A 70,857-nucleotide genomic window follows, 5' to 3' on the forward strand; every position below is an offset into this window, starting at 1 on the left:
TTGATGCCTGTTACAGGCGTAAAATTTAGGTAGAGTTCGCAAATTTACGAAGAATTGAATTTTTATTTTTAAGCCGTTTGTTAGCGATAGTGATTGAGGCCAAAGCCTAATGACTTCTTACAATGTGTTTACCCACGCAATACTTAGCAGAGTTCGCGAAATATTGCGTTTATTCCAGTAGTTAACAGTAAGCATTTGTTTTTTTAATGAGGATTTTTCTCACGTTTGACGCAGTTTAGCACCGGGATTACGTATTTGCTTAAACATGACACTATCAAGCAAGTCTAAGCAATTGCTGCTGCAACCTAAAGTTTTACGTTTGGAAGTTATTCTCAATTGACAAATGTCACAGGTTTTCGTCACTTAAAAGATGTATTGCATACTTAGCCAAGTGTTATGCGTTATAGTTAACCGACTTCACATCGTATGATTTGAAATTTCTATGTAGTGACAATCAGTTCAAATGTTTAGGCATAAGCAAATTTGTTATGACATTTAAAAAAATATGTTTGCATTATTTATGTCATTTACGAAGATCTTACGAATAACCGGTAAATATTATTTTGGGTAATACTAATTTACGGAATGATGAATGGTCGGAACGCTCACTAATTTAAGTGTTACCTCGTTAAAACAATTATTAAACCAACGCACAATATTTGAGTTAGGGTGGGGGTTAGCGTTTGGGTGAAGGTGGGTCAAGTGTTATTATAATTAATAATAATACTGTGAGCGTTCCGACCATTCCGACCATTCATCATTCCGTAAATTAGTGTTACTCTATTCTTTTTAACCTGGGCAACGCCGGGTATTTCGTCTAGTACAAAATAAAATGAGCATGTAAGCAGAATTAAACTTTACCAAACGCCATACCAGGAAGACAAAGAGGCCATAAATTAAACAAAACCAAAGGTTCAATGCGATAGTGTTTTTTCTTCACCAGCTGGTCGATACATACGACAATACTATACCGTTCACTATTAGTTTATTACTACATACATATTTAAACCAGCTAACAATTAGCGTTTTATTATCTTGAACAAGATAAGTGTTACGTCATAAACGTGCGAAACCTCAAGTTAAAGGTAACTAAAACGCAGCACGGCAAATTACCCAATCTGAAAGTTTTAAAAGTTGAACGTTTTCGAAATTTATACGTATGCTGAAGTGAGTCGCGTACCACCTGAAAGACTCTCGCGTACCACAGTTTGGGAACCACTGCTATAGTGACTATGGACAGGACATCAAATTGGTTGACATTACCTATAGGGTGAAAACAATCCAAAAAAAAAATCGCAGGACTTAAAATAATTCACAGAAATATTTAACCAAAGGTTTTTTTATTAAAGGTGAAGGTTTTATTAAATGCAAGTCGAATATGCGCTGCTTTGTGAATTATAGATTGATATCGTATACTAAATAAGAAACAAAGTGCGGCAAATATAACAGCAAGTAGAATTGACTCGAAAAAGGAGTAATCTGGTTTCGAGTCAGTTATACGAAATTGTTGTCTGTTTTAAGCGAAAAAAAGACGCATCTGCAAGATGGAATTCTGGCTTCTTTACTGCGGCACTCCGGACCACTGCTCGTATCCACCTTTCAGACTCTTCACGCTGTGCAAATAAATGAAGTCTTGTGAATTACTGTTTCAATTATGTTTAAAAAATGTTTCAATCCAAATAGTTCTTTTATTTGTGAGCGTTTAAGAGTTAAAATAAGTTTAACCAAAAAGCGCACCTGCTTATTTGTGTTCAAAGGCTTTTTTTTTTCTTTTACTCAAGCAGGCAGTATAATGCTGAAATAAAACTAGACGATTTTGGTATTTTAATTACAGAGAATATGTCTATAGAAATTAGAAAAAGTTTGAGGTTCAGAAAAAAAATATATTTAATTTGATTCAGAAAAAAATATCCCAACCTATATATATACAAGTTTTCGACGTCCAAAACAAAATATATAAAGCGCATAGTGCGTTTATGCGCAAAAAGGAACAATAAGGTAACACAAGTAGCGCGATTCGATAAAATGAAAGAACTGACTTCTCGTATTTCATATCTGTGAGTTTTTTTACAGAGTGCGACGCCTTGCGACCCTGGCGACAGTGGATCACGATTTCGGCGTTAAGAGCTGGTTTCGCCACTTTATAAGCTTTCAGAAATTCGTCGTCAGACAGCGCGAACTCGTCCCCTGGAGACAAAGAAACGTTAGTTTATTTACTCTTATATATTTTAATTTTCATTACAAAACAACCACTCTCCTGTTTGAAACTTATGTTGACAAAAATTTGCTGAATTGCTTACTGTTATGTGCGCGGTTCGTTATACCGTTGACAATATGCAAAGACATTACCGACGCTTTTTATGTTTGTTTTTATGATAAAGTCGATAAAACACGCTGAGTAGATTTGTGCTTCAAATTCTGAAAAACTTGAAATTCATAAAGTTATGTGGGCTGGCATTTAGCCCAACCTGTCGCTTCTTGATACGTGCTATTTTTTATTCTCGTCCGCCTTTCTATTTTGTTGCGTATTAATTAAATAAAAAAAGTTTATTTGCTGTGTATACTGCACATAACTGAAAATGATGTAACACGGTGGGCTGGATGATGCGAATAATACCGCCAATTTATTTTACCAGGGTGTGCTACATTTTTAGCAAAAAGTCTAAAGCACAAACAAATGTCACTGTCAACCCTGCAATTAGTTTAACGCAGGGGTTCTTAAACTTTTTTTACCACGGACCCCTAAATTTTTTTTTGCTTTGCATGGACCCCGGTAGGCAAGAAATGCTCCAAAATGATGTCATAATATGACGTCACAATACAAATAGAATTCATAACTCTGTTTATTTCGGTCCGAAAAATGTGAAAGTTAAATGGAATCTAACTATACATTCAGTGCAAAATCGTTTAATTTTTAAATAAAGTGTTTTCTTTGAAAAATTAATTACTTCTTAAAGTATACACTAGTTCTTTAATTAGGCCTTCATGGACCCCTAAAACTAGTTCACGGACCCCCAAGGGGTCCATGGACCCCCGTTTAAGAACCCCTGGTTTAACGCCATGGCATTAAAACAAACCTAAAAACAGATGATTCCCCTAGATTCAATACTTGTATAAGGCAAAACTTTTCAACTAGGTTTATGCCCCTGCTTGGGTTTGGGTCCAACAATCGTTGGAGAAGTAGGCATGGAACGCAAACAAGCAACTTGAAAGGCAGAAACCCTACCGACTTTGTGCCAGGGTATGTTTATCCGGCTATCGTGTGCGATCTTTCCTCGTTCATCTATTTCCCACTGGTCGCGGACGTCGATCAGTACAGCCGGATCATTGGCTTTGCGCTTTTTCCAGTCGTCTGCCGAGATGTATTGCTCATCACTGTAAAAAACAGGCTGTTTTCTTATTTTCTACTGTTTGATTGGCAAATAAAGTCGCGTCAAAATGGGAAACGTGCAAAACGAAAAGTTGTGACACTCACTATGCGGCGTCACATTTGACAGGTCACGTTTTTGATAAAAGACAAGCTCAAAATAAAACACATTTCCTGACCTATTTCCCCCAACACATGCATTTTGTATAAAACTGCCACAAACAGTGTTCCCTCTAAGAAAATTTTCTACTGCGCAAATATTTCTTGAAGTGCGCAAGAACATTTTTGTGGTGCGCAAGAATATTTTAAGGATGCGTTGGCAGGGGCTCGCGGCAGATGAATGTTTTTTGTATAGGGGCGAGGAGTGAAAATTTTAAAGATAACGTCACAAAGCGTGACGACATGAAACAAGAATATGAAAAACAATGCGATCGCGCGAAAAAAGAATCCGAATATTTGGGTTAAAGTGACAAAATGTTTAATTTTACAAACATAATGCGTGAAGCTTTTTTCGCGCACAATCAAAAATCACAAACTATCCGCTCATTTGCAAAAAAGTGGGCAAAAGTGCCCTTTTCATGAAAAATGATATATTGCTTTCACAACGTTAAATATTATGCGACGGAAATCATAAAGCACCATTTTAGCCATTTTAAAATCATAAAGCACCATTTTAGCCATGGTACAATTTTAAGCCAATCTAGAGGGCGTGGCCGCAAAAATTTTTTTGGGGGAGTACCCCCGGACCCCCAAATATTTCGGCTCGCTATGCTCGCCTGCGGTCTGTGTTGCCTATATAAAAAAAGTCGCCCCCCCTATCCCTGAATCGCTCCGGCGTCTCTGCCTAAATCGTGTAAAAACTGTAATTGTGTTGATAAATTTACGCCCTTAAAATAAATTTCGGTTTCATGACCCCGAATTATTGTCAAACACTCCACTGCTATGTTCGGTCTCTTGATTTTCCTGAGTAGACATTTAATTCTACGTGAGATAAAAAAAAAAACATACACAGCATGGAAGATAAATCCGATTAGACAAAGTAACGTCACAATCGTCAATGCGAATTTGAGTTATTTACTTGCTTTTAGCTACAAACATCAATCAAAAAATAGCCAATGCGAAATGCTCAAACTTTATGGCAAAAAAGTGAAGATTTTTGGTTTTAGTTTGAGAATGATTTAAGTGCGCAAAAGCAAATTTTACTGCGCAATTTGTCTGGTGTGGCTGCGCAATTGCGCAGTTGCGAACCTTAGAGGGATCACTGGCCACAAAGATATCGAAAATCAATAAACAAAACAACATTTTCGTTACCTCAACTTAATTTCAGCTGGTGGCATGGGGGCACGCGGTGCTTCAGTCATTTCCGTTGTTTTTATAAAAATGTTGTTGATACAGCTAATTATGTCAAAACATTGGTTAGGCCCCGCAGTTCGAACACATAGTTAAATAGGTTTAGCTGTGTTCGTTTTTTTCGACTGCTTTTCTAGCACTCTTATATAACTGCGTAGTATCGACCATACTAAACGAAATCCAAACAGTGGCGTAGCAAGCCGAATTTTTTTTTTTTTGCAAAGAGTTGGAACTTTCGGTTTAGCTTTTACCATTGTATAAACTGCTGTAACGAACACAAATAACTATGTAAGCAAACCGTTTCGAACAGCAACTGACTGAGTGTTTCTCAAAACGCAAATTCTCAAAACCATTCAAAGAGCGAAAACTGCCTAAAACTAGTAAAACTACATAAATGTATGGCAAACGTTATATTATAGCTACATCGTTTGTAACGTAACAATGCATGACAATTACAGATGTGGCATGCCTGTGATCGACTGTTGTGATACTGCTCATAAATGCTAAAAAAACAAATTATTAAGAGTAAAATATTTGTAATTTTTTGGGGTGGCATTGCCCCTCATCCCACCCACCTGGCTACGCCCATGAATACAAACCCAAAAAACTACTGGTAGAAACGGTAAAAACAGAATTTTAAGTTTAAATGAGACCTTTGTATATATTAGCTATGAATAAAAACTCCAAGAATTCGGGATCTGTTGACATTTGCGCTATAAATTGAAGTCTATTGGCTTTTCCACTACCCACGTCCCTTACAGAACTGCATTTGTGTATATTTTTAGCTCTAAAATTAACAAGGATTTTAAATGTAAACCTTCAAACTACAAATGTACAGCGTTAAGCATTTCCTGTGAAAGCACATAAATTTTGATCTTTTTAGCAGGCCCTAAAGCCCAACTTTTGGTGACAGTCAATATGTAACAATCAAATTCGGCCCGCAAAGTTCCACGCCGAACCTAAGTCAGTCGTAAACAGGCTAAAACAATTGTTGGCAATCAGTTGATAAAGCGGAAGGTCGGTTAGCGTTTGACTGTTCGCTGCTAATACTACGCCGCCAGTGCAGAGCATAAAAGAAACCTAAGTAGGCGTGGTTAGGTTTACAGAGAACACGTCTGCTGCGACACCAGCGCTGTTCTACATTGTACACAAACCAGTGGACATTCAAACATATAAATAAAGTTTGTGCCAATAACTTCAATTAAACTGAACATTACGTAACTTCACTAAATAAAACAACTGCCTTACATCGCTTTTTTAGTGTTTACCTTTGGACAAAAATACGTTAAGCAAATAATTAGGCGCGCAAATCTAGCCCAAGTAATGACTGCTTAGGGCTACATACGAAAGAATGACGTCTTGTACGCATCCGCCTGCAGCTGTACCTTTTACACACGAGCGTTTTTTAGTTCTGTTGTTGTTTAGCTTTCTGCGGCAAGCGAGCTAGCTGACTGTTGCTTCTGACAGCGCCAACAGGACAGTTACAGTTTTTCTAGAAGCGGGTCGCAAACAACAGGACAACAATCACCGTGACAAGGCAAAACCTGTATCACGTCCACAGTAGTTGTAGGTGGGCATGGGCAGTGGTCCGTGCTGTACTGTTCGACAACAATGGCGGCGACAATCGGGGCAAAACGTAAAAGTTCGTGATGTGTTTGCACGTTACCTGATACATTTTTATCATTTTATTTTCCTTGTTGGAAGGACGCTTTGTGTTTTACACTTTATCGTTAAACCCACCCAAACTATTTTGCTTGCCTTTAGTTTACCTTTTACATTTTTAGCGAGTCTCATTTGCGTTTTAATCAATTATGTATAAGCCCAGTGGCTCTTAACCACGGTTGCCCATTGATGTGCCATCAGGCAATTTCCAGGGATGCGCGTTTTAGTGGTTGCTTTGCTACGCTTGGTGTTCCTTATTCTGTTGTATGCTTTACATCGAAAGTATGATACATGTATATACTTGCGGTCCATGATTTTGCCATTTGCAAGGATTTGAATACATAATTTTTAGAATCTCGGTATTTGGTCTCGTTTTGTTTATATTTGCTACTTTTTACCCTCTATTTGGTTTATAATATTCTATTATAGTGGATATCTAATTTGTCGTAAAGCAGTGGTCGGCAAACTGTGGGCCACAGTGCCTTTTTTAGTGGGCCGCGAATTACTTTTAAATATTTTAGCGTTATGATTAAGTTGTGGGCCGCGTGATAGCCGTACATTCATTGCATTTAGAGTCGTACATTCATTTGCATTTCATTTGTTTTAAAAGTACATATGGCTTAGGATTTTTATATTGTCTCAGCGTGGCTCAGACCCACGTGCAAAATGTGAAATTTTGCCGACCACTGTCGTATCGAGGATGGGCATAATGTAATGTCCAAACTATGTTGTTGTTTTTTATCTTAAAATTCATACCATTGAATGTTTGCATTGTGTGTAACACCTTTTGAAACAAGATAAACGCATTGTTTTTGTTTTTTTGCGCAAACGTTTTAACGTGTTTTTTCCGCCGCCCTACAATGGCTCTCAGAACATGTGTGTGTCAGAATCAGCTTCGTTAAATACAAAATATCGAGCACGAGCAATGTACATTTGTGTGCCCAAAAATATCTTTTCAATTATAATTTCCTAATTGAACAACAAAGAACGCGTTTTTTTTTTGCACGACAAGCCACCGTCTTTCTACATGTAAAGACTCGATTTTTCTGAACAAGTTCGGCTACAACACAAATTTCTTATTTGCGTTAAGACGTGTTTTCTAACGTCATTTTGTGAAATAAGTTCCGAAAACCGCCATGCTTGCCACAGCGAAAATTCAGTTATTTATAACGCGAAAGTTCAAAGTCACAAAACGCCCACGAATCAAATCGTCATTTTCGAAAGATTGCGCAAGTTCCGACTTATGGGAGAAACAATGATTTCACCACAGCTGTACGATTTGTCACATAGTTACAAGTTTGTAGCGAAATTAAGACAATCAAGTGTGACGTCTGTTGCTTGGTGTCACCCACTAGTAAAGTCTTTATGTTACGTCACAAAGCTACAAATTACGGAGCTGGCGAAGTTCTGAATTTGATCTTCAACATCTTGCTTTTTGCAATTGAAATACAAAATTGTAATATATTTCGCGGACCGGCAGGAAAGTTGACGCGGACCGGCAGTCCGGCACCGGTCCGCGGACCGGTGGTTGAGAACCACTGGCCTAGTCCACGCATTTGTGTTTTGTTTTTGTTGACGACCGGTAGACTATCATTTTTGCCTAACAACGCTTGTAAGAGTACGTTGTAACGCAAATCAAATGATCATAGGTTCAGGCTGATCCGGGATGTTGTTCGGAGAGAGTGGCAACGCACTTCTCAAATTAACCTTTAACTTGACATCATAAAATAGGCAACCTTGAAAAGAATTCTATTGTCTGACAAATGCCAATGTGTCACTTCGATGAAGTGGTAATACATTATTAAAAGAAGACAGCGACAAAGCGCCTAAAAGAGTTTTTTGTTTCAACAGTTAATGTAGATGGGGCGTGACGCATAAAAACCTTACTCCATATAATGATTTTTGTTAAAATGTTTTGGCAAATAACTTGTGAGAACCATTGACACCACAGGCCACAGCTGCGGTGCTAAAGTGGAACCGCGTAATACAACAAAAATCCTTTTATACATATACTTTATAAACAAACATTTTACTACTATGCTTATGGGCTACGGAGGGTTTGTCCTAAAGATTATCTAAACACAGGTTAAAACATCCTGGAAGTAAAAATAAGATTATTTTAATTTTCGTACTGTATACTTACAAAGTTAAAATAGACAAACACTGTGGTTTGATGGCGGAGAGCCTTGTTCAGTTGAAACAAGTGTTAAATAAAAGACAAAAAAAAACAAAAAAAATAAATAAAAATGTTCATATAAAGATTCAAGTTTTGTGAAAACGCAGACATACAGCATGTTGAAATGATTATGTTTTTTTTTTATGTTTTTCATGTTTTGCGTAATTTTTAAAGCGATTCAAGGTTATAATAATACAAGTTCACATCATACCTTGGTCAATCTCAACCTTGATTGCGTTTGCTAGCAATACATTCTGACGTTTTAGTACAATATTAAATTTCAAAGGTTAGCTATCGGTAACTATATTGGTAAACGTTCTCGGGTGCATTTTTCAATATATAATCGGGTACAACTTCGGTTTCTGGACGTGTTCCACTGGCGCCAAACAGATCAGCAGTCGGTAAAAATTTAACAAAAATATTTGCAAGTATTGGCAATACCTTTGCGCTACCTACCGACTCCTTGATATTATTACAACCAGACAACGTTCTTAACATGTACAACATTTAATAAATGACTTAATTAATCCAATTTTTTTCAAATGGGTTCTGTTAGACTTGCACCTGAATTTAAGTCAATTCATTAGGCAAGGTATTTTGTTTAAAACACCTAAGCCAATTGTACGGTTTTCTTATACTTCAAGTCATTGACTCAATTCGTTACAGACTTGCAAACCTGCGTTTTAAGTCATACGCTTGCACAGCAGCATAGGTAAAACAGCGACTAAAATATTGCGAGATGTAAGTCGGCCATATTGCCACTTTTACATTTTTGTTTTGTTAACCAACATTGGCGTACTTTTGACCAGGGCTGCGGAGTCGGTTAAAAACGAGTCCGACTCCGGCCAAAAAATACACCCGAGTCCCGAGTCCGACTCCAGCCAAATGTAAGATTTTGTCGAGTCCCGAGTCCAGCTCTGACTTTACAGCCTGTATTTTACCCATTTACGCAACTAAATTTAGGTGGATATTCTGCAATCCACTCATATTAGTGTCATAATTGATCCACCCGCATTACATGGTTTAAAAATATTTCACCATTTGCTATTACACTTTTACAACTTACATTTTGCCGCCTTAACAGTTTTAAAATTTGATACTGCGCATGCGCACGTCGGACTCGGAACTCGGGTAGTTTTACGCGGTCTTACTCGAGTCCCGAGTCCGACTCCGCAGCCCTGCTCTTGACCCAATCCATTTGACGATAATTCGGACTTCTGACTATATATAGTAGCTATTAACAGGACATAAAATTGGTTGACATTACTATAGGGTGACTTTAAAAACAATCCAAAAAATTTCGCACGACTTAAAATAATTCACAGAAATATTTAAACAAAGAATTTTTATTAAATGTGAAGTTTTTATTAAATGCAAGTCGAATATACGTTGCTTTCTAAATTGTAGAGTGATATCGTATATCAAATAAGAAACAAAGTGCGACAAAAAATAACAGCAAGTAGAATTGACTCGAAAAAGGAGTAATCTGGTTTCGAGACAAGTTATACGAGATTGTTGTCTTTTTCAAGCGAGAAAAAAGCGCATCTGCAAGATGCAATTCTGGCTTCTTTACTGCGGCACTCCGGACCACTGCTCGTATCCACCTTTCAGACTCTTCACGCTGTGCAAAAAATGAAGTCTTGTGAATTACTGTTTCAATGATGTTTACAAAATGTATAAATCGAAATATTTCTTGGAAAAATTATGGTGTGCAATACACATACTTCTTATGTCCTTAACGCCTTTCATTTGTTTGAGTTAATTGTGAACGTTTGAGAGTTAAAATAAGTTTAACTAAAAAGCGCACCGGCTTATTTGTGTTCAAAAGCATTTTTTTAGTTTTACTCCAGCAGGCAGTATAATGCTGAAATAAAACTAGACGATATTGGTATTTTAATTACAGAGAATATGTCTCACAAGTGTGCTAATGGCAGTCATTATATAGAAATTAAAAAAAGTTTGAGGTGCAGAAAAAAAATATCTCAATTTGGTTCAGAAAAAACTATCCCAACCTACAAGTTTTCGACGTCCGAAACAAAATATATAAAGCGCATAGTGGCATAGTGCGTTTATGCGCAGAAGGGAACAATCAGGTAACACAAGTAGCGCGATTCGGTAAAATGAAAGAACTAACTTCTCGTATTTCATATCAGTGAGTTTTTTTACAGAGTGCGACGCCTTGCGACCCTGACGACAGTGGATCACGATTTCGGCGTTAAGAGCTGGTTTCGCCACTTTATAAGCTTTCAGAAATTCGTCGTCAGACAGCGCGAACTCATGCCCTAGAGACAAAGAAACGTTAGTTTATTTACTGTTATATATTTTAATTTTCTTTACAAAACCCTCTAACTCTACTGTTTTATGTTAATAAAGATTTGTTCAATTGCTTACTAATATGTGCGCGGTTCGTTATATACCGTTGACAATATGCAAAGACATTACCGACGTTTTTATGTTTGTTTTGATGATAAAGTCGATAAAACACTCTGATAATATCTGTGCTTTAAATTCTGAAAATCTCGCAATTCATAAAGTTAAGTGGGCTGGCCTTTAGTCCAACCTGTCGCTTCTTGATACGTGCTATTTTTTATTCTCGTCCGCCTTTCTATTTTGTTGGTATTAAATAAAAAAAAAGTTTATTTGCTGTGTATACTGCACATAACTGAAAATAATGTAACCAGGTGGGCTGGATGACGCGAATAATACCGCCAATTTATTTTACCAGGGTGTGCTACATTTTTAGCGAAAAGTCTAAAGCACAAACAAATGCCACTGTCAACCCTGCAATTAGTTTAACGCCATGACACTTAAACAAACCTAAAAACAGATGATTGTAAGCCTATGTTAATAAAACCCTAGACCCTAGAATAAACCTACAATACTTGTATAAGGCAAAACTTTTCAACAGGATTTATGCCCCTGCTTGGGTTTGGGTCCAACAATCGTTGGAGAAGTAGGTATGGAACGCAAATCAAACCCTACCGACTTTGTGCCAGGGTATGTTTATCCGACCATCGTGTGCGATCTTTCCTCGTTCATCTATTTCCCACTGGTCGCGGACGTCGATCAGTACAGCCGGATCATTGGATTTGCGCTTTTTCCAGTCGTCTGCCGAGATGTATTGCTCATCACTGTAAAAAACAGGCTGTTTTCTTATTTTCTACTGTTTGATTGGCAAATAAAGTCGCGTCAAAATGGGAAACGTGCGAAACGAAAAGTTGTGACACTCACTATGCGGCGTCACATTTGACAGGTCACGTTTTTGATAAAAGACAAGCTCAAAATAAAACACATTTCCTAACCTATTTCCCCCAAAACATGCATTTTGTATAAAACTGCCACAAACAGTGTTCCCTCTAAGAAAATTTTCTACTGCGCAAATATTTCTTGAAGTGCGCAAGAACATTTTTGTGGTGCGCAAGAATATTTTAAGGATGCGTTGGCAGGGGCTCGCGGCAGATGAATGTTTTTTGTATAGGGGCGAGGAGTGAAAATTTTAAAGATAACGTCACAAAGCGTGACGACATGAAACAAGAATATGAAAAACAATGCGATCGCGCGAAAAAAGAATCCGAATATTTGGGTTAAAGTGACAAAATGTTTAATTTTACAAACATAATGCGTGAAGCTTTTTTCGCGCACAATCAAAAATCACAAACTATCCGCTCATTTGCAAAAAAGTGGGCAAAAGTGCCCTTTTCATGAAAAATGATATATTGCTTTCACAACGTTAAATATTATGCGACGGAAATCATAAAGCACCATTTTAGCCATTTTAAAATCATAAAGCACCATTTTAGCCATGGTACAATTTTAAGCCAATCTAGAGGGCGTGGCCGCAAAAATTTTTTTGGGGGAGTACCCCCGGACCCCCAAATATTTCGGCTCGCTATGCTCGCCTGCGGTCTGTGTTGCCTATATAAAAAAAGTCGCCCCCCCTATCCCTGAATCGCTCCGGCGTCTCTGCCTAAATCGTGTAAAAACTGTAATTGTGTTGATAAATTTACGCCCTTAAAATAAATTTCGGTTTCATGACCCCGAATTATTGTCAAACACTCCACTGCTATGTTCGGTCTCTTGATTTTCCTGAGTAGACATTTAATTCTACGTGAGATAAAAAAAAAACATACACAGCATGGAAGATAAATCCGATTAGACAAAGTAACGTCACAATCGTCAATGCGAATTTGAGTTATTTACTTGCTTTTAGCTACAAACATCAATCAAAAAATAGCCAATGCGAAATGCTCAAACTTTATGGCAAAAAAGTGAAGATTTTTGGTTTTAGTTTGAGAATGATTTAAGTGCGCAAAAGCAAATTTTACTGCGCAATTTGTCTGGTGTGGCTGCGCAATTGCGCAGTTGCGAACCTTAGAGGGATCACTGGCCACAAAGATATCGAAAATCAATAAACAAAACAACATTTTCGTTACCTCAACTTAATTTCAGCTGGTGGCATGGGGGCACGCGGTGCTTCAGTCATTTCCGTTGTTTTTATAAAAATGTTGTTGATACAGCTAATTATGTCAAAACATTGGTTAGGCCCCGCAGTTCGAACACATAGTTAAATAGGTTTAGCTGTGTTCGTTTTTTTCGACTGCTTTTCTAGCACTCTTATATAACTGCGTAGTATCGACCATACTAAACGAAATCCAAACAGTGGCGTAGCAAGCCGAATTTTTTTTTTTTTGCAAAGAGTTGGAACTTTCGGTTTAGCTTTTACCATTGTATAAACTGCTGTAACGAACACAAATAACTATGTAAGCAAACCGTTTCGAACAGCAACTGACTGAGTGTTTCTCAAAACGCAAATTCTCAAAACCATTCAAAGAGCGAAAACTGCCTAAAACTAGTAAAACTACATAAATGTATGGCAAACGTTATATTATAGCTACATCGTTTGTAACGTAACAATGCATGACAATTACAGATGTGGCATGCCTGTGATCGACTGTTGTGATACTGCTCATAAATGCTAAAAAAACAAATTATTAAGAGTAAAATATTTGTAATTTTTTGGGGTGGCATTGCCCCTCATCCCACCCACCTGGCTACGCCCATGAATACAAACCCAAAAAACTACTGGTAGAAACGGTAAAAACAGAATTTTAAGTTTAAATGAGACCTTTGTATATATTAGCTATGAATAAAAACTCCAAGAATTCGGGATCTGTTGACATTTGCGCTATAAATTGAAGTCTATTGGCTTTTCCACTACCCACGTCCCTTACAGAACTGCATTTGTGTATATTTTTAGCTCTAAAATTAACAAGGATTTTAAATGTAAACCTTCAAACTACAAATGTACAGCGTTAAGCATTTCCTGTGAAAGCACATAAATTTTGATCTTTTTAGCAGGCCCTAAAGCCCAACTTTTGGTGACAGTCAATATGTAACAATCAAATTCGGCCCGCAAAGTTCCACGCCGAACCTAAGTCAGTCGTAAACAGGCTAAAACAATTGTTGGCAATCAGTTGATAAAGCGGAAGGTCGGTTAGCGTTTGACTGTTCGCTGCTAATACTACGCCGCCAGTGCAGAGCATAAAAGAAACCTAAGTAGGCGTGGTTAGGTTTACAGAGAACACGTCTGCTGCGACACCAGCGCTGTTCTACATTGTACACAAACCAGTGGACATTCAAACATATAAATAAAGTTTGTGCCAATAACTTCAATTAAACTGAACATTACGTAACTTCACTAAATAAAACAACTGCCTTACATCGCTTTTTTAGTGTTTACCTTTGGACAAAAATACGTTAAGCAAATAATTAGGCGCGCAAATCTAGCCCAAGTAATGACTGCTTAGGGCTACATACGAAAGAATGACGTCTTGTACGCATCCGCCTGCAGCTGTACCTTTTACACACGAGCGTTTTTTAGTTCTGTTGTTGTTTAGCTTTCTGCGGCAAGCGAGCTAGCTGACTGTTGCTTCTGACAGCGCCAACAGGACAGTTACAGTTTTTCTAGAAGCGGGTCGCAAACAACAGGACAACAATCACCGTGACAAGGCAAAACCTGTATCACGTCCACAGTAGTTGTAGGTGGGCATGGGCAGTGGTCCGTGCTGTACTGTTCGACAACAATGGCGGCGACAATCGGGGCAAAACGTAACAGTTCGTGATATGTTTGCACGTTACCTGATACATTTTTATCATTTTATTTTCCTTGTTGGAAGGACGCTTTGTGTTTTACACTTTATCGTTAAACCCACCCAAACTATTTTGCTTGCCTTTAGTTTACCTTTTACATTTTAGCGAGTCTCATTTGCGTTTTAATCAATTATGTATAAGCCCAGTGGCTCTTATCCCGGGTTGCCCATTGATGTGCCATCAGGCAATTTCCAGGGATGCGCGTTTTAGTGGTTGCTTTGCTACGCTTGGTGTTCCTTATTCTGTTGTATGCTTTACATCGAAAGTATGATACATGTACATACTTACGGTCCACGATTTTGCCATTTGCAAGGATTTGAATACATAATTTTTAGAATCTCGGTATTTGGTCTCGTTTTGTTTATATTTGCTACTTTTTACCCTCTATTTGGTTTATAATATTCTATTATAGTGGATATCTAATTTGTCGTAAAGCAGTGGTCGGCAAACTGTGGGCCGCAGTGCCTTTTTTAGTGGGCCGCGAATTACTTTTAAATATTTTAGCGTTATGATTAAGTTGTGGGCCGCGTGATAGCCGTACATTCATTGCATTTAGAGTCGTACATTCATTTGCATTTCATTTGTTTTAAAAGTACATATGGCTTTGGATTTTTATATTGTCTCAGCGTTGCTCAGACCCACGTGCAAAATGTGAAATTTTGCCGACCACTGTCGTATAGAGGATGGGCATAATGTAATGTCCAAACTATGTTGTTGTTTTTTATCTTAAAATTCATACCATTGAATGTTTGCATTGTGTGTAACACATTTTGAAACAAGATAAACGCATTGTTTTCTTTTTGCGCAAACGTTTTACGTGTTTTTTCCGCCGCCCTACAATGGCTCTCAGAACATGTGTGTGTCAGAATCAGCTTCGTTAAATACAAAATATCGAGCACGAGCAATGTACATTTGTGTGCCCAAAAATATCTTTTCAATTATAATTTCCTAATTGAACAACAAAGAACGCGTTTTTTTTTTGCACGACAAGCCACCGTCTTTCTACATGTAAAGACTCGATTTTTCTGAACAAGTTCGGCTACAACACAAATTTCTTATTTGCGTTAAGACGTGTTTTCTAACGTCATTTTGTGAAATAAGTTCCGAAAACCGCCATGCTTGCCACAGCGAAAATTCAGTTATTTATACCGCGAAAGTTCAAAGTCACAAAACGCCCACGAATCAAATCGTCATTTTCGAAAGATTGCGCAAGTTCCGACTTATGGGAGAAACAATGATTTCACCACAGCTGTACGATTTGTCACATAGTTACAAGTTTGTAGCGAAATTAAGACAATCAAGTGTGACGTCTGTTGCTTGGTGTCACCCACTAGTAAAGTCGATGTTGCGAAACAGCTAGGCTATCTGTATCTAACGGACACATTTGTTGAAAGCTTTTATTTCTAAGGCATTTGTATCGCGTCGCGGGCAATGAATAAGTAGTTACTTGCGCAAGTAATTTTCGTCAATTTAAGACTGAAATAGATTAACTACGTTTTAATTATCGAACCGCTAACAAAGGTTTAAGCCTGTTCCTTTCTTTTCTCTGGTTTCAAATCCCACGATCTCTTGTGTATAAATTGCGTCCAAGTTCAGAGAAGCCGTTTTTAAAATCGAGCTGTTGACAGAAACGTGGTCCATTTTGTCGCGTTTACCAGCCCGCGATCACAATCCAGATTAATCAATAAATAAATATTAAAGGTATTTTCAAGCGCGCCGTGTAAAATTGGTAGGTTGTCAAATGCATTTCCCACTTCCAGTTAAAAAATCGGACTGGATCCGCCAGAAACCAGAATTTAAAATTATAACTATATATAGTCAAAGCTAACTTACGTGTTCGGCTTGCATACAAACAGTAGTAGATAAAGTTTGTAGGGCAGTTTTGTAGATTTTCGTTTTTTTATGAAAATCTATACGCAGGAATCATATTTATTTTAGTCTTTTTTTAACATGTTTTGTTCTTTTTTTGAGGCTGTTGAACGTGATTTTCTTTCCATCTTGGCAATCAAAGCATAAGGTAGAATGAAGTTACTTCTGATTCTGTTGCTCGTAACCTGCCTGGTGGCTGTGTCGTTACAGAAAAAAGATGACGTAAGGATTTTTTATATGTTACTTAAAAAATACATTAAGTAAGTGCTTAGCAAACTGTTGGCCGCGGCCCAAATGTGGGCCTTTGAGCAATGTTTAGTGGACCGCGAGCTATTTTTTTAATTTTCAGTTATGTCATCGAGTTGTGGGCCTCCTCATAAAAAAGCAAATTTTGCTCGCAACAACAAAAGTTTGCCGACCACTGCATTAAGTCATGGTCGTTTAATATAAAAATCACCTTTCACACAGAATTTTATTTGTTAACGTTGCATTACGTTCGGAGTCGAAAAATTAAAAAAGAGGATTTGGAATTTGTGTAAATAATCATGTTTTGTTGTATCGTCAGTGGTTGTATAATAGGATTGTTCAAAAAAACACTTTTTTTGTCTAATTTCAGTGGGGACCCCTGGAATTGTTAGGTTGCATCTAAAAACCCCACAAACCAAATCTGAGCACGTTTGGTTCAGTATTGACCGTGCTACGTCAGTTTGAAAATTCAGATTTGGGCTAATTTTTTCGAAAAAAATAAATTGTCCTTCCCCTAAAAAAATTTTTTTTTTCTTTTTTTTGCATTGCTTTGCAACTTGAATAGCCATAAATAAACCTGTTTTGCAGTAAAAACGTGAGTAGTCATGGCACAAATGTCACATTTCAACAATATTTGTTAGGCTGTTTTGTACGAAAAATGGCTTTTTAGCACATTTTTTTGAACTTTAGATAAGTAATTGATATAATTGTGTGCAGTTTTGACTGCTGCACCAGGATACAGCAGCTAACGACATTTTTGCAGTAAACAGTAGTAGGCCTACAAGGTTACTGCTGTTTAGGCTACAGCAGATTAGGGTGCGGCAAGGCAGCATTTTTTGCGAATTGGTTGGTAATGGGGAAATGGGTGCAGTGTAGTCGACACTTTATATCAGTAAAGCTACAACCAGCAGTGGCCAACACTTCGATCGCGATCGACCGTTTGATCGCCACATTTCACCTGGTCTATCGAGTTTTGTGTCGGATTTTAAAATAGCGTTCTTCAAGTAACTTTAACACGAGTATAGACCGAAAAACAAACCTTAAATAATTTGCTGGAGCAGATTGTTTCTGGCAAAAAGTATGAAATGTGATATGACACGGCTCGTATAAATAGAATGCATGTCCAAAAACATTTTTTTTTTTAAATGCTATTCTAATTTTTCGGTTGTCCTTATTTTCGGGTCAATGTCGATGGCAACCCTGCCAATAGGTCATGTAACCTACCAAATGAGTTAACCGAAACTGTGCGGAACCCATACAATTAAAACGGGAATTCATTTTTTGCTTGTGCTTAGTTATTGTTAAAAGCACCAAGTTATAGGGTTAGGCACAACTAGATTATATGCAATAATACCAATTTAAACCATATGAAGCACAATTTAGTTGGGATGAAAATCGTGCACATGCACATTGGAGCAAGTAATGACCGGGGACCACTTCAAAGCCTGAACAGTACAGTTTTTTTCGAAGGCACGTAGAGTTTTTATTATTACGTCACCACGTGCTTTTTGTAATTTACTATCAAACTTTACTACTAAGTTGATTACCAATTAGTATTGTTGTACCTGCCCAAAAATTTGCAATTTTAAAGAGGTTATATTAATCTTTTGTATTGACTTATTCATAGGTTTATATAAGGTGTGCACATCCCACGGCCACACGGTCTCATGCGGTTGAATAAATTTTTGCGCTGTGCACGTGTTTAGGATAAAAGTGTGCGGCCGTACGTTGATGCCAAGTTGTGTTTACCTATATGCGCAAATTAGAAATTTTGAAACAGGTATGAAATAAGGCTAAAAAGCAACTTCTACTGTAAAAAAATATGTAAATACAATTTTTTTCGCACTTTGCGCGAACTTCTATCTACAATTATTGTGGTTTAGCCCGCAAATCCGATCACACCAAGGCGCTATGTATATTATAGCATGCTGCACCGTGTTACTAATACAATATGTGAAGTCCAATTTCGGTCAAATTAAAACATAAATGCCAATATTTTTACCAAAGCGCGATCCTTTCAATGTGCCTAAGCCTACTTCGTTTCAATTGAAAATTTTTTCAATTTAAACCCGAGTTCGTTAGAGAACAACATGTATTTTAAGATTGACGTCGCGTTACGACTTGACTTTCTGACGTCATTTCTCGCAAAATTCTACGGGCGGCCGTGAGAAAACTAACGACTGCCAACGCGGCTGTCAACAGCTAAAAGGTTGTGCACCTCTGGTGTATGTGCAGGTGCTGTTTTAGGGGGGGGGGGGGAATTATGGGGGTCCACGGGATGAAAAAGGTTGAAAACCACTGATCTAACATGTAGCCTAAGGTTAAACATTGACAAGTTTAAAGTGCCGAAATAGTATTATAGAATAGATAAACATGTATTACACTTTATTTGAATAAAATACTTTTGTTTACAGAATAAAAAGATTTTGGGCAGTGGTAAGTTACCCTTTGAATTTTTTTAGTTATGTTTATAGTTTCTTTAAAAATGAATTTAAAAAGTAATGCTCAAGTTAATACATTTTATTTGCCATCGTAATCAACTTTGGTTAATGCAAACTAATTGCAAATTTTCTACCACAAAATGATTTGTGCCTGCATATCTAATTGGGTAGAGCGACGGTCCCGGCTTGATCGGAGGTCGTGAGTTCGAACCTCACTGCAGGCTAGTTGTTTTTCTAGTCTGCTCTGCTTGCATAATTGATCGCAGATTCGGTGAGTCTGCAATGGCTTTCGGTGTACAAAATGATTTGTTTTTTTGTTTGTTTTTTTGGCTACCTCTAAAATCGCTTTTAAATGTTTATTTTAAGTAATCAATTTATGCTCATATGGTTGTTGGTCACGATTGAATATGTATCCTTTATTTTATGCTCCACATGTAGGAACTCCTAGAGTTGTATATAGTTGCATCAAAACAGTGTTACTCACAGCATTTTAAAAATTGCAAACAATCTTTTCATTTTCAGGAGAATTACTTTCCGATAAAAAGGCGCAAAAAGTTCTTAAAAAACAAATTGGGGGCGATTTTAAGAAGATACTGAATGAAAACGACAAAGGTACATGCTGGTGGCTACGACTAGTTTATGCTTTTTAATGGTTTAATTCAATATAACACTGTATTTAAGCCTGTGGCGGTTAAACTGCCTGTGCCTGGCAAACCAGCGTATTACGTCACCTCAAAAGATTCTCAGTTATATCAAAGTATTTGTAATTTTGTGAAATAATTTGTTTGTGTTTAACATAAGAATGTTGATATGCAAGACAGACTTTAATGTACACCATATATTAGATGCCTGGCATAAAAGTCTGCAGTCTTGTCGTGTAGTAAGAGTAATTCCTAGTTTTGATTTTTGTTACACCATTTTTATTACGTTTGGGAAGCACTTAACAGGTTTCGGAAACCTTTTCACCCAAGGGAGCCTTAAAGCTGCATATTTTTGTTTCATTTCCGTGAGAGCAATATAACATATCGCAACATGAAGTTGACATTGGTAAAAACTTGTGATTTGAGCAGGGTTGGCAAAATGTATTACAGAATGCCTTGGTGAGCACAGGTTTTCGAGCTAAAAAAAGTATGAAAATTATTTCCATTTAATAATTTCATCAAACATGTGAAATATACAGTTTTCAAAGGGGCTAAGTCTAAGTGTACTGTTTTTATTCGTAACAATACCCGAAAGTAATTGTTTTAATAGATGGCCACAAAGCTTTCTGAACGGCTTTGTATCGCTAAAAACAAGATGATCGACACATCCTATCAGCCAGAGCAGCCGATTTCGGATCGCGGATTCGTATTTCCGTATTTTCTGCCAGTTACAAATTAAAAAAAATAAGAACCAGATTTTCGCAATATTAATCAGTTAGAATCCAACATCAAAACGCAAACCTTTCAGGGTATTTATCGAATCTATATTTATTTAGCACATTTAAATTAAATGTAGAACACAATTTCGAATCCTCAAGTAACATGTGGCTTTCACAATTTAGACAACGTGTTCGTCAACTACGACGAAACAGATCCGGAGCATGTCCAAGTATTGGCCCAGATTGTTGAGAAGCTGCAAGATGCGTACCCAGCCAATAACATTACTGGTAAGCGTAACCTGTAGGTAGCGTAAGGATTCGAAGTTGCAAAAAGTGTGTCCAAAGCAAGGCTGATATAGTTCCTATAGTGCGACTCCGACTCCGCAGCCTTGGTTACTAACGCCACTAAGGAAAAGTTGGTAATTACTTAACTTTAAAATTAGCCACCTATTATTAAAAAAAATTTTAAACAATTAAAGGTAAACTGAAACACTTTCTGACGTAAGGAGACTCCCGCAGACAATAAAATGTAAAACGACGTTTTTAGTATCTTTAAAGATAAATATTTAAAAAAATCAAGGTGGAAAGCAATATTAAAACTGATAATTGCTTTCTGTTTAATACTGAGCTGTTAGGTTAGTTTTCTTTTTAAAGCCATGTCGAAATTTGGATTGAATCCGAGTTAACATAGGCTACTTTACTTATAATTAAATACAACTTTTCTATTTTATAGACCCTAAGTTAGAATTTAACACCAGTTCCCTTTATCAAACCGAACCCCGGAGCTTATGAACCGGTTTTATTACAACTTTGGTCGACCCGGAGCTGACGCCGAACGTTGAAATTGCTAAGAAACGAAACCGGAACTGAACTGAACCAGATTCTTATATAATAGCTAAACCCGAACCTAACCAGTACAGAAAAACTGAAACGGATCGGCTTGCTTTAAATTATACGGAATAAAAGTTCCGTTATACTTTTGAAAACATCTCGTAACCCTTGAAAGGGCATGTCATACGATAGTCAATAGTGCAGTACAAGCAACACCCATAAACGTAACTTATATATATTAATTAACGTGTTTAAAATACTTACAGGTGGTGATGGACCTGCAGAAATACTAAAAAAAATGCAGGATTTGGACAAAATCAAAAACTACCTAGGTATGTGAGGAACAAGATCTCCAACATTTGGGTTGTTGGCCTACATGTCATTTTAATGTTATAGTGTAAACATAAATACTCGTATATTTTAAGTTTACTACTGATTAATACTATATGTTCATACGACAAAATCAGGCTCAAATGGGAACACACAATAAGACCAAGAAAGCAACAATAACTAAAGCAGAACAATCTATAAAATCATATAGTAAACAACCACAAAAAAAAAGACGAACGAGAAAATCCCGAATCCGCAGTAATATCCAGTACAGAATAAGATTGAAATCGGCTGAATAAGACCAAACCTTGTTAGGATACGTCCAAAATTTATCGGAATAAGGCCTAAATGGCCAAAACAACGCCTGAAACTATTGGGAGAGGGTATTGGTCGATCAAGAGCTGTAGGTCTCACATCGGCCGTTTTAGTGACGATGCGCGAGTTTAACAAGCCCGCTGTATTGGCACCGAATTTCTAACCCGAATTGGGTTTTTTGGTGGGTAATGGGTGGAGTTCGCAAATGGGTTAGGGGGGGGCAACATTCTTAAAAGGCTGAGAACCACTGGCCCAGATATCACCTCATAAAAAAGTATAAAAGATGTCAATGATAAACGTAAAGAAGTTTGAAGTCAAAAAATGTATGCCGGACAGAACATTAATTAGAGTCGTACTATATACGGTGTTACTAAGCTCAATATTGTTGGGCGAAATATTTAAGATCCTCTACTTTACGGCCTGTCGGATGCTTGAGTGCGAGTTGTATTCGATATAGGGATCATCAACCAAAAAATAATTTCCCAAAAATACTGAAAGCGTCCAGCGATAAACGTAAATGGAGACGTTATAGTTTGGTCACGATGCCAGCCTAGCCCAGCCTGACCGTCAACCTCCACAATATTCTCAAAAGAAAGGCGGTGAAAACAAGTTGTGAAGGCCAAAAGTGACTAATGATAAAATATGTTCCAAGCAAACATTATTATATAAGGAATATGCAGGTGAGGAATGAGGTGCAGAAGAAAAGTTAGTTGTGTGAGAATAACGTAAAAATCACACGCAAACAAACCATGAAATATTCCGTACAACAGTATTATTTAATTGAATTACGTTGGTAACTTAGGTAACTTTAAAAATCAACCCTATAGCGGCTAGCCTAACTGTCGGTATCAAAAGTAATTTGAGGAGGTAAATAATTAAAGAAATCCAACGATTTTAATTTTTAGATTTTAACTAATTAAGTTAACATTTTCAGGTGGTTCTGATGATGACCAGGTAAAGATGATGGCCGAAAATCTTCTTTTCATTTATCGTAAGTTTTTAATGTTTTGTAGATGTTTTGAGACAATTAACCGAGTTAAAAGGAGCTATTTCACAATCTTAACAGTAATCAACAACAGTTTCATGCTAAAGCATATTGTTTTTAATTCAGTGAGAAACTCTTAATTCAGAGCGAAAGCCCACTTTTTTGCATTTTGGTTTACGGTGGAAAAATTGCCTCCGTTAACTTTATGACAAGTTTTAGCATTGCAATTTAATACACATTTGCAATTTAATAGAAATTTGAAAAGCCTGTAGCAGTGTAGCACTGTAGCGTCATAATATACTGTATTGTGTTGACGTGTTATGTTTTTTACTGCTCAGAACATGAAGATATTGATACAAAAGGCCTGGTTGCATGGTCTGCATCTATCATGGACTGGGCAAAAGATGGTAGGTGCTTCAAAGGCTTGCATTATGTTGTTTTCTTATTTTAAACAGCACTTTATTTCAATTTTATAAGTACTCAATCTTAATATATATATACCGGTATATACTTGTCAAGATTTGTCGGCCAGTCTGTCAAAGTCGGTATTAATTCACATTTCATAAGAACAAGCGTCGCAAATCGTACACTTCACACAGTATGCTTGCTTTTTCACAAGCGTGCGCACAGTTCACGCAATTAGCTGCACGCGAAATTTAGGCAGAGTTTGCAAAATATCTCATTTATTGCAGCGGAGGTTGGTCAATTTTCGTTTTAAAAACTGTTTGTTTTTACGATGGACCCACTGCTACCGAAATTACGTCTAATTACACGGGTTTTGTTGCGTAAAGATGTGTGGCCGATTTCAAGTCATAAAATATTTGGGCCGCACTTCTTTAGGACTACTTTTTTTAAGTGGCTCTCAAAAAGAATTTGCGGACCCCTGCGCTATGACGAGTGACTTTAGCAAACTTAAACATAAATAGTATACCACATAATATGTAAAAGTTATTTAGAGGTCACAGCAAAAAAAAATTGTTTAACCTTTTATTATTAGGTAAGAGTATATTGTGATATGTTATAAACTATAAAGTGTCCCTCAAATTAAAAGTGAATTTGTCAACATTTTATTGGGCGTATTATGAAAGTCTAATTTAATTTGACAATATTATGGTTTTCAGAATTGAAGGACAACGATATGGATCTAGAAATTGTAGCAAAGGTCATTGAATTAGTGAAGGAACGTAAGTACAGCAACACATATTTAAAACAGTAAATACTGTAATAGTTTTTGGCTCTACTTTTAGGAATATGCATGTTATAATTTATAATACCTTTCCTAAGAACTCGTGATCCTCGATGGCTTGGATTCCGACATAATGAAAGACTCCTTCATAGAACTCTTCCAATTTGTGCTTACTGGTGAGTTAATTGGCTTACTTATTGCTGAAAAAAGATAACACAAATTTAGCAATGCATTTTTATGTATGAATATAGTAAATTGCCTGTTAATCATATGGTCAAATTATTGTACAAGATTAAGTGTAAGATGTTGTCCGCTTGCAAAATTTGACAATCGAATTTATTACCGGTACATAAATATCATTTCAATTTAAACACATATCATGTCTAATTGCCATTTTCATGGAGTGTCTGACTGTTCGTTCGTAGTGTCGACACGAGGAAATGCTTCTAACAAGTGAAAATTACAGCATTTTTTTTACAATTTCAAGGACGTTTTGCTTTACTACACTGTAAAACATTCACAACTACGAAAAATCAACCTAAAATTTTTGGCTATCCTAGCGACCATTAAGCATATCACATCTAAAAGTAACATAACATAGACCAAATGGTAGCAAGCAACTCAAAACAAGATTTCAATAAGAGGTTTTTACGTATAGTACTCCATGGTATTCCAAGCAAACTTATAGCCAGCAATAGGACTTAAAAAAATATTAGTTTTTGTATGTATAAACAACATTCATATTCGCCTTATAAATCTGTCGCGTGGAAGGTTACTCACATATAAATTAAACCAGTGGTTCCCGAACTGTGGGCCATGGCCCGGAAGTGGGCCACAAGATTATTTCCATTGGGCCATAGAGCTATTGGAAAATATTGCAACTAAATATGTGTTCCACTGAAATAGCTGTTAGCATATTTAAAACTAAATAGGAACGAACCTACGAGGTCAATTTCCATTTTTTTGGCTATTTGTGAACTATATAGGTAAATCTCACGAATGATGTTTTCATTTTCTACGCAGTTATCAATGCAGTTTATTTTAAATTCAGTTTGTTGTCCTAGCAATATTTAACTCCAATCTAAAAACGAACCGGAATTAAAAAGAATTATTTAGGTGTTGTTGGAATCAATGCATTTATTGGGAATTTAAATGTCCGACTATCTGTAGGCGTTAATTAGGAATACTAAAAAAGGAACGACACCCTGGCCACAAAATGTCTTATAAAAAAAGAAAGGCCACGGAATAAAAACGTTTGGGAACCACTGGGCCAACCTACTATTCTTCTCTTCTAAAAGAGCCTCGATTCGAACGAAAATAATAGCCACGACACGACCATCATTAAGAAGTGAGGTATTAATATTCGTTAAGAAACTCATAAACGTTTGCTAAAGCTAAATGTTCGCGATTAAGTGTCCATTTTTTTATCCCGGGCGAAATAACCAAAAATATTACTGAATAGCCAAAACAAAATGTAATGTAATAATAGTCACTTGAGTCGTGAATGGCGATAGTTATGTTTTAAATTTTCCAGAGGTGGAAACTAAATCAGGCGGGGAACACTGGGAAGCCATAAAAAACCTGATGGGTGGTTTCAACACTGGTAAGCATATTAGTACCTTGTAGAACGTGATTTACGATTTGTTAAACTTTGGTGTCGCAAAAGTAGAACAGCAAATTCTGAAGATATTGTTTTCGTATTGATAGCGAAATATGTCGTTCAGATCGGCTAGTATATTTTAGGTGGCCGACGTAATTTGAACGTTAGTGGCAGAAAGTTTTGACCCGTGCCTGTCTCTGTGCTTAAAATATATATATATACATATATTTATAGTGCTTGCTTTCAACGTTCGTGTGTTGATTAAGAGAGTCGTCAGCGTATTTTTAGACCAGTGGGTTCATTGCCGAATTTTGTTGTATAGCTTCATTTCAAAAGCAAAGGGTATACACAAGGTATTAAGTTTAATCTAATATCGAGTTACACAAAACGTCAAAGAAGTAACATACCGTATTGTACCTTGTATTGAAGTTGGCCGTTCAGACAGCGATGCCAACTTGAATGCAGCATTTTAATTTGTTGTATTTTCTTTTCAGTTTTGAGTGAATATAAGAACTGTCCCGATAAGATGAATGAAGATCTAGATAAACTAGTAATGTTGATTGGAAATGGTAAGCGTTTATTGAAAATGTTATATTTTATCATAAAATACTGTTTTACTAGTTAAATTTTTCAAATTTAAAGGTGAAATAGACCCATCTCCTGTAATGCGATTATGGTTTATAAAAGTAGTTCATAAGCAGTTGATATACACACTCTCTTTTGTTAGGGTGTATATAATTGTGTATGATAACCGCTTTTGTTAAGTGCTTTATATAAAAAGAATTATTATATATAGGCCTAGTAATGTTACTAAAAAAATCTCCCTATTCATTTCTGTGATAATTTGTGTTTTCTCCTTATGCAGCGGTTCCCAAACTGGGGTCCGCGGACTAAATGGGGTCGGTAGCCTACAGTTTCAGAGGGTCCGCAATAAGAATTAGTCTTTAATTTTTTAAGCATTGGGCATTTGCAAATGGTTTTAAACATATGTCTGTGTTTTAAACATTATCTGTCATCATTACTACTCTTTAGTTATGCTTTATTTTTCGATTATATAGCGTGTTTTATGATTTCTATTGTGATACCATAAAGCACTATGATGTACTACCTGCTATCAGCGCTTTAGTTAGAAAGTTGTTAAATTAGAAAGAATCTAAACTTCACTAGTGTATTGAGAAACATGGATCAACTGACCCTTGAATTTGTATAGGGCAACGAAATATCAAAATAATTGCAAAGGGTCCACCAGGCAAAATTTGTAGAAAAGTTTGGAACCGCTGGCCTAATGCATGAGCAGAAAGCGAATCGAATTTTCGGCCGTTTAAACCAATCTATATTCTTATTGAACTATATAGCCATGGTTTGGTCAATCACAAATTTTAAACAAGATATAGCTTACGTATATTTCTTAAATTCCTCTTGATAAATACAACTCGCATTTTATTGTGTGCGTGATCAATTTGCATTTTTGTGTGCGTGATGCGCCACGTCTTTCACTAAATGTAAAGTTTTTACAATCGAAACTAAGTAAACGTATATCTTTGCAAACACTTAAGCTGCACATGTTTGAATGTTCTGGTTTAAAAACAACAGGTTTCGTATAACAATTGCTTGTTTCGCTGTGTTCGCTTGCTGCTTTTGTATTTTACCACAATTTTGATTGTTGAGCGGTTTTGTTTCATTTTTATCGCTCAGCCATGCAATCACTTGAGCAAAACGGCAAAGCGAATCAGATGTCAAGCGATATGGCTGCTGAAGTTTTCTGGAGTATGGAAAAAATCAACGCTCTCTATGGTAGCTATTATAATGACACAATATAGTTTTCTATAAACAAAGATATACAAACTGGCCATCATGGCGCTAATTGTACTATATATATTCGTATGTGTGTGTATAGGGCTATTATCGAGCACTTATCTGAACGTAGCAGGAATCCGATATTTGTAGATTTATTTCACCTTCCATGAAAAGAAATCTTAATTGTCAATGGCGTAATATGCAATGTTGTAAGTCAAGTCATACTTAAAGTAAGTCACCTTCAAGTCATGTCCGTGTCATAAGGAAATCAATTATGTGAATTGTTAACCGTGTACGATTATGAGCGATAACCGAACTAAAAATATTAAAACCTAACATATAGCAAGAAAATTGTTAGGCCTATATATACATTAATTGGGATAATTAGCTTAATTTTGTAAAAAAATAATTGAGGAATTCATTTCATTTCAACCCGAAAGACTTGTGTCAAGTCAAGTCATTTTGCCCAAAATACCTACAAGCCAAGTTAATTCGTTTGAAAGCAGTGACCTAAGTGCACTTAAGTCATCACAGCACTGCTAAATATGTTTAGTTCAGCTGCATTTTGGCAGGCCGTAGTTTGAATGGGGTCGACATAACTGTAATCAGCAGCGAACATAAACGCTAAACTATACCCTAACGCTTAAACATCCCTGCTACACGAAGACTCCGTCTGGGCTGAATTGGTATCTATTAAACTTTCAACGAACAAAACTTTTATGCCTATGCTTTCCAGAACATCCGTGTGAGCTTGAGATAAACTTGGATGAATCGGGAAGTCCAGGAGGTCCAGGAGGCATCCAGTTTGAAAATGATGACTCATCCCCCTTCTCAGGGATCTCTCTTATGTAAATGCTGCTTTGCTAAGCAGAAGCGTGCAACGTAGCTGTACAATTTAATTGCTAACTAAACACTGTCGTGTTTGTAGGTTAATATGTTAGGCGACTAACTGCTTTTGTTTCTCCATGGATTGCTCTAAATATATTAAGTCACAGTTAGGCCATCCTAATATTTTTCACCTCCTAATAAAGTAAAAAGTTGTAAATTTAATAGGCCTATTATCCTAATTTCCTAAAAATCAAAAACAAATTACCGTTTAATTTTATTTTAAAGTTAGTTACGTTTTGCCAGGCATGTAGTTTCGTTTTATAAGGTAGACATTTTTGCTCCGTTTCTTTCTTAGTTTTAGTAGTCGTTTCATTGGAGTAATAATAAAAGTTGACGTCTAGATAACGGTGTGATTTCTTGATTATTTATTCGACTAATAAAACAGAAAACGGAACTCGCAAACAGCGTCATAAGATCTGGTAAAAAACACTGAATATTATGGTCGCAAATTCATTTTAATGAAATATTCGGTTACAGACCAAAATTAGAATTTGAGATTTTAAGCTTGATCAGTACTAGTGTTGATTTGTAGAACATTTGTCGTTGAAAATGTTCAACTATAGTTTTTAGCAGACAGGCTTAAATTGTTCAAAAATCAGACAAATCAAAGTAGGCAAACTTTTTAGCTCCCGATTCGCATTTTTCAAATTCACTTTAGTTCAATAAAGTGGCACAATTTCTGGTTTGAGGTCTGATAAATTTTCGTGCAATCTCACCGGAGTACGCTGAAGTTCTTTGTTTGTGGAGGCGCAACACAGAGAGTATATTTTACAATACGGGCAGAAATAATGAGGTTATGTCAAACCGTGTGTATTATAAACCATTGTAGGCCTAACAGCAAAACATCAAACGGGTTTGGTTATTTAAAAGAAGTATTACCTCTAAACAAATATGCCTATTACTATTACGCCTTATAAGCCACAAAACATGTCGAATGTTAGTAACTAGTTGTTTTTCGATTAGACTGCTGTGTGTCCCAATATTTTTCAATTAACTCCCCCTTGGACCCGAACTTTTTTTGTTACGGCCACACCCACCTCGCAAACAAATTTAAGAACTTGTGCGTGACTTGCTATAGCCTAAACTCAGAAAAACGTGAATTACATTTGTTTTAATACAACCTGTTACAACAAAACGTGAGACTTATAGCTTTGTTGATATTTCAATGAAACATATGTACACACATATGTGTGTTAACATCTGAGATCTAGCCCTTATGAAACTGCTTTTTGACCAACGATTACGGCTTACGTATCATCAGTACACCGAAAGCCATTGCAGACTCACGGAATCTGTCGATCAATGATGAACGCAGAGCACACTAGAAAAACAACTATAGCCTTCAGTGAAGTTCGAACTCACGACCTCCGGTCAAGCCGGGACCGTCGCTCTTTGTTAATATTTACTTAAAAAATATCAAATCTTGAAAACAACTTATACTGGCTGTAGATTTGTTTAAAATATTTGAAAATACTAATTAATCAGTGCTCCGCTATTTTTTTACATGCACCGTACTAATCAGGTGTAAAAAATCGATGACAATCCAGCAAGACAGCACGAAACGACAAAATGTGCATAGGAGAGTATCCATAACCAGGGCTGCGAAATCGGTTCAAAACAACCCGACTCCAACTCTGGTCTTAAAAATGAGCGACTCCCCTCAAATGATTTCGCCGAATCCCGAGTTCGGCCCCGACTCATCTTATATTCTCGTAACTTAAATAAGGTGGATAAAATCAGCAATCCACTCATTGGGAGGGATGTTATATAATTAATTCATCCACCCACAATACATAGTTGGAAAATCTTTCACTGAAGTAGGCGATTCCACCTTAACAATTTCGAAATTTAATACTGCGCATGTGCACGTCGGGACTCGGATTGTTCTTACCCAAGTAACCAACTCTAGCAAAATAAAGCGACTTCATCGAGTCCCGAGTCGGTTCCTAATCCGCAATTCTGGTGTTAAGCAAACAAACTTACTACATTGTTAAATAGGATGTGGACTCGTAGATGTAAAAAAATAAGTTTTCTATCCCTCTCCCTCTCCTAAAAAAGTTGTTTCCAAAGTTTTACGCTCATTCAAAAATGTCCTAACCCACTAAAAGTCACGTGACTTGCGAACAAAAGACTAAAATGTCTTATATACTTTTGATTTTATTCCACAGGGCACGAGTATATGTATATGGTGTTCATGTGGTTCCTTTCTTGTTTTAAAGTTGAAAGCTTATGAGGAAAATTAGAGGCGCTATAAAATCGTTTGGACGTTATCTTTACACTAACAAAACAATCTTCCGGAAACACAGCAACACACTTGTATGGTTGTGCAGCGCTCTGTTTGTGCTACACCGACCTAAATCGCGAAACACAAATGAATTAAGGCGCAAGTCGCGTGATCCTATTTTTGCCGGGCAGTCTTAGTGAAAAGCCTGAACCCCACGTCAAGGGGCTGCCCTTTGTTCAGGTTTCGTTTTTGTTAACCCAGAAGAAACCCACGTTCATAGGCAAGTGTCGGAATCGCGGGAAACCAAACTGGAAATTAAAATCAAATAGAAATAAGACAGCGCAAGAAGAAAGTTGCAAAAAATAACAGTTAAAAATTACAAAATTAAACGATTAGGTTTGTAAAAAATAAAAATAACAGTAAAAATATACAGAATCGCATCACTACTTAAACGCTATTGCCAAAGGCAAAAAACATCTTGTCTTATCGCACAAGAATTACAATTCAAAGAAAAACATAGATGCTGAATAATACGAAGAAATATAAGAAAGCGTCAAGTGAGAGTTAAAAAAATAAGGCAAACGAAAGCGTCACAGTTGTTAGCAGCTAAAATTTAATTTGTATAACTGAAAATGATCTTTATGTATCATGCAACAAGTTACTGAACAGGTAAAATGAAAAAGTTTACTAAAATGAAGACGAAAGATTCAGCTCTGCAATTCATAATAAGCTTTTTCGCCTAAGAAAGATGTTGTTTTAAGTGCAAGTTAGTGGTACTTTAAGAAATCCGTTAAATGTCAAAAAAAAGAATATTATTTGCAAAATTAAAACAACGTTGCAAATATGTAAGAAACAAACGCAGTTAATGGGGAACCTAACGGTCTATTTTGCAAAACAATTACAAATATAACTTTTTCAGGGAAAGGCAAGTTTAAATGTTTAACGTCTAACCCTACTTAAAAGGTCAATTCCGTAGTAATCTTCCTTTGGTCTGTTTCGAATGCGTTTGAACAAGGCACGTACTCGCTCTAAAAGAGCTGCTCTGCTGGTATCTTCAAACAAAGGTTCGACTTGCTTTGGCTTTGACGGTTTATACCGTTTTCGCTTGGACGAAGAAGGCTCGACGCCAAACTTGGACTTCATTCGACTTAAAGTTGACGATTTCTTGCGCTTTGTGAAAGGTACTTGTGGTTCCACTGTATCTTCACCTTCAGTGGTCGCCGATGTATGTTCATCGCAGATCGAAGTTTCATCAAAAATGTAGTTATACAGAGATTCGTAAGGCGAGTTTCTATTCGGGGGAATTGGTATGAGGCCCGACACGTTATAACTGGCGCGAAGAATATCGACCATACCGGGCTCGTCGCCTTTCTCGTAGATCCTACGGAGCAAGATTCGACCTTGATCGCGGCGGACAACTTCGTATCGCTCCCCTACTGAACCGTTTACTTCTGATCGTGGAAACGCTTGACAAAAACAAGACTCGTCTGTTTGAGTGCCAACCGACCTAACTGTTGCAGTTGCCACTGAACGAGTAGTAGCCTGATTTGATAAACTGTCGCCAAAAGAGGCCGAACACGGCGAACAGTTTTTGCAGGGAGTATCAATTTGGGTTGCCACCGATGAAGAGATTTGTTGTGGTGTATTTGTGCTCACTGAAACAACATCAGCGCGTATTGTTTGAGTTTGTGCAGCAGAGAAGCTAATCGCTTCTTTACAACTGCTTTCACTCGCCAGATTCGAAACATTAACAGAATCGGCTTCAATACAAGGCTTAGAACTTTTGAACAACGAACGCTCGCTGGTAACCTCTTGACTTTTAGCTGACACAGTATCGTCGTCGCTCATGACATGCAAATTTAAACTTGAACTATCATAGACATTTATGTTCGGATCATTGATATCAGTGGGGATTTCCGTGAAACCTAAGCCCATATCTTCCTCCGGAGTGGTATTCTTAGGAACTTCTAATTTCGGAACATATTCTTTACAAGGATTGCTTTCCGGCTGGCCAAGCGAAGATGGTAGCATGTGATCTGACTGAAATACAGCGGATATTGAGGACTTATTATTTACAGAATCAAGCGGGGTTTCTGATCGTTGAGAAGAATCAGCATTTGGAGAAATATTGTCATTTAAGACAGTGTGGTTAGTTGTACATGTGTCACTGTTAGGAGTGGATTTCTCAACAATATCTAGAGTCGAAAAACGACTATCTTTAAAACTGTTTGTCGGCCTGCCAAAAGATGGCGGTAGCATGTGATCCGAATGTAAGGCAGTGTGGTTTAGTGGCTTGTCAACGATTGGCCCCAATGGTGTTTTCGCACTAATCAGAGAACCAAGCGGCTTTAAGGGTTGCTGTGAATCCGACTGTTGATCAAGACGGGAGCAAACCAGTTTATCAACTTCCGAAACGGCAAAGTTAGTAATTGGCTTCATCTTCTTCTTTGTTCTTTTCAGTAAAGCTAGTTTCAGTTCATGCTCCTTTCTTTTTTCGACTGGGTCAAATGGTTGCAATTGTTGAAAGCTCTGCGGGTAAAAATAAATGTAATAAGTTTACGAAGAGACGGAAAAGAAAGGACCAAGCGATTTATACAAACTTACCCTTGGCGGTATATCACTAAGAAGGTGATCTAAAACATTTCTTGAGTCCATCATATCACGTGCTACGTTGTCTTGAACCACACGGTTCTGAGATAAAAAAATTAAATTTTGAATAACAGTTCATAAAAAATATAAAGACCACATAATGAGGACAAACTTACTCTTGCCAGCTCCTGACTTGGAATATGATCCGCAAGATTTCTTGTGTCCATTATATTAGGTGGAATGCTGTCTTGAAAACGGTTCTAAAAAACAATAAAATATTATTTTTATAATGCGTCAATAGAAAACAAAGAAACGAAATAAGGACTTATATTTTTCAAGAACTTACTTTTACCAGTTGATCACTTGAAAATAAATCACTATCTTTTGGAGGGAGCCCGGATATTGGCTGTTGCTGTAATAATCAATATTGAGTAAAGTTAAGTCTGTTTAAGATCAATTGATATAAAAACATATGCTAACACTTACCATTCCGTACTGACTATGTTGTGGCATTGGTGAATTGTACGTATTTCTGGGAAGCACAGCTTGTCCGTAATTTGCCGGATACATTTGGTTCCTATTTTCCTGCTGTCCAACACCAAATTTCCTCGGCGACATGGCTTGTCGAAGTGAATGGCCTGGTGTAAAAACACATCAATTTAGTAAGTAAATAATTATTCGGAATTAAAAAATAGAGGCTTGGATTTTACCCTTCCGGGGTCCTTTAGCATCGGCCACCATTTTCCGGGCTTCTTCAAGATATTGTGAGACCTTGGTTCCTGCCGAAGAACGCTTTTCATCAAGGATTTTGCGATTTGCTCGGTCTTCTTTTATTTTATGATGTTTCTTTTCTCCGTTGTAGATACCTATCAAAAAAACTCAAGTTACAATTACATTTGTCGGTAACAAAACTACATTTTTCAATTAAAAGGAGAGTTTAAATATTTTAGGCTATACTTATCTCTGGACGAGAAGAGCCTTATGACAAACAGACAGCAAGACAAGACATGACATAGAAACACAAAAATGACGAAAGAAATTTGTTGACCACCAGCAACAAACCAGAAACCAAATCAACAGATAACGAGAATAGAAGTTCCTGACAAAACAAGCTGCGTTAAAAAATGCTTCAAATTTACCAAAAATACCTTTTATTGTCGAATAACTGTTTAAAGTAAATATTTTCGTCGGAGTGAAACAAAAATAATTCGGTTCAACAAATAATTTATTAGGTTTTATTTGTTAACAACTGGTGCTTATACCTCCTGATTTAGGAACTAGTTCAAGGGTTCTCTTTTCTTTCGGCTCCTTCTCGCGTTTTCTTACTAGTTTTTCGTCAAAAGATGTTCTGCCATTGCTTCGGACTTGGTTCTTCTGGAAAGCCAAAGAATATTTTAGTTGGTGATCAATTAACATCTAAAAAAGTTTGTCATAATATGTAAAAGATAAAAAAAACTTTGTCTTACATTTAAAACTTAAAGTCCATAATAACACATAAATTAAATTCTATTTACGGCATCATTTTTACAAAATAAATGCCAAATAATGATTAACTCACACACTAGAATGCTGGTATCGCTATAAATTTATGGTAACCCTGGTTTATGTAACTTACTGATGATTTTTCGTACTAAACGCTATATATGTAGTAAAATATAGTTTAGACAAGTAATACCAAACACCTAATTTAAACCCTCTGCAATATCATACTTTTAACAGTGTTTCAAAAATAAATCAAAAATAAGATTGGTAAGCTTTAAATGCTACGACAGTGCTGCAGTTGTTTGACTAAAGATACGAAGCATGAATATTTAGTATTTTATGCAGATCAAACTAAGGTCATTGTTACGTCACAATAACAAAATTGCATTTTAAAAACTTAGATCAGAAAACTGGTCGGAATCACGTGATAGGCTACCTGACACGTGATAGGCTACCTGAACATTGCCATGGAAACAAAATTAAAAATAAGTTTTTACCAAAAAAATGTAAATTTATTTTACAAAAGCAATTTTTTGAATTTTACATAAGATAAGCTACCACTTAAAAAGTCAATATTTTAACAGAATTCCAAAGGAATTCGTTTTCACGCATGGTTAATAGGTGTTCATAGTCAATTTTTTTTAGTTTTTTACTTCTTAACTTGTTCCTAACCAATCAACAAGCCTACCTCAGTTAGGAAAACACTTGTTTGGTCAGACTTCTTCTTGATTGCTTCTCTAGTTTCTTTCTTCTTGCCGTCCAGGTTGTTGAGGGCATTCTCTCCGCCCCTGTAATTTCTCTCTTTGCGTGGTTGTTCGCTTCCATACTTACCATAGATGTTCTTCTTTTGTTGATAAATAAAACTTTCACCGCGCGGAATACTCATTCTCTCTCCAACCAAATGGAAGGGAATTCGATTCAGCTGAATGAATAATAAACTAAAGCTCTTTTGAACAGATAAATATCACTTTTTTCAACACTTTTCAAAAACACGTCCTGTCTCTACCAACTCAATAATCTCAATTTTAATAACAAAATTTTGCTTAATTTGCAGCCATTATCTCTATTTAAAGTATAGTGACGTAACAGTTATGGTTGTTTAGTAAAATTAAAATATTGGAAATTGAAAATAAAACTTTATTAGCAAACTGTTGTAAAATGCGCCTACAGATGTACCGGTATATAGTTTAAAATAAAACGACTTTTCGGTAACAGAATGAGTTTAAATTAATTTATTTTCAATGTTTAGCATTAAAAAAAATTAATAAAACACCAAATGTACATGGTGTTTAATTTCATGTTACTTTTGTTTATTTTACCGTATGAATTCTTTAAAAAGATGTGATCAACAATCTTAAAGTAAAACTTTATGTTGAACTGGTTCACATCAGTATGTATACTCATGTCCTATTTTTTAAATTGTTTTTTTGTCAGCCATTGGATGGTAGACCTATAAACATTTTGACATTAATTAGAACGATTATCTAAAAAACAAGCAATATGATAATCTATGTCCAAAAGTTTATTCTGAAAATACGCAAATAAACTAATTTCTTTTTAATAATTACTTTAGAAGTGAGGATATATTTAACTATATGTTTCAAGTGTTATTGCCTGGGTTAGTGATTTAGGGTTTTTCGACGATTTCCAAATTCGAATTCCGACGAACAGTAAGAACCTAAATAGTTAACAAATGCTTCAGTATTTTTATGGGATTGCTGGAGTTCAGCAGAAAGCTTATCAGCATGGTTTAACCAGGTTTTTCAACATTTATAGTGCTATCTAACCAATAATTGTTTTTTTGTTCATTTATTCTTGAAACAATATTGATAATATTTCGGCATTTCTAAATAGACAAGTGGGTCCTTAACAGTGTTGTAAACAAGTCATTTTGAAATGACTTAAGTTCCAGTCAAGTTATTTGCAAAATAACTTAAGTCCAAGTCAAATCTTTTTGAATAAATAACAAGTCAAGTCCCAGTCCAAGTCATCAGTTGCGCAAGTCAAGTCATAATTAGAGCAAGTCAACTTCAAGTCATGTCCTTGTCATAAAAATAAAACGTTAAAACTCTTAGAATTTTTAAACTCGCATGAATATGGACAATAACTGAACTAAAAAATAAGGAAAACGGAACATATAGCAAGTAATTTGTTTTTTGTGCCAAAATTTGGACAAATAGCTCACTTTTATAAATAAAATACTTAAAGAAATACTTTATTTCAACCCAAGTCATATGTTGAAAAGACTTAAGTCAAGTCGAGTCATTTCTCCGAAAGACTTAAGTCAAGTCAAGTCATTTTGCCCAAATGACTTAAGTCAAGTCAAGTCATTTAAAAACAGCGACTTAAGTGCAGTCATTGACTTAAGTCATTGATTAAGTGATTACAACACTGGTCCTTAAAAATGTGTGGTGGGTCACGACGTGAGGCCAAATGGGTCATCCCTGCTATAAATACTTCTGTCTGATCCCACAAAACTATTTTTGTCAGTGATTGTAGACATGTGCCATGAGTCACTCCTCGTTCTGATGGCAGCCAAATCTATATAGGCCCATTTCAGGGGTTGTTTGTGGTGTACTGCAAGAAATAATATTGTATAAAGTGTATACCCCGGTACCCGTATTGTATGAAAAAAACTTTGCTAGAAGGACTAGATTTTTTTTATCACGTTACAGACTTTACTATAAGCCTCTTTTTTGCGCAAAAAAACAGGTATGGTGTTAGACAATGCTGCAGTGGCTTAATTAAGTCACAGTTTTAAAACGATTCGACTAAAGTCTTTTGTGCAAAATGACTCGACTTTACTTTACTCAAAGCATTTGGACAAACGACCTTTGTGAAATAAAGGGTTTATTTAGCAATTTTTTTATAATTGGATTATTTATCTCGATTGTTGCATACATAAAATAATTTTCTTGTTATTTGTTGCGTTTTGGTTATTTTTCAGTCAATTTATTGCTCATAATCGGAAAAGTTTAATACTTTTATAATTTTACTTTTATTTTTATGACAAAGGTCTTGACTTGCTGTTGACACCTTGTTCAACTTTGACTTCACTGGGCTTGACTTGGGCAACTGATGTCTTGGACTGCGGCTTGACTTGTTATCAATTCATAAAGACTTGACTTGGCCTTATTTCCAAGTGACGTCTTTTTTTCAAGTGACGTCTTTTCGAGGCCATGCCTAAAAAATGTATTTTACTTATATAAATGCCAAAAAAATCGCGCTTGGCACTAATCAAAATGCCTTTGTAGTAGGCCTATGTTTTAATTATATAGGTAAATGTAATACAGAATTCTGTGCTAGGTTCAAACGAAACTGATAAAAGTTGGGAAAGCACTCTGGAAATATAGCCTACAGAAATCTCACTACCTATTCGATTCAATTGGTTTGTGTTTTGGTTAGTACTTTTTAAATAGAAGCGTTAAAAGTTGAGTGAGCTCCAGAGGAAATGTCGTGAGTTCGCTGGTAGCACATACAAGAAAGTTTTTCGCGACACTAAGCCGTGCGTCACACCCGGAAGTTGCCACTCTTAACTTTAAAATGCATTGTTGTAAACTTACGCACGCTCTAAAAGCGTTTACTATCTTTATACCAACGAGAAACCAAAAATACCAAGTTGCCCCACTGTGAAGTTATTTGCAACGTTTTTTTTTGTTAGTATAAGCGTGCTAGGTCCACCATTAACTTAAAGAAATGGTTAATTACGTTTCTGTAAAATATATTTTAAATTGCAAACTGGCTGTTATCCGAATGTCCTAAGCCGATTCAGATTTAGGGAGTGAACTAATGATTGATTTATCTTGCACAGATAGCCTTAATAAATAATTTCAGTTGAATTGAGCATACTGTCCAGTTGCCAAGCTTCAGCATCACTAATTCACCGACAGGCTCTATTGAAGCAAAATAGATGAAGCACATCGCAACTTTTGTTGTCAGTTTTAGCCGTAAGTATTTATTACAAGTTTTATTATACAGAGTGTCTAAAATAAGCCAAGACTTTCCTTTTGAGTCACCTGCTATGAAATTTATGTTTACTTAAACTGGGTATTTTAATGCAGGGCTGCGGAGCCGGTTAAAAATAACATGAGTCCGATTCCAGCCGAAAACATAACTGCAGCCCGGGTCTTGAATCCGACTGCTGTAGACTTATCAAATTCATTGAGCCCATAAGTCTTTCCCCGACTCTACAACCTGTATTAGACTGATTTATGTACGTAAACTAAATAGGGTGGATATACAACAATCCGCTGATAGGGGTGTTATATAACTTACCCGACAGGTTGAAACATATTTCACCTTATATGTTAGGCTGAATCCCCACCGGTTAGACAAAAACGCTTTAAAGCAGTCTGATCGCGACTAATGAGATGGAACGCTATTTCTTTGTTGTCGCGTCTCCACCGACCAGACTTGATGCAAATCCTACGCACAGCAAACATAGACACGACTAAGCGCGTTTTCAGCGAGATAGCCGCGTTTACCGTGTCTGAAAATGCTTTTTGAATTCCAATAAAAATATATTCCTGGAACGGTCGAAAAACCCCTTCTTTTTTCACAAATAGGGTGTACCCACTACTTGTGTTGTCGTATAAACTGCTGGCTACATTTCCAAATACATACTTCTTCCAAAATTTACACGTTATTTGCCTTCGCCATGATCACAACTGAATTATATCGCCTAGCTTTGACCGGTTCAATTTTCGCGCGCTTTGTCGGTGGGGATTGGACAGAGTCGCTTTTAGGCAAGACGCGACAAGTCTTCAGTCAGACATGTTTCGTCGCGTCGTGTCTAAGGTCCGGCGTCCGGTGGGGATCCAGCCTAACTCCACCTTTCGGATTTGCAGTTTTCGGCCTTATAGATTTGAACTTGCGCAACGTCGAACTCGGCAAATCGAGTCTCAAATCCGACCCAGCAAAACAAACCGACTCCGTCGAGTCGGACTCCGCAGCACTGTTTTAAAGGATGTAACTACATATAGTAACTTGTTGAATATATAAAAGGGTTCAAAACTGTTTCAATTTTAGCGGAACGATATGGTCCATATAGTGAAAAAAATAAAATGTAAATAATCGTTCTCAACAAGAACAACTTTTTTAGTTTTAAGTTGCGGATTCTCTCAGAAGGGGTGCATGAGCCCAAACCAAGGAGTTCTTCAATTCCATCCCGGAAAAAATCCGACAAGATGTAACTTCACGTTTAACGAATATAAGGATCCAATAACAAGTGTTTTCATAATCAAACGCCTCTATCTATTGAGTTACAGCAATGATGATAGCGTTAAACTACCTGCTGGTAAGTATTTGACTTGTAATATAACTAAACGTAAAAAAGTTGATTAAAGCTTAATCTAAATCCAAAATATAAACTGTTTAATGGTTTGGTAATGTATTGATTATACTCAAAGATAGAAGAGTGACAAAAATGTAGAGTATGATTTAATTAATTTTACACTGGATGATATACTTAATTGGAATAGGTACCGTACCCATGATTTGGAAGTATAGAAGTTTCGGAGCGTTTTACTATTAAATTCTTTCGGAGCGTTTTACTATTAAATTCCTACACACGCAGACAATCAAAAACTTTATTTCTGTGTGCTTTTTAGGTGCACGGCTACCGTCATTCGGCAGCAACGATGTTCAATATTCAGGGGTCGTTTCTCCTTTCTGCGGAATCTACCAACACAGTAACAACACTTGCAAAAAACCTTTCGGGCGACTGACACAGAATTGCACCGAATTTCAAGTCGTGTCATGGCCGCCGATTATAGAAGTAACATCTGGCAGCAAATTCGCAATGAGAATTGAATATGAGTTTATCAACTGCACCCAAACCAAGCAACGTGCAGAAAACCAAACGAAAGGTAATCGAATTAGAGCATTGGCGAGACTGTACTTATTAGTCTCCCCGAATGTTAGTTTCACTTGGAATTCATTAAATATAAGTTTGGTGATAAATTCCGTAGCAACAGTTAACGCCCACAAGCGAACCCAAGATAAAGTAGTGATGGTGTAAACATTTAAATACCTACACACCTTCCATTATAGGGAGTGTGGGTTTGGGGGGCGTGAAGGGGGGGGAATTCTTCATGCCACATAACTTATATCGGTAATTTGAAGTATTTCGTTTTGCCCCATTTTGCACTCATATTTTTGTATGTTTGCCAATCTGTTTATATAAGACACGATGTCGTACTTTCATAAAAAATATAATGTATAACATATCGAACAAGAAATGTATTCAAGCCAGTACTATCTAAAAATCGAAAATATGCAGGGTATATACGCCGAAAAACCGTTGTTGTATGACTATGCTGACAAGGAGCTACGCTAAATGACGTCACTGATTGATTGTTAGGCAATTTTCCCATAGCGTGGGTTAGGACAGGGAATGGACTGGAATGCGGAAAAAAATATTGTTTAAACATTGGGGACATTTTAAGCAAACTACCCAAAACTCATATCACACAACATCGTTGCCTTCTTGTCATCTCGGTTAAAGATGGAAAACATCCAAACCATTTACACATTACCTTCATAACTTAATCAAGCTACGTCGAACTAAATGCTCTGTAAATTAACTACTCAGGAGGTAAACTATCAGGTTAAAAACATCTATTTTTATTATTATTTATAGATGAAAGGCAAGATAACGATGACAATATATGTCCTTCCAACGGGCAGCCAGAGATTTACGTCCTTGTGGCTTTACTCTGTGTGGCAGCAATCATAGCAATCGTCCTTGGTATTCGTTATTGGTGAGTAAAACGCATATCAAAATTTCAGCTGTAAAATTTGGATGATTTCGAAAAGAGTCGAGAAGAACGTAACTTGGTAAAATAATGTCCAAAGCTTATTCTTCATGTGTAAAAAAATTTTGCTGACATGGGCCTAATAATTCGCCTATACCAAATGTATTACACCTGCTGGGCCTTCTAAACTTTTCAGTCAGCGACTTTCCTTCAAAATAATAAAACTTGACATTTAGTTCAACAGTAATAAATATAATTTTTGATGGTCTTTTTTCTGTGTTTACTTTTGGGCATTGTAATTCGCATTATATAGTTTCAACATTTGCGCCCGAAAGTTAAAACATATAATGTATGCATAACATATATGTAATTAATATAGGGTTACTTGTAACTAATTAAAATCCTCGCACGACCAGGCGATACAAATTAAGTGGTAAATTTTAGCCACGTGTTTTCCTTTTTCTACCTTAAAATATATTTTATTTACAAAACACTGAATTTGAAAAACACTGCAACAAAATTTTGTTTTGATTAACAACCTGAAACACCACTTTTCAACCTTTGTATAAAACAAAATTTGACACAGTAACATCATTTTTGTTGTCATATCGGATGACTGTATTTTCGGCACAAGGGGTATTTATGTTGAAATAAAATGCAAACCATTATTCAGCGCATTGCCTTTAAACTTTTGAAAGAACCGTTCGCACCATTCATTCGTAAAATTTCCATCCGCACGAAACAAGCACAGTAGGCTATGTTTGCAACCTTTAGTTTTACAGGTGATATAACAATGAAAGGGTTTGTGTATTAAAACCGTAAGCCCAAGCCTTGACCGATATAAAATAGATAGCTTAAGCTGCAATGAACCACTGTGAGACTATATTACTGCACCTGTAAAGTATAAGTGGGCGCACCAGCTTATTTGATTACTGTATAACACATAATGAAAAATAATAATATAAACCATTTTCATCCGCACGACGTTTGTTATCCGCATTACAATTTTTTTCATCCGCACAAGTCCATACCACCCACAGGTTTAAAAGCACTGATTCTGCTATAATTTATTGTTATGCAGGAAAACGAGCCAGTTACTGCAAAAGTCAAGGACCCTGGCGGTGATAAGAAACGACTACAGCTTTGCTCAACCATCCCACAACGCAAGAAATCCACCCGGCACCGAAAACGGTAGCGTCACCATTGACAACGGCACCCAGCAGGATGTGACGTCACAATCGCAAGGATCATATGACACAGTGGGTCCGAAATCGAGCGAGGTCGAACTTTACAGCCAGCTCAAACGCTAGCCATATACGACATGGCGTGACAAGCCACAAGCGGGCCGATATATGACCAGTATTTTTGGTGCAGTACACAGAGCGCACACGCCACCTAAGACTTGGGTGTATTTATTTTAATAACTTTTTTTTCAACACTTGGTCAAAGGAACACACACACAAATATTCTTTGAGAATCCAAACATATGCATGTGAGGATATTTATACCCGATTCGTGCTGCTAAATATTTTTGAAAGAGCATTATGTAACAGTTGCGGAATACGACCGATCTATGGATTTAGATTATAGAAGCGCCAAATTAAGTTTATAAATAAGTTTCGTGAACGATTGCACTGTGATGTGTTAAACCAGTGGTCGGCAAACTGTGGTTTGTGGCCCAAATGTGGGCCGCCGAGCTATTTTTAGTGGGCCGCGAGTTACTTTGGGATAGTTTAGTGTTATAATGTAGTTGTGGTCCGCGTGGAAGCCGTCAATTCATGGCACTTTATTTTAAAAGTTAGTGTGGCATAGAATATTTTTAGTCCAGCTTGGAAAGGTCTACGTGTCAAGTGTGGTCCTATGAGCCTTTCGAACTATATTTTTTGCCAACTTTAACTATACTTAAACGAAAAAATGTTAGCGTTTCGCGCGTATAGCCAGCGTTTTGTAATATGTTTCACATTATGCCATTGCAGTGTTTTGGGCATCGAGGAGCCGTGTAGTATTTCACCCCAAAATCAAATATTCTGAATTCGCCACTGATGTTTTGTTGTATTTACGTAGTGGGCCTTCAATAGCTCTGAAAAGAGTACTTTGAGCCGCGACAAAAAGCCGACCACCGTGTTTAACACTAATGGTCCGCATAAGTCTTCGCAAAAGTCTCTTCAAAAAGCGTGCTGTACAACAGTTTGAAATCGTCAATACATCCAATGTGCCAACAAAACACACGGAACTCATGGGACCTTCTATTTCTAAAGATATGTTAGCTTCGCTTGTGACGCCATCAAGTTAAAAGTCATTGACGATGTCGTGAAAACGATGTGATACTTTAATTCTTTTCTGCGCATTTGTCTGTGTTCAATTATTTGACATTTAATTAAAAGTGAAGGTGATATGTTTTAAGACCAATATATGACAATATGGTAAGTATAATGCTGCCTCTAACAAACTATACTATACGAAACAGAGAATCCGAATACGTGATACGTTTTATTGTCAGTTATAGAATGGGTCAAATTATTTATTTATTAGGGATTTAATTGTCACCACAAAAAGGCCGGTACGATTTTTAAAAACTTCGCGTATGTATTAAATCGGATGACAACTGGATTAAGACTCTTAGGGTAAGGACGTGCTATTGTAAGTTTGTATACCGTATTTCAATCTACATTTTATTTTATTTCAAAATGCTTTACCTAAAGAGCTTTCTGTTTCTAGCGTTATGCTGTACAAACAAAACGAACGTGCACGCTAACACTTCTGGGTTTTTTTACGTGATGAGCCGCATACTATTTCTATCGCTTACAGTACTATTATGTCACCGAAACTATACGTCAAACGCCGGATTCTACGCTTGACATCACTTCATTGTTTCCTAGATATTTGCAATATCAACTCTTTATTTCTCAACTCTTCGCCCGAAAGCCGTTTTTGAAGGTATCGAAAATACTAACCAACTGCTTTAAAAATTGTAATAGAAAAAGGAAAAATACTATAAACGTGCTTTTCGTTTTCGCAGACAAATAAAATTACTAATGCCTATTGCCAATAACTTACTCAAATTGCAATTCAGAGCTGCTATATTTACGCTTAGGTTGTAAGGTAGATAATAGCTGGCTGAACTATATAGCCACATATTTTTCCCCCGAAATACACAGAAATCTATTTTTTCTTCTCAATCCATGGTTTGCCGTTTAATTTGATTTGGTCTCTCACGGCAATTGTTGTATACGATTCATATTTATTGAGTGAACAAGATTTTTTGCGTAAGAAATGCGAAGACATGGCTTATATTCATAATCACAAACTTATTTATGCTAATATAAACAACTATTATACATAAAATGGTTAAGAAAATAAAAAATACTAGTTTCGAATGATACAACTAAATCATTTTTTACGATATTTTTTTAGTCTTCTAGCTCGATATCGCGGTTCGAGCAGAATAAATGTCGAGAAATACAATTTCAAATACGACAATACAACTCAAATTCACACAATTCCTGACGATATACTTGATGTATCAATTGATTAATTAACTTGTTGGGTAATTTTTTTACGAGGAAGCGAACTAATAAACGAAATACTTTTAAACCTCTTCCAAATTGTAAAGTCATACCAAAATGTAATACAACTTTCCTGGTGGAACAATAAACAAAAATAGTTATGGAAGGAAAAAATCACCCAGAGGCGTACGACAATTGTGACAACGGCGCCATAAATATAGTGTTTCGCTTAGACGTGTAAACGGCCTGTATAAATTCATCATAGAACTACACATCATGCTCAAGTATGAGATCAGCTTTGCGGCTTGGGCGGCTTCATTCCCATATCGCCCCATATTGTGCCGGTGAACAGGTCGCCCTTCAGGAACTTTACGACGAAGCTGCCCAAGCTGAAACCCTTAAACTCGCCAGCACCGCCGTTCTTACCCAGCGGAACCAGCATAACAAAGGACCCTTAAATAAAAATACAGAGATAAGCCAATGTTAGTTGCACTGTGCACGGATCCGTAATGTAGCTTGATAATAAATTTTAAAGCCAAAAATATCGAGTAAATTGTCGATTTATGAGATTCATTATCAGGCAAATATTAGACCCAATAATTTCGACCCTTTGGTGATACTTTATACTTTGCTTTAAATACTATATGTAAGCAACCGGTATTTTTCAGCAAGATTTTGTTATTGGAAATTATTTAAAAAAATTATTTGCGAACAGAAGACGAAGAGTGTAGTAAAAGCACATTTAATGAAATAACCAACTCTCCGAATCAACTCTTATGAAACCTAAAATCAGCAAGTAATATAGTTTGAGAATGGCTGATTTTATACACTGAAATATACATGTTTAACGCTGAACAAAGAACACCAAAGCATTTAAGAGACAGAATTAGAATATATTCAAAATTCTAAACAAAATTTATTTTCGAATCAGCTTCTGCAACTTAGGCGTGTCATCGAGCAAACTGCTTAGTGTGATTTAGTGTAAACAAAGCGCAAATGCACACAGGATATAAACTTCACCAACTGCTGGCTAAGCACCAAAAGCGAAATGACGTAAGTCAATGACTTGACTTAAGTGCACTTAAGTAACTGAAGTGTTTTCTGTGAGTCTTTTTTATAAAATCAAGCTATTTATCCAAATGTTTGCACATAAAACAGTTTGCTTGTTGTATGTTGCGTTTTTCTTAGTTTTTAGTTATTGTCTATAGTCGTACGAGATTTATTACCATTAGTTTAACGTTTTATTTTGACGGCAGGGACGTGACTTGAAGTTGACTTGCTTTAATTATGACTTGACTGGGACTTGACTTGCGCAACCTATGACTTGTACTAGGACTTGGCTTGTTATTTATTCGAATAGATTTGACTTGGACTTAAGATATTTTACAAATGACTTGACTGGGATTTAAGTTATTTTAAAATGACGTGTTTACAAAACTGGCTTAAATTATTTACGCTCCCTTAAAGTGCGTGTTTTCAAACCTTTTTGATAAGGCTTCTTTTCCTTGCCCGAAAGCTCGGCGATCCAGTTGTCTAGCAGAAGGTCGGCGTGCTGCTTCGCCACGTAACACATCTTCTCCTCGTCGATATCCGTGACGTCGCCGATTGCGTAGAGGTCGCTCTGGTCTGCCACCCGGAAAAAGTCGTCGACTCGCAGTTGGCCCCGTTCTGTCATTGAGCTGTCTGAAAATCACAGCACTTGTGAAAAACATTATTGAAAATCAAGGTTTTTCTTAAACTTTAACCAAGCTAATTTTATAAATTTTTCACTTAGTCAACTCAATATATAAACTGTTGCTACGAAGTATTGTATAATATTAATCAAATGCAGCTCCTCTGTAATTGCAATTATAACAATTACCATAGGAGCTGCTTTTGATTGATGTGGTCAACTATGCGAAAAATAAAATGCGTATTATATATTATTCGGATTATATATAGGTTCTCTTATTAATTAATGTTTAAATATGCGTTGAACAAGTCTGTAGAAAACAAGTTAGAGGCATTGTCGTTGCAATTCATTAGCTTAAAAGCCAAATATTAGCGTAAAAGCCAAAATAACTCTTTGGTTTTATGCAATACTTTTGGCAGCAAACTAACAAAAAAATAAAATTGTTTAATGAACACGCCACTAATGGTGCCGAGCCAAATTAACCAAATTAGTAAGGTGTTTCTGTAGGGACGTCCTATATTGGATATTCTATTCCGATACTGATGTCCGATACCCGATATTTAAAAAAAAAGTATAACGAGATCCGATATCAAATGACGTCATTGCTATACCTATACGAGCAAAACTTTCCTTAATTTGTTAACCTAACTGTTTATGGTTAAGGTAAGTAGAAATTGCTGAACTCTATCGCAAATCATGGCTGAAATTCCTATAATAATTTGTAATCGAATCAGCATCGAAACCGCCCTAGTATCGGGCGAGTACCGATACTACCACTATAGGCGTCGGGCATCTGCTCAAAAACAAAAAACTAAGCAAGGAATACGTAATAAGAATATCAAAGCCCATACAGAAGTAGGTATCATTTTGAACGTTTCGAATAACTCTTTATTCATTTTCAACATAGCCTACTTCTGTATGGGCTTTGATATTCTTATTACGTCTTACTACAACCTCCAACCATTATGCTCCTCAGCAAGGAATAATGTGAAGTAGACTCTGACCTAGGGAATCCTTGCAGAAATCCGTGTTTACTTTGTTGCCGACACAAGTTACAACCAAGTCGGCGACGATTCCCTTCCCGCTTTCCGTTTTTACAACCTGACCTTTGGAATACTTGCTCAAGGTCAACTGAGTTAAGTTCACTACTCGCTCGTCTGAAAAAGTATAGACATTTTAAAGCTTTTTGTGATTTCAGTATATTTGTGATTTTCTAAGCGAAACATTGGAAAAAGAGAGGCTTAAAAACCAGTCAAACGTGGTAAAGATTTAAAATGTTTTTGATATACTTTATTAGACCGGACTAACTGGTTTGACAATATTACAACTAACACAATATATTTTCAAACTATCAGCGATTTTTTGGCAAAAACTTTTCGTCAACAATTTATAATGTTCATCACTGTAACTAAACGTATATGCTAGGTGAATTGCTGTTTATTACTGGGTCTAAGATGGCACTTTCTACAGTTTAATCACAATACTTAAAATAGTTTTGTATTAAAAAATGTATAGGCGTTCAAAGTTATGTTGGGATCTAAATTTACATAAAGTTATATTTTTAAATTAAAATAGTAAAGACGTCTTGCGTAGTACAAGGCAATTAGCCTACGTCAGATATACGCCTGGGTGTTTTTGACTTTGAAAAAATCACTTTATAAATTGGATTGCTTACTTAGTAGTAACGTCACACCCAGTTCCTGCAAACCGCTATGAAGAGATTCTTGAACGTCGGGTTTCAGTCGTTCACTTGCTAGTGTTCTACTTGAATGAATCAGGGTAACCTAAAAACAATCAAAGAGATCTGTATTCGCAAAGCATCTTTGGAAAATAGTTTTTTCAAACTGACAAACTTTAGGCCTACAGCTCAAACAGTATTGCATATATATATATTGGTTTAATTAAGAGCATATAGATAAACTTTGCAAAGCCTAGTAAAATATTTCATTTTTCTGGGTAAAGAACTCTTAGAAATATCAGCAATGTCAATCAATATGTCTAGAACATAATAAGTTTATAAACGTCTTTCCCCATAGCATGATAAGTTTCTAAACGATAAGTTTCTAATTCTGCTGAAGATGACATCTCTTATTAAATTAGGATAAAGTTTTATGTAAACAAGTATCATTAAGATTAGCATCCCTTTTCTTAACATTTTAATAACAATATTTACCTGGTAACTTAACGCCATTGTGGGACACGGAAAGTACAGAGGCCACTGTTTCTCAAACTTTTTTCGCGGCGACCAAATCATTACGCGTAAATATAACAGCAAACCTTTTGACGACCAAATCTATTCACTAAACTTTATATAAGTGAATAAAACATAGCACAAATATATTCGAATTTTATTAACATAAGCCATGTCTTTTTAATTAATCCACATTTTTCTCATCTCATTTTTGAGGAAATCTTGCTCTGGACCAATGTTAACAAATATAAACACGTAAATCACTGCAGCCGGCGACTCAAGCAAATTAAATCCCAATATTTTTTAACGGGGGGGGGGGGGAGTCGCAACCCACAGGTTGAGAAACACTGGTATAAGCGATAAGTTAACGGATTGAACGCTGAAAAGAAACTGTTCGAGTTAAATGGTGAACATTTTAGGAAATGCGAACTTACCGCCTTGTTAGGATAGGTCGTCCTGATTTCAGCAGCAAGTTCCACGCCCACTGCCCCGCCTCCCACACAAACCACGTTGTTGGACGTTTCAATCTTAAAAACAGCAGTCTGTTAGTTATTTTGTGAGAGTTCTCAGATATTCAATAAACAAGCACCAAGGGATTTAGATTATTGAACGTCTGTTTTGTAGGACATGGAACTTTTGGTTAGTCGCAAAAAGTTTTTTTAAAGCAAGAGTCTCAAAATAACATAAGTTATAAGAGGATATCGGCTGTCTGCCCGTACATGTAGGCTACATAATGGTTCAGACGGGATTGAAGTTGCAACATGGAAACCAGCTTTACAGACCGTCGTATTTGCATTAGTGTTTAAATGATATTATATTTAACTCTCACATTTTTTCTGAATTCCTCGTACATGGCAATCCCGTCTTCTTTGGCCACACTTGGGTTGCTTCCAACAATTTTACCGGGAAATGGCGATGTGGTTCCCGTGGCTATTACCAAGTGTGTGTAGCATATCTACAGATTCAAAGTAATTGTTGGGGTTTAAGAGAAACTTAGAAATGACATTCTTGTTCTTATCTTAATGTTATCTTTACGAGCTTTGGCGCCTCACCCACCTTTACTCCGCTTTCTAGGATCACGGTTTTGTTGAGTGTATCTAACTTAACGACTTTTCCTCTCACGAACGAATCTCCAACCATTTCGTCGTACGGAACAAATACGTTCCGGGCGTATCCTGTTGCAGTTAAATATAGACATGATAAACTCACATTTCGCCACAGCTATTGGTGCAACTGTTAACGACAATACGACGGTTTGAAGAACTTTACCGAAAACTATCACAAGATATTCGAATAGTACAGGGTGGCCAACCAGCCAGATACCAAGAGCCGCATTTCTTCCTTAGTTAATCGCAAAGAGCCACACCTTAAGGCTTATACAACGAATAGAAAAGAATAGCCAATTACTCCAGTTTTTGCTCACTCCCACAAAGCGGTCGGTCGCACGATGCGCGAAAAAATGTGCCTTTTTGATTAAATGGACAAAATTTTAATTCAGAATGAGACGCGACGCACATTTCGCGGTATAATGTCATTTATAAATATTATTTGGACATACTTTGACGTTGATCTTGTTTATTTGGCCACCCTTGGTATAGTGCATGCTGATAATAATTTTTTGCAACATGTTTGGTATTACGAACACGACAGAACAAATTCAGCACAGCTATTGGTACAATTGTTAACAACAACTACGAAGTTTTAAGAAACACTAAAAATTTTAACATCATTGAACTGTCACACAATATTCAGTGTTAATAATTTTAAACAGCAATTCGGAGAAATAATCACGATAAGCAATATCGCATAGCTCACCTGCTTCAACCGAGGCGCGCAAAGCGGCCACGCAGTGGATCATGCAATCCTTGGGGTCGATCAAGGTCACCTTGCAGAGGTTCTTCTTCCGGAGCAGTACGGTCAAGTAGGCTCCACCGTAACCTCCACCGACCACAACCACGTGCATGCCATCCTGGTGCGCTACCGACGACAGAGCACCACCCATTTATTTACAGCCTAGTTTCTACAAACAAATCGTAAATACTACAGGATGGAAAACACACTGAGGATGGGTAGCCTAACGACTCAACTAAAACTTTGATCAACTCTGTTTGTGCTTTATATAAGATATAGCCTTGACAAAAATGCATCAAAACAACTGAGTTTCTAACTTTCATATTTTTTTTAGGCTTGTTTGTGTAACTGTAAAAAAAACCTTTGTGGCTATCATAATAGCAATTGGCGATTGTTTTTATAAAATAAGTGATTTTCTTATGATACGCCCAGTAAAACTTGGTAAAACAATCTTCTATAAGCAATGGTTAGACGGAGAAATAAAAATGACATCCCTAGTGATAATCGTTTTTTAAAATGACAAATAGTATACGTCAACGACTTTAAATAAGAGATTGTAGATACTATAAGCAAAAAGTGTCCCTATAGCCCGACCCTTTTTTACCTGGGGTAAATTCACCCCAGCTCGTTTTTAAATCCAATAGGTAATTCAAGTTCTGAATATTCTGGTTCCGTTTCTTCAACTAAATGACTAACCTATGCGAAGCGGCTTGCTTTCTATAAAATCTAAAGCACGAAACCGAGTTAAATCTGATATTTGTTGTGCATTACCTACTCCTTTTACCAGATATTGAAAACTCGTTGCCAAAAAGCAAGGGTAGCCGTCGCTCTGAATATAGCTGATGCAATTTGTTACTTGCGTTTTTTAGTAAATGACCACTACTTTATATATTGGGAGTAAATCAGATATTCATCTTTGTTAAAAGGGCAAAACATGCAAAAAAGGTTAAGAACCCCTGCTATAGCCTATATCTTTACCATGGAAATAAACTAAAAAGTATGTTTTCAGTTCACACAGCAACCTTTTGTGCTACTTCTGCAGCTTAAACAATGTGATCAACAACTTGGCCTATTGTGACGCCGAACCGCCTGATAGCTGCGTGCATTTTATCCAAGCTGTACTGCTGGGTGCGCTTTCTTAAGAACTTCCTGTTGGTGTTTCGTGTTTAACTGCGTTGTTACGAAATATTAGCCACCGCTTTCTGGTATGTCTTATTTAAGTGCTGGCAATTTATCTGCAAATTAGCAGTCACACTGTTCACTCGTAGAGTCAGTCGCGCACGTTTTTCAGAGTTGTTATTATTGAACATTTCCGTTAATAGCCTGCAGCTGTAAGTACCAAATAACTGTGTGTTAAATGCAATTAATATATCTTTTATTGTGATTTTTGTTCCACACTTGCAACCATAGCTTTTGTGGAAATCACATACTTTTAAATCTGTTCTCGTTGAAAGCCTTGAAGTTTATATTTACTTGATCTTGCGTATCGGCTTATTAATTACCAATTTACTGTTGAAACCTCAAATAAGTTGTGCAGAAAACACGCCTGGAAGGTATAAATCGCAAAGCAACTGGAAAAGCTGAAGCGCACTTCAAATCTGCTTAATGAACTCTCATACTTGGTTGCCTAAGTATAGCCCTATAAGTAGTTGACCGCGTTTCTTACTATATTTCCTGCTGATGTCAAACTTCTCATGTCACCATTTCTATCAAACTGTAAACTTGAGAACGACCGACAGTATAACAACACGTTTTAACATTTCATTTTGACACTGCGTCAATTGACATCCTGTAAAAAGTTGTTTGTTGCCAGGAAACTATTCATTATTCTGCAATACCCGAAATTACAATCACTTACTTGATGGCATATAAGCAGTTATAAACCTTGTAATAGAAAAATATTTTTTATTTGCCTGCGGTGCGCCTATTCCAACATTCTATTTCGCATCGGTTAAGAAACACTGCCTTAACATATCTAGGCGGAAACGGCACTTTATAAGTGTATAGCGAACCGCATTACTGCGAAAACACTATACAACCATATTAAACCTATCGTCTCTATATGCCATAAGTAGGCTAGGCTATATCGAAATATTACGTTAGGTTCTGGCGATAATACAACTCCTTCTCCTACTTTACGACCGTCGGCAAATAGCACTACCGGTCTTTGACAACTCGGCAGGTTAATGTTTAGCAGCCAAAACTATAAAGCACGTAAGCTGGGTCGGCTTACCGATTTTTTATAACTAGAAAATTTGCTTGTCCATAATAATGTGCCAGTCCCTCAAGAATTCATGGGACAATCGGCCAATCGGCACAACAACCACCGCATAGTTATAGGGGCAAGTCATTCATTTAAAATTTAGTTAAAAGAAAATCGAAAACCTAAATTTTAAACGAAGTGTTCTCTAATTTAAGTGTTTTACGGTTTACGCCTATATTTAGAAAACTTGATAAGGTATAGAAATAAATACAAACGCGTCGCGACGCTCGTCTAACTAAACGTTATAGTATGATTCCTATAAGTTAAGAGCATAAACTTTTAAAAGACGTCACAAAATTAAGCCTCAACTTTATGCCATCATACAACGAGTAGCCCCACTAGAGAAACCTGCTACAAGCTTTTTTTACAAATGTGTAACTCAGTGTTTCTTAAACTTTTTTTAGCTTGCGGCAAAGTAAAAAACAAAAATTGTCTACGGCAGTTTCGTAAGTGAACAATCCAACTGCTACAATGTAAGGTGTAACAGTTCAATAGTATACACTGACATCTCGCATACTTAATTGTTTGCATGGCATGTTGCAACACACGTGAGATATTTTTGAAAATTACGAAAATTTGCCGGCCCTTAAGAATATCTTGAGGCACAAAGTTTAGGAATCGTTTGTTGAACTACGAACGTGATTAAAAACGTGTGTGCCTTAATTCGGAGAACACCTAAAGTTTATTGAAAAAAATAGATTTTTCTCGATATAATTGCATTTATTTAGGGTGAATTGTCAAAACGTGTAATTTAAAATTCCCACTGAACCACTAAAAAGACTTACGAAAATCGTATGAAGTAAAAATTGCCTTATCTCGAAAGCTATAGTTTAAATAGGAATGTTATATTCTCGATATCTGTTCATGTCAAAAATAGGTAAAGGTAAAGGTGCGTTTATGTAGATTTTGTTTAAAGTTAGAATTAGTACCAAAGCATTTTTTGTTCGGATAAAATACCAAGTCAAAACTAATCTCGTGAAACGTAATTTTTTGTATTTACATTGCTAAAGTTACAAATATACAAGGTTTTTTAAATAAAAACATAGTTTCATAAAATATTTAGGTGACTATATCTAGTTAAATTTAAAATATCATTATGATATCACCTAATTAATCGCTACTTTACCTTTCTGTACCTAGCAGAATTACCCCATTTAAAATAAAAAGGCACTTGTAAGCGAAAGCGGGAATTTTTGAGCGATCATTTTGATTTCACAACGTATCGTGGTTGGTTGAATTTGTTTGGGTCTCCTTTGCTTCTGGTATGTGTGCAAGGTATTTGTTTATGCAGAGTATGCGGTTGTTGCAGTGGAACTTCTATGTTCGTAGAGTTTCACTCAGTGAAGGTCCCTATACAAAGTAAAGTTTATTTGTTGTGGTATCAGTGAATCGTAAGAACCTGTCGCATATGCATTTATTGTTAAACACTACTATTTTTTGAACATTTTACCTGTGTAGGCTAGAACTTTTTTGAATTGCAATCTAAACTTCGCCCGCTATTTTATGTTGAGAGCCATTATGGAAAATATTTCAAGTGCAACTGCATTTTTTCTCCAAACAATTAATGTGCACCAGATTTTCCCATATGTTATAGTAGAGGGGTGGGTAGTTGTCTATAGAATATTAACGCATTTTCGTCCAGGGGTTTATATTGCTAACATTCTTTGGGTTTAGGTGGTTCAAGTAATGTTATTTAATTTTATTCACTTATATTTATTTCTTCCGTGCACTTTTAATTTTTTGACAACTCTTTTAAATGATAAATCATTTGGGTAGACCAAAACTTTGTATTCTGGTGTGCCAGGTTGGATAGTAAGGTGTTATCCCCTCCGGCAGTTTTCTGCTCGGTTGCAGTCATACCTGCGCATTTTGTGTAAAATGCGGCCAGCCGCAAAAAATCTCTTAAATGCGCAAAACTTTCATCGCGCAAACAGTTTTCAGTTAAGATAGACCTATCGGTTTACTGATAATATCGGCCAATATTTGGCTTTTACCGATATATATCGGTATCAGTAAATGTAGACCGATACCGATATTTTTGTAAAAAAATATAATACAATTTTTCCTGTGCAACAACAACTTACCCATTTTTAATCAATAAAAGTTGGTTTTAACATAATGCCAAGTTAATATGCAAAATAATAGTTTAATTAATATATAATTAAAGGAATATAAACTGAAACATTATTTGGATTTTATTTTCAATTAATTCAAGTTTTGAACATTTTCCAGGTATATAAAATAATCGAATCGGATATCGGTTGACAAAATTGTAATAAATTTTGCGCGGCCTTTATCCTCGTTTAGCTATTATTGTGTTTCTGGAGCATATCTATTCATCTAAGACGTATTATGCATACTATGACATGTTTCACTTTACTGTGTGACTCTAATATCGGCAAACAATTTCTATTAACTTGGATTTTACCACACACTGTTATTTTTTCATTAAAAAATTTCTCCCAAGTTCCAAAAAAAAAAAATCTTACTTTTTAGTCTGATTTTAGGCTGCGTGTGTGCACATGAGTTCGCCCCAAAACAGCTTATCCATGAAACAGTGTTAGAGCAAGAAAAGCAGGCATGTGCACCCCCAGGAACTTATCATACCCTATATTTATTTCTTTGTGTCACAAAAAATGTTGAGCCTTCGGCGCAACTGTATTCTAATTCGTTTACTTCTTAATGATCTTGTTTATCGCCTAAACATGGCAAGGATGATACATTCCTTTGACGAACAGATCATTTAAGTTTTGGGGTACAACCAAAAAACCGAAGAATTTACGCCAAAAATGCTTGTCACCAGAAGGATGGCAAGATTCTGCCAGCCTGGTGTATGCATCTGCCACAGAATGTAAACTGCTCTGACAGTATAGCAAACTTTAACAAGGGTGCACAATACATGACAAAGGTACTGCACCACTGTTGAATGTAAAAAATTACCATTCTAAAAAGAATAAAAATTTTATCCTCAGTTTCAGGTGAAATGTTTAAATTAGCAAAAGTTTTGTGTGTTTTTCATCATTCCCAAGTAAATTAAAAATCTGCTTTTTCCAAAAATGGAGCATCGTCCAAGAAAAAAGCGACGTTCTTCTGTAAGTCAAAGTAACTAATCTTAAAATGGTTCATAACAATGTTTCTCACTATATACTTATAGAATTTGTTTTGAGAAAAAAAAATATTTTGTCGTTTCAATAACCTTATATAAAACTTTGAAATAGGCCGAGAGGTATTTCTTAAAAATGGAGCCAGGTTCAGGAATAAAGACTAGTAAAAAAAGGGTTAACCACTTTTTCAGCCTGGAGATTTTGTTGGTTATCGTTTAAACCTTAGTAGTGAGACTATGTTTTTTGATGTTTTGTTTAATTTTTTCAAAACTATGTTTTTTTATGTTTTGTTTAATTTTATGTTTTGCACATTTTGGCACAAACTTTTTTAGCCTAAAGGTGCAAAAATAGGGATTTAAAAAACAAAACTTTTCGATTTAAAAGACGAAACGTTGGCACAGTGATAACAGGCAACAGCTGTTATCTAATAACTCACTTTTTTATTATAATTGATACGCAATTTTAAATAGCGCCCTGGAATTTTGAGAGTTTGGCACATATGTCTGCCACATTTATATATGTTTTAATAAATGATACAAACACCACCACTGTAATTGCAAGCTTAGTTATCTGCGATTGTTAATTAACCACGTATATTATTTCTTGCCATTTCAAATTCTTTCATGTTGATTTTATGTGTTTTTTTTAGATTTTGAAAAATCGAAAATCTCTAGCTGATGTGGACTCCAATGCCACCCTTGACGTTGCTCAAGTAAGCTTCTATTTGTATTACCCTTAATTTCCTTCTAAAAATGTAGATAGGTTTTAATCATTGAATTTTTATAATGTAAAGGTTTTATATTCAATACTTTTTGTAATTCTGAAAATGTCACAAATTAGTTTGTATTTTTTTTCTTTTTTCTAGCCTGATGAAGAACGGAAAGGTTTAAAAAGAAGAGTCAGTTTTTGTCCTCACTACACAGTAAAGTGAGTTCAAATAGACTATTTATATTTCTTTCACTAAAAAAAATAATAAGAGTCATCTGGCTGGCTGGCTGGCTGGCTGGCTTGCGAAACTAAAATAAAAGTTTGCCTATTTTAGTATCAGTATATAGGGCTACGTATTTGGTAAAAAATTAACCTATATGTTTTAATTTGTCTCTTAACTGTTTACTGTCTTGCATTTTTTTTCAGCACAGAATTTTGTCTTATATTTATAGAGAAATAACAAGAGTAGCAGATATTCATGAAAAATGGCCTGAAGACGCCTCTTCAGAAATTGGTAATTGTTTATTCCATTTTTTGTTTGTTTACACTTTCCCTGTAATGTAATAGCTGATGGAGTAAGTCACAATGGTAATATTAGGTCATTTTGTTTTTTCTATTGTCATCAGAATTCTTGTTAAACTCGGCTTTGCAAAGTCTGCAAGTTATTTAGCCACTGATTGGTAGAAGGCTTCTAGACTAAAGTTACATTTAAACAATGTTAAAAAAGTGCACTAAATAATTTCTAAAAAGCATATTGCCATGATGATACACTTTTCATTACAATTTATAAAAGTAAATTTATATTTCTGATTCTAAGTCACTTCAAGGAAATTGTGAATACGATAATGCATTACTGTAATGACAAACAAATAACAACAACAGATGGTCTCAAGAAGTTAATTACATAAAATCTCAACACAAAATATAATTCTGTTCTAGATACAGCCAACATCAATGACGTGTCAAATTTAAGTCGCTTGATTCCGAAAAAGAAATTGGCCCTGGACCCTGATCCGAGCAGTCTCTCGTCCCTTCTTTCCGCTCCACTTGTTGTACCAACTACTTCAACTGCTTTGGTTCACGAAAGCAGAGAAGTGGATATACCTGAAACAGTAAGCTTGAGTGCATGTATATTTGTGCTTTACATTGAATGTTTCTCTAAACCAATTCTGGGATATTAAAGTCAGACATATTTTTTAACTATAAACTGACATATATATAGCCATTTCAGGCAAAGTAGGAATAGTTGTTAAAACAAGCATAATAAGCTTGTTAACCAATTTTTATTTTTAGCTTCCACATCAATCCTGTTTAAATATTCATAGAATTGCTAACTTAGGAGGCATACAGAATATTTTTGTACTTACCAATTGATTTTAAATACTTTATGCATAACAATTTATTTTGCATGTACTATAGTTAATTTATCTTTATTTTCTTTTTATGTGTGTAAAAAAATTATTGTTTACAATTCCATTAACTGAGGTTTCATGACAAACGGTCTTTGCATTAGCAGTTCGCCATAACGTATATTTCAATGTTGCTCAAGATTGCAATATATTATAGTTATGTGTTGACTTTCACTTATCTTACAGCTGAATCAAACCGACAGCTCGAACATGGATTTTACGATGGTTGGTCCGAAAACCCCCGATGACCAAGTGTCCCAACCCTCTTCAACTGTGCCACCAATTCTAATAGTCAAGGAGCAACTGGTTGAAGACCAGTTATGTTTTCCATTCGACTACTTGGGTAACTCCCCTCTCAAAGTACCCCCTTGCCGATCCCTTCCCACCTCTCAACCTAAAGAAAAGAAACCTATCCCACAGGAAGAATATTCCCCCCTTGATTCACCAACTGATGTTTTAGAACAACCAGTGCAGGTTCCAATGTTTCTTCTCAACCCGAATTCCCCAGATGCTCTACCTTTAAAAGATAACCCAGATGGCAGAAGTTTTGCTTCGGAGAACTATCCAGACATGTTACAGAATCCAACTGTAGACTCTTCCTCTTCTCCACAAGGTAATCCAGATATTGACAGGATGGATAATACTGTTTTCCTGGATGAGAGCATGCATATGACCATCCAGCTTTCACCCAAACAGCGAGCCACTGTCAATCTTAAGCACTACTCTGCATCATCGCAAGGTGGTACCCAGAAGACTGGTTCTCAGGAAAAGGTTTGTCGCAAGAGCATCAGCTTTCAAAGCAACAACTTGAATGGCAAATCGCCAGTATGTGAAGTCCAACAGAGCTCATTTCCTGCAACACACAATGTCTCAATGAATTTCAATTCCAGCAACAGTGGAATACAGGACATGGAGGTTACTTGTAAAGTTATGCCAGTTCAACCTTTAACTGACCAAATTGAAAGGCAGATTAACATACATGAGGAAAGCATTCAAAAATCTGTTGCACCACCTTCTTGGTTATCAAACACCATCTCACAACAGAATATCACCAAGCAAAATAGTGCTGAACAAGATGAAAATGTATCTGGTGTTTTGGAAAATAACAAAAACGGAAAAGAGTCTGGATCACTCTTTAGTGGTGTTTTACAAATGGAAAACACCCACATAAGTAGCAGCAGTAATTTGAAACAAACTGATGTTGTACAACCCAGCTCGAATGTGCAACGGTTATCTGATATAAACAAAGCCACAAATCATGGAAACGATGAACTGGAATTTACTTGCATTTTAAGCAATAAGACAGCAGTATCTCAAAGAGAGGTTCCTTCACCCTTGCCTGAAACGACAAACTCTTTAAACAAAACTCTGTTAGTTGAGGATGAGGTTGAACTGACATGCATGCTGATTGATCAAAATAGAGTAACAAGATCAATGCGTAGGTCATTGGAGCTTAAAAACAGTAAAAACAACAATAGTAATATTGACAGTCCGAAACCTCAAGTCAGTGAAATGGAGCTCGCTGACAAAACAATGGACCTAACCTGTTTTGCACCACTGACAGTTGACAACAAGAAGGGGCCAGTTGCTGAAGACACACTTAAGAATGAGGTTCTTCTTCCTTCTTCCAGCACCGATGTACACCAAGAAGCTGTAATTAATGAAGAGGTTCAACCTTTCATCACTGATGCCTTACGTTGTGAAGCTGAAGACACCACTGCTCCTCTATTTTCGAAGCTTGCCAGGGCACGTAGCTCTGTGGGCATTTACAGGGACAGAAAGTTGTCCTGTTCTGATAGCTCTCAGTCTGACAACAACTCCAAATTGTGTGCAAGTCCAATGTCAACTCTGCCTTTAATAACATCCCCGAAAGCAAGTGTTTCGCATGATGACAGTGTGGTTAACAATGTTGAATGTTCGATCAGGTCTCCGGAAAAATACACAGACTGCATGTTGTCTTCCAGTATCGTAGCTGAGGAAGATAATGAAACTTCGCTGCCTTCGAATGATTTGGAAGGCGAAGAAATGGAAACAAACGACGAAGAAAACATCTTTCCGACTCTTGGCACTGAGGATTGTAACCTGTTCGAGGAAAGTCCGGTTTTAGAAACAAGCAGCATTGCTAACATGGATGAGGCAGAAGGCAATGATTCTGTTGCTGACAATCACATTGATGTACGCCCCGAAGAAGAAACTCCCAATATTGAAACACTGGACAATAAAAACACTATTGAACAACTTGAAAGTGTTTCAAATCAATCAAGGTGCTTACAGTTTTTACCAAATTAGAAATACCTTATTTAGGAATTCACTTAATTTGTTTTAACGAAATTTTAACTTCTTTGGGTTCCAAAGTTTACTTGTTTGCATTTGGTGGCTTGCATTTGAGTCACAGTACTTGGATATTATGTTCTTTTGCTTTAGATTGTCGGAACAAAACCAGGAACAAGTTGTTTTGCTGGAGGAAAGCTCGACTAGCAAATCCATTATCCCAGAGAATTTTGCCATGCTCACTTCCATGACTGAAAGCATTTTGTTTCAAAAAGACCTGGTAAGTTTTGTTTTTGATTTAAAAAAGTTTTGTTTGACAGACATTGTCCATAACTAAGTGGTTTGTCTATTCCTGGGCAATGATTGGTCAATTTAAAGTAAGCTATTTGATAAAACAGGTGGCCCTACATTCTTACCAAATAAATGAACAGAACTATTTTGATTACCTGTCTTGAGTTTCTTCTTAAAAGCCTTTAATTGACCAAAGAAAGGTATAATTTTTAATGCCTGTTTGTTGTTCTAAATTTTGCAGAAAGTAACACACAGGCTTTACTTTGTTTAGACTGCCTTATATGATTTTCATCTGTATTTACAGCCTGACACAATTGGAATTAAAGAATTTTTGCAGAACTACACAGATGTTCGGATAGGAACATTGAGCTCAGTAAGATTATTATATCATGTGCCTACCTACTTTTATGTTATGTTTAGCATTTAACTTAACTTAAAAAACTAAGATAGTAAGGTGAATTTCAGAATATTTTATTTTAAATTTCTATTTTAAGATAAAACTATAAACTTGCAAAAAATTTCAACCAGTAACAGTAGACTCCAGTTGAACATAAAACTAACAAAGTAAACGATAATGTTGTAAGGTGTATCCCGTAAATTTGCAGATGTATATCTGTAACTGTTTGCGAAATAAGTGTCTACTCAAGCCTAGCCGGTAAAAATTATACTGTCAATCTAATCAGTATAGTGTAAAATCACATAAAGTTCTGTAAATCAATCTACACAGAGGCGGCGGTGGAGTTCAATTGCACCACCAGCGTTAAGCGAAAAACCACAAACGTTTGGAGAACTTTGTACTGCTGTGTTTGTACAAGCGCGAAGTATTCCAGTCTACAAGCAATTCATTGAATCAATCAACCTTAAACTAAAAGGGTAAATGTTAGCAATTTATTTTAAACCAACTAAGTATATGAAGTACATTTGTTTGCAATACTAGCTAACAACAAAGTAAGTAGTTGTAACAACATAATATAAATAGATAATTATTAGGTTTGGGAAAGATTTAGTAGTATTTAAATAAATGTATATTGTTGTTGACAGTATTTGGTTTAAAAAAAAATCTGTCTCTTTTTTATAACTCATTCATTATTTTAAAAGGTTTGTTTGCAGGATAATGTATTAACTATATAAGTTGTTCAGTTCAATTATACAAAATAGTCTAAATTTGTTTAGGTTTCATTGTTTAAAGTAATGTTTTACAACAATTTCAAATTTGATAATAAATCTACAAAACCTTTTACCATTTATAAGCTCAATGTAAAGCCCGTGGTCAATGTAATCAATTTTGTTTTCAGTCTTGCTGAAGAAGTTGAATCTTTGGAGGAGCAGATCTTGGCAAAAAACACTGATGTCATGAGGAACATTCGTTTCGGCTCTGAAGAGGAGAGCGAACATCTTCGAAGTGAAGTGGAAGAATTAGCATCAAGATGCAAACAACTTGCCAAGGTGAGCCACAAAATGCGGGCCATTGCGAAAAAGTAGTTTAAAATTCGAACACAGCCTTAAAACAACATACGACGTAAAAAATATAAAGTTTTATTGCTTTATTAGTTTGTGGTGTCTTCAAAAAAGTTAGAAAATAATTTATAAAATTTCTTGAATGACAAAAATAGTCTTTTTGTGCTTCTTTTTGTTATGCTAAAATACTGAAATAAATCTGTGTGAAAAAGTGATGCTAAGTCCTCCGCTTTATTGACGAGAATATCTTGGTAATTTAAGCATTGTGTTTTAATAACACAGAAAGGCAGTATGGCTAAACTATCTGTGCTTTGCCCTGTGATGTTATTCAAAGCAGGTAAATTTATACATGCATATCACTTTAATAAAGGCAGATTTCTACAATCTACATAAGTTATGGATTTTATCATCAATAAACTTTAATATATAAACTATAAAGAACTTTTTTAGATAAAAAAAAAAAAAAAAAACATGTTGAAAAGATGATTTTATTTGTTAATAGGTGGAGTGGAAACAGAATAAGGGCAAGTTAAAAAAGGCGCTGGCTCGAGTGAAAGAGGAAACATGCAAAAGTGACCTTGAGCCTATTGCTGCCAAGGTCAAAGAGTGTGGTGTTGTTGAAGACCTGATGGTCAGTGCTATTGCTCATTTAGAGACAGGTAAGGATTATAATTATCATGGCTTTACTAGGTTCAGCCGTTAACAAACAGGCTAAAATAAGCCAAAATATGTTCTCATGTTGGGCTTGTTAAAATCAGAATACTATACCGATTTAATTTAACTGTTTTTAGTATAAAATGTGAACTGTGTTATACAATGAACTATGCTCACAAAATTAATTATTCATGCACGTACGTACGCAACTGTAATCCAATCCTTCCGAGCTCACCCTTTTGATCAACGATATGATCACAAATCCACATTAATATATTAATTTATATAAACTGTTTCTACCCGACATAATATTTATCAACAACACCTCTAGTAATTATATTTCCTTAATGCTCGGCGACTTACTCAAGTTTCCTTTTTCAGATTGAAGTTGAAATCATTACCTTAGTTAAACGCAATGGTTGTTTTTCACGGTATCATAATTGGCTTTAGCTTTGAAAAGCTAGTTTATCGTTCATTTTCTATTTTCTAAATAAATATTTTTTACAGTAAAAAACGCTGTGTCGTTTGGCAAACCGGGCGGATGGTAAAAGCCTTATACAACCGACCTGTGTATTTGATTGCTTTTTCAGCCATCAGCGAATCAGAGTCAAAATTCCAGTTGCTGCAATCGCAAGGGGATCTCCCCACTTCAGAGCAAATTGAGAAATTCCAAAGACTCGAGCTGGAAATCGACCAAACTAGGCAAGGTATGAAATTGGGGAGCTGTTGAGTTAATTGCACAGTCAGATTAACAAAATTCGATGTTATTCAACAATCAATCGTTTTTGTCAGATCCGGTTCTAGTGCTATTTTAGTTCTACTAATTTTTGATGATTTTATACGTTATGTTTTTAAATCAAACGTTTTACCCATAACTGAATTTGTGCCAAACATAACCCCTCGGCCATGTGTTGTATATCAGGGCTCAGAAACCATAGATCTGGTTTTAAAGTTTGTGAGTAAGAACGCACTTTCAAACTAAGTTTTACATCAGACCTTGGCTTTTAAGTGGTTGTTTTTTTAACTTTTTTTAAGCAAAAATAAGTCTTTACCTTTCTAGCTTGATTTTATTAAATATTATGTTAGAAAGTAACCTTCCTTTTACCTACTCTTACCAATTTGTCAAAATAATGATATAATCGATTAAAAGCTTTTATCACACTTAACATTATGTGTATTTCAGATTAGTTTTTAACCCAGCCCCCAAAGCATTTTCGGTTTCTCATGGGCCTTTTATCAAAAATAATTGCCCACCCATGTATTACATCCACGCAGTGGCGTATCCTTTTCGGAAGTGACATTAACGTTTTTTGTTCGTTTTTGTCAAGGTTTACCTCACCGTCCGAAGCTGCGTGTTTTTTTTTTCAGTGTAATCGGGTCACACGTCTTGCTAATGCGAAACCAAAATCAAACGCCAAACGCCTTTTTCGTTTCTTGTTTGGTCGACCGTAAACGCAGGATATTTTTTCTCTTTCGCCTTTCGTTATTCGTTCGGGTTGGCTGATCAACAGGTGTGTGTTCGACAATTAATAACAGTCAATCAAGCGGTCTCTGTAATTCATCGGACCCGCAGCCTCTTCAACAAACTATACACGAGTCCATTTTAAATACTTTTTGAGTATTTTAACTACGTAAGTGCGAAACATTTTCGCGCTTCGCGCGAATTTTCTTTTTACGTTTTGATGCTGTCTATTGAACTAGATTAGCGCTTCTCTATCGTTGCGCCGTGGAAGGCTGCCAAGTGCGTCGCGGACAAATGGAAAACGTATTCAAAAATATTGGACACATATTTTTTAACATTTCTTTTATTTTCATTTTCGGCAATGTAATAAAAACTTGCAAGAAATTTAAAAATATGCCATTTTCCCCAAAAAAAAATCGCGCTCGCTTCGCTCGCCAGGTGAACACTCACTTCAAAAGGTTAAAAAACTGAACTAGATTAACTATTGAAGTGGCGTTTTTGCAGATGTTGCGCTAATCAAATAACACCGGGGAAAAGCGATCTTCGTTTAGTATTGCAGGTGGCGAAAGACGTGCTTTTAATTTAGCGTAGTCCCGTAAATGGATTTACCAAAATCGATCACATATATTTCTCCTGAAGTTAACGATTGCACACTAAGCGGTTTCACAGCTGGCGCCTGGTAGGATTGTCGGCGACGCACGTGTGTGTTTTGCGTCTAAAAGTTTGCTTTTGCTGGACGTTAATTGGCTGTTTCTGATGATTTTTTTATTATTTATGACGTCATTACAATCGCTGTTTTATGACGTCATTAACGTCAGACGAAAAAAACGGGGAATTCCCGAAGTTGAAAATTCGGGACCCCCCCTTTTTGGATTTCTGGATACGCCCCTGCATCCACGTGTTGTACATTTACAAAGTTCCGAAGTGCAAATGTAAAATCCGGTTAAAATAAAACGCCAAACTATTTTCAAATGCTTTAAAAATGCTTGAATAGGATCCGGACAACCACAAATATTCTGTGAACAGTCAAACATAAAGCCACGGCAAAAAGTTAAGTAAGCCAAAAAGCTTAGTAAGCCCGCATTTTAACGATTGTTATTCGTACAGAGATCGGCCGCCGAAAGGAGCGCAACGCCAAATGGGAGAAATCGCAGAAGGAGTGGAGAGAGAAGATGGATGGGATCTGGGAGGAGCTGGAGCGGAGGAGGAAAAACGAGGACGAGTGGGAGGAAAAGAACAGAGAAGCAAAAGCCCAAGTGGAGGCCCTGAAAAAGTGAGTTGCTACTAGATATGTTCATACACTATTCTTGTAAGCAACGTGGTCAATCCTCGACAATTGCCAATTGTTTTTTCTGCCTCAAATAAGGTTTACCACGCATTTAACTAATAAATATACTTTACATCTTATACATTTCTGACCAATTAGAGGTCCTGAAAAAGTTCCCTGAAAAATATACCAAGATCTTCCGTGTCATAAATCCGAACACAACGAGGTAAATCCCCGAGAATTGCTACTTGGTTTTTATTTGACTTGAATGCGTGATAAATTGTAAATTCAATGTTCTGCCGCAAATAAGGTTTGCCACGCATTTTACCAGTCAATAAACTTTACATATTTTAAGTTTCAACAGCCTCATTTATTGAAATTATTCTTATCTGATGTAGAGGGTAATGGAAATTTAGTTTTATTGATAGGTCAGAGCAGCAAAAGTCCAAGTGGAGGTCCTAAAAAAGTGAGTTGTCACTATAGCAAACTAAAAAAACAAACAAAGTAAATCCCCCAAAATTGCAAATTGGTTTGTGTAAATTCAATGTTTTGCCGCAAATAAGGTTTGTCACGCATTTACCAGTCAATAAACTTACATCTTTTAAGTTTCGACAACCTCTTTTATTGAAACTATTCTTATCTGACATTAATGTGTAAATTCAATGATTTGTCGCAAATAAGGTTTGTACAAAAATGTTCTGGTTTATAAATTCAAAAACAATCCCTGATAGCTGACAATTGGTTTTTATTGACTAAGAATTTAAAGCACAATTATTTCTGTAAGGTTTGTCAGGCATTTTACTAGTAAATAAAATTTACATATTTTCTATTCCGTCTTATTGAAATTATTCCTATGTGATATAGAGGTTAAAAAAATTGAGCTTTATTGATTAAAATTTAACATTTTAAATTGGCAACTTACCGTCCGTGTAAGATGTATATGAATGGTTAGGTGTGCTGCAATGTAAAAATGCTAAAAAAGATTATTATTATTTCTCGGCATCAAGTTACCAAACGTCAGGCATTTAGTGATCAAACACTTTTTATATTTTACGTTTCGTTTGCCGATAAATAAATTTGTAAATACTATCATTTTTGAAAAAAGTTGGTTCTACCTATATCTGAAAAATAAACAGCTTAACTCGCCAGCTTTACTTGCAGAATTAAAATTCCAGAAACCGTTGAAACACTTTTAATTACCAACAAATCGCACCCAAATCGTTGAACTATATTTGTGTTGCGCTTGATAGATGTCTCATGTGGGAAATACTGATGGACCAACCGAACCAAACCGTCTTCGGCTTTCTGGCCAACAGCTTCGTCGTCACTGTCAAGTATTCCAAGCAGAACAAGGACATCGAAAGTTACGTCGTCGAAGAAAGAACGCCGGGTGAGGGCGGATGTTAGGTTTTACGCGTTGCTCCTAATTTGAAATGGCGTTTTTTGGTGACATTGTGATAAAAACATGGTAATAGTTTGTTTTGGGGGGATTTTTGTTTTTGGTTTGAATTTAAGCACCCTTTTAGAAAATGTGCTCAATGTGATATATAATATAGCTGACTTAAAAACAAAACCAAGCAAACTATATATAGTAGTTGTTTGAAAAATTCAGCTTTTTTAAATCAAAATATAGTGGAAAAAGATAGTCTACTATAGTTATTTGCATTGGATAAATAACAATTTCAAGAAGTTTGTATCTTTATATAAATTGATTTTTTTTATACGAAAATACAAACAAATGAAACAGCCCCAACTAAGCTGCGCATTACATCAACAATTGTGTGACCAAAAGCAGAAAATGAAAAACATTTTTTTATATCAGTTAACATAAAAAGGTCCCTAAAAAAAAAGTTTTTTTAAAAACTTTTAGAAAACTATGAGGGTTGACTAACTGAAAAGCTCTGCTGAACATTTCGGCTAAAAGTTGAACATTTGACCGATGTGTTGTACAACACATTGCAAACCTTGTCTTATGTATTAAATTTCATTTCGCGGCAGACGTTAAGCTGATGAAGCCACCGCCCAGGGCTGTTAATTTCAAATTCATAAAAAAGTTGCATTTGTTGTGTTGAAGGTCAAATAAGGTTGTCAAGTGTAGACGGGTGTCTGACAATTTTAAGGCAAAAATGTATTTGTTACAACATAATTTCCTATGCTAGCTGAAAGCTTAACCTATTACACGTTGTGAAATTTTATTTTGGCGCAGATGTTAGGCTTACAAAGAAAGAAGCCACCGTCCATCGTTTTGTTCTTCGGATCCTAGCCACGATAGTGACAGGCGAAGAGCTGCTAAAAATTGGGAACAGCAGGGAATCGCTTGAAAAGGTATCTACCTCCGATGTTGTTGTACTATGTTTTAGCCCATAATATTATTACTTTGCGATTGCGATGTATATGTACTTTACTTAAATAGGAAGTGACGATGCACCTATAAACGAAATAATGTTTTTATGTTTTTAAACCTTGAGTTTTTTTAAGCTTATGTTATCATCCTTTACGTATTAATTTGGCAGTCCGAGTACTGTAATGCTACATTTAGACCTTATATATTATGAATAGCAAATAACATCTACCATCAACGGCGTAGACAATTGTAAAAATACAAAATTTCTGCAAGCTAGATATTTAATTCCTCCCGAAAAAATTCTGCAGAGGACCTATTTTAGTTGTAATTCATGTGGTGATATGCAAATCGGAAAGTCAACACAGTATTGCTGTTGTTGCTCTTTCGACCCTTCCACATTAATTTAACGCAAGTAATAGTGTTGTTGGAGTGTTGAAACTACACGTTTTATTTTTGTTAATGTGGTTAGCCCTACATACTTCCGAGAAATAGCTAGCCACTTTAGGTGGTAGTAACTCAGCTTGGCAACTATAAAAAGATTGGTTCCTGAAATTTTACGTCTTTTTATCGTTTCGTTGTTCCTTTTCCTGTCTTCTTACATGGTCCCCTGGCATTTATCACCGCGAATTTGTACCGTGTTTGTATTGCAACTGGCACTGGACAAAAAAGCACGATTCTATGTTCTACCGAAGACCGCTTGCTTTTTTGATGTTTTCTACAGAGAATTGAACTCAAACCCCTACCCGAACCCTATTAAACGCTTTGCCTGTATAAATAATGCATTGGTCTGCCTACTAAACGAATGTCAGTAAGACATGTAGGCCTACAAGGGTTCGGTTACTTAAAGGCAAGCTCGTTACCTTTACACTGGGCCTCACACAACCTACAATTTATGTTAAAAAAACAGATCCAAACTCAGAATTGAGCGCTGCAAATCTCCACGTATGCTTTTCCAGTCCGCCTTGCGCTAAATTAAGCTAGCAACGTAAATTTCGTAATGCATTTATGTCAAACAGTTTAACATATAAGTCAGTGGTCACCAAACTACGGAAATGTTGATTTTCGTGGCCCGCAGCGCATTTTCTAAAAGTTTGGTGATCCCACGATTAAAGTTAATTTTCAACCAAATGAGGTCAACTATATAGGAGTGTTTCTCGTCGAGGGCATAATCCGATTTTTTTTCAAATAGGCTTTTTATTGCCAATATAACCTAAACAGCCAGCTGTTTTTAAGTGTAGTAGGGCACGCAAACGCTTGGGCTACTTTTCAGAATACAGAATAATGAGCGTGTCTGAGGATGTCAGCTCTTGGTCTACAATTCTACATTGTCACTTCAAAAGTTTTTGTAATCTGCATTTTGTTTTATATTTAAACCTAAATGGTTTCTTTGACTTTTGGAACACGATGGACTATACCGTGGTCTCAAAAAAGTGCCAACAACTTAACGCTCCCGCATACTGAAAGCTGATAGTTACGCAAGTGTCCAGTCTGAGCAACTCCCCCCCCCCCCTCCCGCCTTCCTTGAAAATCGCTCTCAACCTTCCTTTATTCGCAGGCGCTCAACTTCGCGTCACTCCACGTGTCCAGGGCCAAGCGACTCTTCCGCGATATCATCTCCACTGTTGCCAGGCGATTCTCCAATCTCGGCGTCACCTTCAAGGAGAACGATATCATGTGCGAATTCGATGGTGACGCGCCACATCTTTGCAGGTCGGCTCACCGCTTACAATTGTCTTTCTCTTAGTGCAGTGGTTTTCAACCGGGGTGCCATTTCTAATGCCCAAGGGTGTCGAGAGATATTTGAGAATCTTTAAGAATTTGATTTTTGCTCAACTCTTACAACTTTTTGTGTAAGATTAGAGTGAAATCCAATTAAAGCTTCCTACGTTGTGCAGAGTTTATGTGTGCTGTTCCTATTCGGTTTATTGTGGCATTCTACTGATTTATTTACGGAAAAATATTGTAGGGGTGCCGCAATATATTCATTACTTCTGGGGGGTGCCGTTTTATAGTGTATAAAAAAAGTCTTCTCGGACAAAGGGCTTCATTTTGGCTGGTTTCTCGTGACAATATGGATATGTAATGCGTTAGATTTTGGACAGATAGGGCGATCAGCTGATTGAACTTTACTTCATTCTTATAAATCAGTTAACAAAATAGTTAGAATTAAGACGGGGAAAGGTCATTTTAATCGTGGTGTGTAAACATCAGTGTTTAAAGCAAGTCAAGTCATTTGTGAAATGATTTAAGTTTAAGTAAAGTGTTTTAAAACAATAACTAGTAAAGTCCCAGTCAAAGTCATCAGTTGCCCAAGTCAAGTCCCAGTCAAGTCATTATTAGAGCAAGTCAAGTCACCGATTAAAAAAAAACGATAAAGCATTACGGTAAACCCGATTTGATTATGAGCAACAATTCAGCAACATGTATAGCAATCTAATTTTGTGCAAAACTGGAGATAAATAGCTCAATTTTATCATAAATTGTTAAATGAAAGCAATTCATTTCATCCTGATTTCATTTAACTCAATAACTCAAGTCCCAGTCAAGTCATTTGAAAACAGTGACTTAAGTGCACTTATGTCAAGTCATTGACTTAAATGATTGCACCACTGGTGAGCATAGTTTATTTTTTATTATTCGGAAATTAATTGTGTATTTTTGCCTAACAAAAATTCCTTTTTGCATAGCTTTAAAATCGAGTTATCGTTCGTTGACCAAGATGGACTCGTCTCGCTGCGACCCAACTCGCATCACTTCGTCGACTCGCCAACCTGCTTCGGTTTATACGAGTAAGTGGCAAAAT

General features: G+C 36.3%; 6 protein-coding genes across 7 annotated transcripts in view; 3 read left to right on the plus strand and 3 right to left on the minus strand.

Moving 5' to 3' along the window:
• Positions 1-567: 567 nt before the first annotated feature.
• On the minus strand, positions 568-6,167 carry LOC146139623 (uncharacterized). Its single transcript, XM_083391570.1, has 4 exons — positions 4,679-6,167; positions 3,227-3,375; positions 2,040-2,187; positions 568-1,613 (listed from the first exon to the last, which is right to left on the minus strand). Exons 1-4 carry the CDS (start codon positions 4,726-4,728, stop codon positions 1,562-1,564), a joined length of 399 nt encoding a protein of 132 aa, XP_083247696.1. The 5' UTR covers positions 4,729-6,167; the 3' UTR covers positions 568-1,561.
• Positions 6,168-9,891: 3,724 nt separating this feature from the next.
• Positions 9,892-14,483, minus strand: LOC146139624 (uncharacterized). Its single transcript, XM_083391805.1, has 4 exons — positions 12,989-14,483; positions 11,538-11,686; positions 10,690-10,837; positions 9,892-10,176 (listed from the first exon to the last, which is right to left on the minus strand). The coding sequence occupies exons 1-4, from the start codon at positions 13,036-13,038 to the stop codon at positions 10,125-10,127; spliced, it is 399 nt and encodes a 132-aa protein (XP_083247931.1). The 5' UTR covers positions 13,039-14,483; the 3' UTR covers positions 9,892-10,124.
• A 1,842-nt stretch (positions 14,484-16,325) lies between these two features.
• LOC146139625 (uncharacterized) lies at positions 16,326-27,703 on the plus strand. Of its 2 annotated transcripts, none has more exons than XM_083391986.1 (13): positions 16,326-16,434; positions 16,677-16,796; positions 19,235-19,256; positions 19,784-19,873; positions 20,805-20,909; positions 21,719-21,784; positions 23,032-23,088; positions 23,421-23,489; positions 24,204-24,266; positions 24,367-24,444; positions 25,803-25,871; positions 26,363-26,437; positions 27,564-27,703. In XM_083391986.1, the coding sequence occupies exons 2-13, from the start codon at positions 16,728-16,730 to the stop codon at positions 27,686-27,688; spliced, it is 888 nt and encodes a 295-aa protein (XP_083248112.1). In that variant the 5' UTR covers positions 16,326-16,434; positions 16,677-16,727; the 3' UTR covers positions 27,689-27,703. The 2 variants fall into 2 exon arrangements, with proteins under 2 accessions (XP_083248112.1, XP_083248113.1); XM_083391987.1 differs by having other exon boundaries at positions 16,356-16,406.
• Positions 27,704-38,676: 10,973 nt separating this feature from the next.
• LOC146139626 (uncharacterized) lies at positions 38,677-44,645 on the plus strand. The gene is made up of 5 exons (XM_083391796.1): positions 38,677-38,795; positions 39,950-40,144; positions 40,458-40,715; positions 41,489-41,609; positions 42,685-44,645. The coding sequence occupies exons 1-5, from the start codon at positions 38,759-38,761 to the stop codon at positions 42,911-42,913; spliced, it is 840 nt and encodes a 279-aa protein (XP_083247922.1). The 5' UTR covers positions 38,677-38,758; the 3' UTR covers positions 42,914-44,645.
• A 217-nt stretch (positions 44,646-44,862) lies between these two features.
• LOC146139627 (ferroptosis suppressor protein 1-like) lies at positions 44,863-51,345 on the minus strand. The gene is made up of 8 exons (XM_083391795.1): positions 50,788-51,345; positions 50,029-50,147; positions 49,802-49,927; positions 49,407-49,499; positions 48,457-48,565; positions 47,786-47,938; positions 46,592-46,792; positions 44,863-45,562 (listed from the first exon to the last, which is right to left on the minus strand). Exons 1-8 carry the CDS (start codon positions 50,972-50,974, stop codon positions 45,402-45,404), a joined length of 1,149 nt encoding a protein of 382 aa, XP_083247921.1. The 5' UTR covers positions 50,975-51,345; the 3' UTR covers positions 44,863-45,401.
• A 4,711-nt stretch (positions 51,346-56,056) lies between these two features.
• Positions 56,057-70,857, plus strand: part of LOC146139628 (uncharacterized) — a 17,485-nt gene continuing 2,684 nt past the window's right edge. The window contains exons 1-17 of the mRNA XM_083391484.1: positions 56,057-56,178; positions 56,840-56,902; positions 57,056-57,117; positions 57,351-57,412; positions 57,838-58,010; positions 58,494-60,571; positions 60,732-60,858; positions 61,174-61,242; positions 61,597-61,742; positions 62,165-62,315; positions 62,830-62,986; positions 63,572-63,688; positions 65,551-65,716; positions 66,961-67,100; positions 67,917-68,035; positions 69,610-69,764; positions 70,742-70,843. Coding sequence (XP_083247610.1) covers positions 56,143-56,178; positions 56,840-56,902; positions 57,056-57,117; positions 57,351-57,412; positions 57,838-58,010; positions 58,494-60,571; positions 60,732-60,858; positions 61,174-61,242; positions 61,597-61,742; positions 62,165-62,315; positions 62,830-62,986; positions 63,572-63,688; positions 65,551-65,716; positions 66,961-67,100; positions 67,917-68,035; positions 69,610-69,764; positions 70,742-70,843 — 3,923 coding nt within the window. The 5' untranslated portion in view covers positions 56,057-56,142. The remainder of the gene's footprint in view (positions 56,179-56,839; positions 56,903-57,055; positions 57,118-57,350; positions 57,413-57,837; positions 58,011-58,493; positions 60,572-60,731; positions 60,859-61,173; positions 61,243-61,596; positions 61,743-62,164; positions 62,316-62,829; positions 62,987-63,571; positions 63,689-65,550; positions 65,717-66,960; positions 67,101-67,916; positions 68,036-69,609; positions 69,765-70,741; positions 70,844-70,857) is intronic.

The sequence above is a fragment of the Ascidiella aspersa genome, chromosome 6 (assembly GCF_963924565.1).
Source record: "Ascidiella aspersa chromosome 6, kaAscAspe10.2, whole genome shotgun sequence".
Taxonomy (NCBI): domain Eukaryota; kingdom Metazoa; phylum Chordata; class Ascidiacea; order Phlebobranchia; family Ascidiidae; genus Ascidiella; species Ascidiella aspersa.

Bases quoted from the DNA above. Each gene is read 5' to 3' on its own strand.
- LOC146139623 (XM_083391570.1), bottom strand. From the start codon at position 4,728: ATGACTGAAGCACCGCGTGCCCCCATGCCACCAGCTGAAATTAAGTTG. The intron at 3,376-4,678 runs GTAACGAAAATG...TGTTTTTTACAG, and splicing joins CCAGCTGAAATTAAGTTGAG to TGATGAGCAATACATCTCGG. The intron at 1,614-2,039 runs GTCAGTTCTTTC...TTATTTGCACAG, and splicing joins ACAGATATGAAATACGAGAA to CGTGAAGAGTCTGAAAGGTG.
- LOC146139624 (XM_083391805.1), bottom strand. From the start codon at position 13,038: ATGACTGAAGCACCGCGTGCCCCCATGCCACCAGCTGAAATTAAGTTG. The intron at 10,838-11,537 runs GTAGGGTTTGAT...CTTTGTCTCTAG, and splicing joins CATACCCTGGCACAAAGTCG to GGCATGAGTTCGCGCTGTCT. The intron at 10,177-10,689 runs GTTAGTTCTTTC...TTTTTTGCACAG, and splicing joins ACTGATATGAAATACGAGAA to CGTGAAGAGTCTGAAAGGTG.
- LOC146139625 (XM_083391986.1), top strand. From the start codon at position 16,728: ATGAAGTTACTTCTGATTCTGTTGCTCGTAACCTGCCTGGTGGCTGTG. The intron at 16,797-19,234 runs GTAAGGATTTTT...TTTTGTTTACAG, and splicing joins CGTTACAGAAAAAAGATGAC to AATAAAAAGATTTTGGGCAG. The intron at 21,785-23,031 runs GTATGTGAGGAA...TAACATTTTCAG, and splicing joins CAAAATCAAAAACTACCTAG to GTGGTTCTGATGATGACCAG.
- LOC146139626 (XM_083391796.1), top strand. From the start codon at position 38,759: ATGAAGCACATCGCAACTTTTGTTGTCAGTTTTAGCC. The intron at 40,145-40,457 runs GTAAGTATTTGA...TGTGCTTTTTAG, and splicing joins TAGCGTTAAACTACCTGCTG to GTGCACGGCTACCGTCATTC. The intron at 40,716-41,488 runs GTAATCGAATTA...TATTATTTATAG, and splicing joins TGCAGAAAACCAAACGAAAG to ATGAAAGGCAAGATAACGAT.
- LOC146139627 (XM_083391795.1), bottom strand. From the start codon at position 50,974: ATGGGTGGTGCTCTGTCGTCGGTAGCGCACCAGGATGGCATGCACGTG. The intron at 49,500-49,801 runs GTGAGAGTTAAA...GCTGTTTTTAAG, and splicing joins ACGAGGAATTCAGAAAAAAT to ATTGAAACGTCCAACAACGT. The intron at 45,563-46,591 runs GTTTGAAAACAC...TTTTTATTTAAG, and splicing joins AAAGAAGCCTTATCAAAAAG to GGTCCTTTGTTATGCTGGTT.